A 72,089-nucleotide genomic window follows, 5' to 3' on the forward strand; every position below is an offset into this window, starting at 1 on the left:
AGACCTACTACGACTTGGACTTCGTTCTCGACCACGTCCAACTGGAAGGTTCTTCATCATAAACTTTAACTCGGCCATAGCTTGCTTCATCTCGTCCAACTGTCCTTGAAACGAGCTAGTAACGTCATCACCAATGCCCTTGCTGGAATCGGCATCTCTTGGCATCTTCACTTCCCAAGATTAACTAGTTAAGAAACAAATTAATAACCTGGCTTTGGTAACCAATTTAATGTAAAATATGCTCGATTTTAAGGATTAGTACAGTACGTTGGTCTGTTTGTTTAATGTTGTAAAATACGCAGCGAAAAATTAAACTGTTTATTTGATTTTTATATGTTTTTCAACGAAAATTAAAAAGATACGACTTGATCACTCTCTCCTCACCTCGCAAGGATCAACTCACACTCTATCTCTCCCTCGCAAGAAAGAAATAAAACACTCAAAGCTCGCAACCAATAAGCAACAAGAAAACTTGTATTAATTATCAAACACAATGTGTTGTAAAACTGAATACAAAAGACCCTTATTTATGCTAGATAGAAACCGACCTCCCTTCCCTTGACTTCCCTAAATCGTCCTAAACTGATTAAGGAAACCGACTCCTAATATGGCAAATTGCCTTATTACATTCTTGCTAAGATTAGGAAAGAACTAGAATTAGGAAAGTTTTCCTAAAGATTTTAGGAAAGTGTTACTACAACTCAAATTTAAACCTTTATAGTACTATTCCTAAATTCTAAACATACTAGGATATGACTCCTTAAGCAAGAAGTCTCGACATCACTACCTTGGATGCCAAGTAATCACGTGAACTTGTCTGTATAATATTGGAGCATTTTGAACAGTCCTGACGGGTGTTCAATAATCTTCATTTTGACAGATTTCATTCCAATACTTCGTTACTACCCATTGCTCCTGCATCACTCATCTTGTGTCCCATTGCCTTAATATGTTGACACCTCATCCTTAGATAATATCTATATACTTATTTTTAATATTTATTGCTTATGTGTCGAATGGAGAGATAATAAGACACAAGATGGGACACGAAAATGGGACAGAGGATATGGACTGGTTAATTCTTGTTGTCTTAATGGTGGTAATTAAGGGCAAAAAAGGAGAACTAATAGCGTGTGTTTTCTTCAGCCAAATAAAAGAAGCGGTGAACATTGTGCTTAGTGTATGAAGTTGCTGATTCGGCTAATTGAGTATTCCTACGTGTCAAGATATTATATGGGCAGTTTGACTTTTTATAATATTTATATATTATATTTGTATAATTAACACCCTTATAAAATTAGGCAAATTATATCCTGCTCCCAAGAGTACGTAATAGGATACTCCCATAGAAGTTATAAGAAAAAAAAAAACTATCCAATACATGTTTTCAAGTCACGTTTCATTGCACGTTTCTTCTTCTTTTTTAAATTACTCAATTTCTCAACTTTAAAATCCGCTATTTACTAAATTAATAGGCGATTCTACGTTTTTTTCCGGCTAACTATATTAACTTTTAATTGGGCTTTTAATTTTTGCATTCTACTATGGGCCAAATCTAACGTAAAAAATGATACTCATTAATTCATAATATAATAACAAGGAAAAATTCCTCAATCATTGCCAAAAAATAAGTATAACGTCAATCATTGCTATAAATCTATAATTATCTCATTAATTCAAGATATATTATGAAGGCCAAATCTGCAAGCTCATAAAATAATCATTGCTATAAGTAAATTATCTCATTAATTCATAATATATTAACAAGATAAATTCCTCAATTATTGCCAAAATTAATTTAAATAACACTAAATATATAATTACTACAAATAACCTTTATACAACCTTCAACGTAAGATAAAATCCCCATTAATATCTTCAAATTTACCATTTACCATATCTCATAAGACCGTCTTTCACTAATCCTATTTGGTCCGAATTGAATTGAGGATCATTTATTTGTGTTTTTATTATTAAAAAAATTGGTGATTGGTTATGTATTTCACTGCGTGGTGTGAGTATTTTTTTTTGTACAATGAGTATTATATAATTACATGTAATGAGATTATTATTTTTTAAAATAAAAATAATACAGGTTAAGACAAATATAATTGAAGTATCAAATAATGGTACTAAACATCCTTTTTACCTCTTAATACTATTATTATACATATTTTAAATTTATTAGATTATAACATTAAATTAAAACTATAGTTAATTTATGTAAATAATTTAATTTAGAACAACTATGTATAACAAAATCTATAAAATGTCGTGTTGTAGCACGGGATCTAACCTAGTTATATCAAATTAATTAAATTCGTAATTTTCATCTGGTCGTATTCAAAATTTTCAAGTTTATATTTCATAATCATTGTTTAGGTAATTTTACCCAAATCGATTAATTAGGGTCAATGTAGTCTATATTCGTTGGTTGGATGTATGTTTGTTCGTACGTTATTAAGTAAATAGGAAAATAAAGTGCGTAATGTAAATTGACACGTAAGATTTTAGTGACGCGGAAAACCCAATGTGGGAACAACCGCGGGAGGGACGGTACCCTGCCAAGTATTGCACTATATGAATAGGAGGATGATTACAATGTTAACGTTTGTGCTAATCTTGCTGGCGCTAAGCGTCAGGCTTGCAAGATCTCTGATGGGTGTATATTCGTGAATAATGAGCCGTGGCTTCAATGCGGATGTGTAAGTACGGTTGTCTTGAGGACAATGTTGAATGTCTTCTTGATTTGCTTCCTTGGCTATTTATAGGGTAATAACCCTTGATATTTCCTACCTCGAATATGGAAAGGGAATATTATTTCCATAAGGACTTCTTTCCAAACCCGGACTCTTTTGCCAATTCTCCCCGATCTCCCTAACTTCTCCCTAACTTCTCCCTAACACTCCTTTCCTTAACGCGGGCATCCATCATGATGGGCTCTTTGATCTCCTTTAGGCCCGTCTCCCCTTCTTCTGACCGCGGGCTCCCTTCCTTCTCACCACTTCTTTCATAATCTTTATATTATCAAATGGGCCTTCCTTATTATGCTATTTTTAGCCCAAACAGTTTGCCCCAAATTTCTTGTGTAGTACGCTTTCAAGTATCGAACAAGGAATTTACGTAACCAAATGTTAAAAAACCCTACGCCGCTCTTTTATCCTTCCCATGCAAGCCGCCTTTCTCCTCTTTCTCCGCACCCAACTCCTTCTCTCCTCATTATAACCCCAACGTCTATCTTCCACTTTCATTTAATCACTCCAAATCATTTAAAAAACTCTTCTCTCTTAAACCCTCAATCTTCCACCTCTTCCATTCCTCGCCGGTTCTTACTGTTCCTCTCCCCGTCTTCATTATCAGGTAATCCACCTTCTCTCCTTCTTTTAATCTTCATTTTCTCTCTCCACCATGGGCAAAACTCGTCAATCCTCCACACCTTCTGATCGTAATCTCACCCCATTTTCCCTTCTCGGGGGCTTTTTAAGCACCTCAACGACTGCGATTCTGCTCTAACGCCGGCCGACATCCCCTTGATCAAGAATCTGCTTGGTCTTGGCGACGGGGTGGATATCGCCATCCCTGAACCGGGACAAAAAGCTGACGCCCTTCGTCCAGGGTGGGTTGGTTTCTACTTGTACCCGTTTAGATATGGCCTCCGTTTTCCTTTCCCTAAACTCATCCAAGATTTTATCTTTACCAACAATTTCGCCATGGCACAAATCTCTGCCGCCATTTGGAGAGTTCTTCTATATTCTCTGGCCGCTGGTCAGAGTACTAGCAAACCTGTCACTCTGGGCGATCTGGCCCATATGTACAATATCAGATCCCTGGGCAGGGGTCAGTTCTCCCTCCGGGGCCGTAGAGAGGCTCCCTTCAGACACGTGTCAAAATCTCACGATGAGAAATGGTTTGAGGACTTCTTCTACGTGAGGAAGGACTCCATCCAGCCTCCTGCCGATTATATTTTCGAGAAATGGGTTCTGACTTCGAGTAAGTAGCCTTCCTGCCACCTTATTTGTTTTATCTTGCTGCTTACTAGCTTACTTCATCGTCTTCGTGCAGGCCCCTGTGACCTTACCCGTATCGGTGCCAAGATCCCTGCCTGCAGCAAGTCATTCAAGATTCCGAACGAGAGAAAGTTCCGGACACGCTTCCTGGATTTTCACCTACTTCCTCCTCCAATCCTCCTCAATCAGCCCACAGCATGTCTTCTGGTAAGGTTTCTGTTACCGCTTTCGCTTGCATGTGGTTGCTGTTTGATGCTTTGAGCATTCTGTCGTCTGAGACTGTGTATGCTCGCAGGTTCAAGAGTTGATCCATTGGAACTCATCCTCCAAAGTGCTAAAAGAAAGAGACCTTCTGCCAGCCCTGACGTGGCCTCTGCCTCCAAGAGGAGTGCTCCTGCTGCCTCTTTTCGGACTCCTCCTGCAACTTCCAGTTCATCTACACCAGAGCCCTTGGAAGTCAGTCCGCTGTCTCGTCATCCGCCTACTCCTCCTGCCAGTCCCCGCGCTTCGTCCAGCGGAGGCATTACTGCTCACTTCCCTGAAGGCTTTGGGAATGTGGACAAGGTGCCGTACTGGCCGGAGATTGACCATTGCTCTTTCCTTCTGTTAAGGAGACGTTTTCGGAATTTTCCCTAGAGGAGATGGCTGAGAACGACGTGCACAATGCCTTCATGGTAAATACTCCTCGTCTTCTGCCTATCTGTCCATCTGTTTCTTGCTTAAATTCTGCTTCTCAACTCTCTTGCTGACTTTTGATTATATATACCCCAGACTCTTCAGTCTGCACTCTACAATAGGAAGATGATCAACATAGTGCAGACCACCAGTCGTGCTACCAGCGCCAAGAACCAGGAGTCAAGGAGACATTGCGGATATGGCACAAAGAACGGGCGGGTTGATACGAAGGAGCGCGTGGTGGAGCGAAGACCGAGCTTGCTTGTCACCAAGAAGAAGTTGAAGGAGGGGGCGATCGGTGGCTCGAACCAGCGGTGTGCAAAGACTTTTCCGACTCCTGAAGCACTCGAGGAGAAGATCGGTGAGCCGATCTCCCGGCCACCAACGTTGTTGCATATGCTACCCTGGCGGGAAAGATCGGTGGGATGCGTCTTCGCCCTCGAGGAGGCTCCCACCCAGCAGGCCATAGAGGAAGAGGAGAAGCAGCTGGAGATGCTCTACCCCGCTCAACCTGATCTGAGTATGCTGATGCCTGAGGTTGGTGAGGTGAATTCTTCTGTGCTAGCTGAGCAGGCTGCTGGGGTGATGGTGGAATGTCCCTGGATGCTGCTGACGGAGCTCAGGGAGCTATGGCGGCTGAGGACATGCAAGCTGGTACAGTACCTGAAATGAGTGGTCAGCAAGCATAGGAGGTACCAGAGGTGGAGGTCATTAATGTGACCGATAATTAAATTTATGTTTTGATGAACTTTTTTGGTAGTCTGGCCCAGAAGTGGCAGACTTTGTAAGTTTTAAACTTGTTCTTTGTGTTTGCTCCGCCAGGGTGGCGGTTAAACTTGGGGCCGTATTTTGGCCATATTTTGAAATGCCCCTTGTCATAGTTTGGCAAGGTTTTTACATGTCGTGTGTTTGTTTGCTTATTCTCCCTATTTTAGGAAGTTTGTGCCGTGTCAGTCTGCTTGACTGATTTAGGCGAGTCTTGTCACCCTGAGAAGGCTAACGTTCTGACTCAGCTAGCTGCCGTGTCAGCCTGATGGCTGATTTAGGCGTATGCCGCAATGTAAGGAGGAGTGGCCGTGTCAACCTAGGGGGCTAATTTAGACCAGCCTGGTCAGCCTGAAAAGACTGATCCAGACCAAGCTAGCTGCCGTGTGAGCCGGATGGCTGATTTAGGCGTATGCCGCAGTTTGTGGACTACTTAACCTTGTTCATGACGCAAGGTGTGTTCGTCTCGTTTTCTGCCAACAGGGGCGTCATTGAGGTAAGTTTATCGTCATTCTAGGACCAAATGGAGACGCTGCAGGATTCTGGTAGCGCAGATATCCCTACGTTCCATGTTCGTTTTTGCATGCATGCTGGGGCCCTAATTAAGTCCGATTAGTGCGAGCTACGTCCAGGGGGTGGTATCAGGGGAACTGGATAAGCGTATTCAGCTGTCAGCCAGGCTCCCTTTCGTATGTTCCACAGTCCACAGTCCTGCTAGACATCCTTTCAAAGTACCATAGATACCAGAATTCAAAGTGATGTACTTAGAGAAGCCTGAAAATAAGAAAATCTATTAGAATGATGTGAAGTACCTGTCGCCATCTCATGGGGTACCAGAGCAATTGTGGTCCCAGGACGCTGCCGGACCACGCCATCCAATAGTAGTTTAAAGTTTTAAAAACAACTAAAGACACCAGAAATAAGAGTGAAACTGGCAGTATGCCTACAACCGGATTTTTATTTTATCTTTAAAAATGATTTGGCTTCTCATAGTACATTATTCTGAAAGCTAGAGTCTACTTATTATCAAAAGTAATATCTCTTCAGGTGAAGTATGTTCCATGGGCGTTGTATGATTTGACCGTCCATAGTCATCAGTCTGTATGCACCATGGCCAACAACTCCTTCTACCTGGTATGGTCCTTCCCATTTGTAGGCGAATTTGCACCTTTTCGATTCTTGGTGTTCAAACACCTCTCGGAGAACCAGGTCTCCTACCTCCAGGAGCCCGACTTTTACATTCTTGTTGTAACTCCTGCCACCGATTGTTTGTAGGCGCGGAGACGGATTTTTGCGCTTGCTCGTAGCTCCTCGGTGTGTCCAGGCTTTGGTCATCTCGCATTGTTCGGTTCCTCGTCATATTTTCATACCGTGAGTGGGAACTAGAACTTCGATGAAATGATCGCTGCCGCGCCAAACACCAGGTGAAGGGTGTTTGACTTGTTGCTATCTTTGGAGTCGTTCGTCGACCATAACACTAGTGGAAATTCATCCGCCCACTTTCCTCCTAACTCCCCGTAGCCTCATTCTCGATTGTCCATAATGATTTTATTCTTTGGATTGACTTGTCCATTGGACTTTGGAGTCCTAGGTGCGACTTTTTAAGGTGATGTTCCACTGGCACAAAGATCCTTCGGTATCGTTTGAGATGAATTGTGAGCCATTGTCACATATGATTTCTGATGGGATACCAAATCTGCAGATGATGTTTCGTTTTATGAATGAGATGACCTGTTTGTCCTTTACTTCCGTGAATGCTTCAGCCTCTATCCACTTGGAGAAGTAATCTGTCATTGCTAGCATCCAGGTTCTGTTTCCTGTGGCCCGTGGTAGAGGGCCTACTATGTCCATGCCCCATGCCATGAATGGCCAGGGAGAAATAATAGGGTGTGAGGCTCTCTGTTGTTTGGTGAATCATTGGTCTTTGAGCGCGGCGGGCGTCACATTTTCGTGCGTACTCTGCTGCATCTCGCCTTCATTGTAGGCCAATAGTATCCCTGTCTCGAGGGCTTTGTTTGCAGGACTCGCCCCTGCATGGTTTCCACATTCGCCCTTTGTGGAGAGCATGCAACACAGTCTGTGCTTCTTCCTTGTCCAGGCACCGTAGGTAGGGACCTGCTAGCGATTTTCTGAATAGTGTATCATCAATGAGTATGAATCTGGAAGCCTTTATTCTAAAAGCTCTCACTTCCTTCTTATCGTCTGGTAGCTTGTTATGGCGCAGCCAGTCTAGGTAAGGTGCGCGCCAGTCGTCTGCTGGATCAGCTTCCGGGTCAGGCGTCTGCCTGTGTGACCGAGAGCTCCCACCTTCCTCTGTAACTGCTTGAATGTCCTTTTCGCTTTGCGGATCCTCCAGCTCACCCATTTCTATTTCGTCTGCCTTTTGGATAGAAGGTTCAAGCATATGTGCTATTGGAATGCTGGATAGCCCTGTTGGTTTGAATGTTGCCCCCAGGGTTGCTAGGGCATCTGCTTCCACGTTCTGATCTCTGGGAACCTGTTTAAGCTTGCAAGTTTCGAATTTTTGCTTTAATTCCTTTGCTATTTTCAGGTATGCAATCATCTTCGAATCTCTGGCTATAAACTCATCGTTCACGTGGTTGACTATTAACAGAGAGTCACTAGATATGAGCAGGTGTCTGACTCCTGATTCCAGAGCTAGCTTCATTCCCAATATCAAGGCCTCGTATTCTGTTTCATTGTTAGTTGCCTTAAATTCGCATCTTACAGCTTGTGCTATCAGGTCTCCCTGTGGTGACCACAGAATTAATCCTACACCTGCCCCCCTTTGGTTGGAGGCTCCGTCGATATGCATCTGCCAGACTTCCGTCTGCTTGCTTCCTTCTAAAGTGAGGATCTCTCGTATCGCGGATTCTCGGATGGTGGGATCAAGTCTGACACGAAGTCGGCCAGTGCTTGTGATTTGATTGCTGTTCTAGGGTCGTACTGGATGTCGTATCCACTGAGGTGTACAGACCATTTAGACATTCTTCCTGACAGTTCAGGCTTCCTCATGATAGCTTTTAGCGGGTAGTTTGTCACAACGTGTATGATGTGTGACTCAAAATAGGGACGCAGTTTGCGAGATGCTACTACCAATGCTAGTACTAACTTTTCAAGGGATGTGTACCTGGTCTCTGCTGGCAGCAGAGACTTGCTCACGTAGTATATCAAGCTTCTGCTCCTTTTCTGCTCTCGACGACCAGGACAAAGACTCACCGCTACTACGTGACGGCTAGATATAGGAATAATGGTTCTCGGCTCCGGCTTTGATAGCGATGGCGGCGGGTGCCGAGATAATGCTTCAACTCTCGAAGGCTTGCTCGTGCTCGGGGTCCATTCAAACTTCGACTTTTCCTTAGTACGTCGTAAAATAGCCTCGCATTTGTCCGAAGATCTTGAAATGAACTGTTCAGGGTCGCTACCTTTCCGCCTAATCTCCGAACGACTTTAGGTTTCTCGGGTGATTCCAGCTGTAAGACGGCTTTGATCTGCTCGATGTTGGCTTCTATTCCTCTTTGAGTTATAATATAGCCTAAGAACTTGCCAGAAGATACTCCGAAGGTGCATTTAGATGGGTTAAGCTTCATCTTGTATTTCCTGAGGGTGCTGAATGTTTCTGCCAGATGCCGCATATGATCTTTGGCTTTTTCTGATTTCACCACCATGTCATCAATGTATACCTCCATGGTTCTCCCTATTTTCTCTTTGAACATGCGTTTAACCAGCCTTTGATATGTGGAGCCTGCGTTCTTCAGGCCGAACGGCATGACGTTATAGCAATATATTCCTCTTTCAGACATAAATGCTGTCTTCTCTTTATCTGCAGGATCCATCTTGATCTAATTGTATCCACTCCATGCGTCCAGGAATGTTAACATCTCGTGTCCAGCTGTTGCGTCCACCATTGCGTCAATATGAGGCAGCGGGAATGGATCTTTAGGGCATGCTTTGTTGAGATCGGTGAAGTCCACACATACTCTCCACTTTCCATTCTTCTTAGGCACCACCACTACATTAGACAACCATTCTGGATATTTTACTTCCCTTATTTTCTTTGCTGCCAGCAGGCTATCTACTTCCTGGTTCATTACTTTGTTTCTCTCCGCTGCAAACTTTCTCCTTCTCTGCTGAATCGGTTTACATTTTGGGTCCACGCTAAGCTTATGTGTTATGCTGGATGGATCTATTCCTATCATATCATTGTGTGACCATGCAAAGCAATCCATGCTATCTTGCAAGAACTTGACTAGCTGCTGTCGTAAGTTTCCTGTACATCCTGCTCCAATGAGCACGGTTCTTTCTGGGTGCAGCCTGTCCAGGTTGATCTGATCCAGCTCTTCTGCTGGGGGTTCGACGTATTCGTCCTGGATAGGCTGCTTCTGTAATTGTTATGCGGGAGGGCTGGCAGTGCACTTGAGTGCCTTCTTATAGCAGCCTCTAGCTTCCTCCTGATCTCCTCTTATCGTTTCCACTCCCCATGGGGTGGGGAATTTTATGCACTGGTGGTATGTTGAGGGGACTGCCTTCATTTGGTATAACCACGGTCTCCCTAAGATGACGTTGTAAGTAGAGGGGCCATCTATAACCAGGTACCTGACTTGCTTGTTGACTCCCCCCCACATAGGTTGGGATGACTATCTCACCTAATGAGCTGGCTGTTTCTCCACTGAAGCCTACTAGCGGAATGCACTTCTTCTGTAAATCCTTCTCGCTGAATCCCATGTTCTCTATAGTTTTCAGCATGATTAGATTGACCGAGCTTCCTGTATCTACCAAGACTTTTCTAACTGTGCAATTGGCCATTGATAAGGTGATAATTAGTGCGTCATGATGCTCTCGCTCATCGTATGTATCTCCTTCATCAAAACTGACCGCTGGCAGGTCACTGTGAGAAATCCTGCACGAATTGGCTGGCCTATCTCCTTTGGTTTCTGTAGCGTGTCTCTTGGCTGCTGAATATGTCAATTCGCTTAAGTCTGAGCCGCCTGTTATCACGTTTATAATTTTGGTGCATGTGGGTGGATCTTCCGGCTTGGCGGAGCCTACCTTATCCTGCTGCTTGCCCCCACGTGGTAATAGGTGGCTCAGCTTTCCTTGTTCGTATAGGCACTTGATCTCTCTTCTCAATGTGTAGCAATCTTCAGTGTTGTGCCCAATATCACGGTGAAATTCGCACTTCTTCTTGCTATCCTTTCTCCAGGCTTGCTCTCCTACTGGTGGGTTGGGCCACCTGACTCCATCTCCCGTATTCTGCCAGGGTGGGGAGTAGCTGATTTTCCTCGATTCTGTTCACTCCCCTCCCGTATGGTCTGTATCTCTCGTCCTTCTTGCTGGTGGTTTGCTTTCTTCCTGATTTCTCCACGGCTGAAGTACTAGAAATACTCAGTGTGCTTTGTAAGCTGGCTCTGGCTAGAATATCTTCCTCCAGTCTGATCGCGACAGCTGCCTTTTCCTGTACTGCCTCGAAACTATGGCAGGGATGCATAGTCAGCTGCTTGTATAGGTCGGAGTCGTGGTGGAGGCCTCTTCTGAAGGCTTCTACTGCCGTTGAGACATTACACTCTCGTACTGCTACCTTCTCATTGTTGAACCTAGTATTGTATTCTCCAATGCTCTCTCCTGCCCCTTGGACGATTCTGTATAAATCTCCTGCGTGCTTCTGTGGCTTTCTGCTGCTTGCGAACTATTGAGTAAATGCGTTCACCAGTTCGGCAAATGTAGATATCGACCTGTTGGGCAGGCTCACAAACCATCGAAGTGCTGGTCCCGTTAGGGTGGACCCGAAACCTTTGCACATGCAAGCCTCCTTGACTTGCCCTATAGCTGTTACCGTCATCATTTTCTGCTTATATTGGCTAACATGATCAAAGGGATCTGCTGTGTCGTCAAAGAGAGGCATGTTTGGATTTGTGAATCTCTTTGGCATGGCTGTGATGGATATGGTGTCCACGAATGGCGAGTCCGCCATAACTGTCTAGAGCTGCTTTCTCGAGTGGAGGTGGTAGCCCTGGAACCCTGCTCAGCATCTCCTTTAGCTCCAATCTTTGCGATTAGTTATATTGGTGAACTGGGTCCGCTTTGTCGGTGCCTCGCATATTTCCTCCCGACCGGGTTCTTGAAGATTCGGTAAGCTCCGGCACTGGGGGTTGTGGCAACGATTGTCCCCTCGCCGTTTACTTCTTTGGTTTGACTCGGATCCTGCTACAGGTGTCTGATCGATTACTACAGGACTGCTGACGGGGAGGCCACCTGTTTGTATCTCTACGTAGCCTGCCGGCTTCCAGCTATCTGGCGTGAGGTATCCTAACCCTCGTGGGGTTATCCTTCCATCTGACGGTATCGTAGATAAATCCAATCTTGTAATTATTTCAGCTGGTATCTGCATGCTGCCTGATGCTCCTTGTGTCAGATCTACCAAGGGTAATCTTCCTTCACCGTCCCATTTGGAGTGTTGATTTCGCCGCTTTAGGAGATCAATTTGTGCCCAGAGCTCTCTGTCTCTCCTTCTCACCTCAGCATCTGCTCTCCTTTAGTCTACTCTCATGTTTTCCATAGCTTTCTGAAGATTTTCCACGCCGGCGAGATGGATTTGCGTAGAACTGGGCGGCGAAGTGACGCCTGAGCTCGATGTTCCTTTGTCTGATCTGGACTGAGTTGAGACAGCAGGGGTCTTAGGAGGTAAAGAAGCTTTTGCTGTTGGTACGACTCTTGGGGCATGTCCGGGAGCCTGCGTGGCCACTGTTGATGTTGGATTTTGAGTAGATGGTGGTGGTGGCGATGGATGCCTGCTCCCTGACATGTCTTCAGATGCTTGCTTTTCCATTGTATATCTAGGATATCAACGATTGACGACCACAATGCCCCACGGTGGGCGCCAAACTGTTTAGGTAATTTTACCCAAATCGGTTAATTAGGGTCAATGTAGTCTATATTCGTTGGTTGGATGTATGTTTGTTCGTACGTTATTAAGTAAATAGGAAAATAAAGTGCGTAATGTAAATTGACACGTAAGATTTTGGTGACGCGGAAAACCCAATGTGGGAACAACCGCGGGAGGGACGGTACCCTGCCAAGTATTGCACTATATGAATAGGAGGATGATTACAATGTTAACGTTTGTGCTAATCTTGCTGGCGCTAGGCGTCAGGCCTGCAAGATCTCTGATGGGTGTATATTCGTGAATAATGAGTCATGGCTTCAATGCGGATGTGTAAGTACGGTTGTCTTGAGGACAATGTTGAATGTATTCTTGATTTGCTTCCTTGGCTATTTATAGGGTAAGAACCCTTGATATTTCCTACCTCGAATATGGAAAGGGAATATTATTTCCATAAGGACTTCTTTCCAAACCCGGACTCTTTTGCCAATTCTCCCCGATCTCCCTAACTTCTCCCTAACACTCCTTTCCTTAACGCGGGCATCCATCATGATGGGCTCTTTGATCTCCTTTAGGCCCGTCTCCCCTTCTTCTGACCGCGGGCTCCCTTCCTTCTCACCACTTCTTTCATAATCTTTATATTATCAAATGGGCCTTCCTTATTATGCTATTTTTAGCCCAAACAATCATCAAATTAAGCGCCATATTCACTAAACTCAAAGTGAATAATAGGGTAATTTGGTGAATATGACTCATATAGTCATATTCATTAAATTAAACTATGATATTTATTAAATCGAAAATAAATATAGTAGTGTCATATCTTTGAATATGACACAACGCAATACATATTCATCTAAACTCAAAATGAATATAATAATTTCATATGGTGAATATCATAATACATAACACATATTCATTAAATTACACTATCATGTTCACTAAACTTAAAATGAATATAATATCGTCATATGATGAATATCTCACTAGATAACACATATTGATCAAACTAAATTAGCATATTCACAAAATTGAAGGTGAATATGATAATTCCGTATGATTAATCACACCCTTGAAATCACAAATCTAACAACGAATAATGAGAGATAAAAAAATAAAAATTCAATTCAATTAATACACTTACATGTTAAGTTAGTAGATAATCATTCAAAACATAAATCTATGATTACAAAACTAATAGGTTGGATGAAAAATTAAATTTTATGTATAATTCTTTTGATAAGTATGGAAGATCTAGGTTTGAAATGGGAGGAAGAAGAGTTTATGTTAAACGTAAACCTGATAACTGCTTAAGAAGGTGGGCTTTTATCTTTTAATTTTTGTTTATTTTATTTTTTAACTAGTTGGAGTCGGAAGCACCCTACACCTGGATGTAGGGTATAAGGATTGATAAAATTACCCTTCAACAATTAACAACATAATACTAACACATTATCATAGTCTACGTTTCTGCTCTTCCCCCACCAGAAATCTCAATTTCACAATTGGTTAACGATTATTTAATGCGACATTGACAACAATAATTACGGTAAATTAATTTTTTTAAATTCATTTACTTAAATTGTTATTAGGTATAAAGCAATAGTAAGGTAATTCAATCGCAAATTATGGAAAATCTCTATGTATTAATTGTAATTCAGTATGTAAATTCCATATTCGAATAGTCGAATGTTTACATTTACCCGCAAGCCGCAGTGTTCGACCTTGTGGTATTGTTCGTGTTTGTGGCACAACATAGCAGCAGGGCTCGTGTAAACTAGAGGACAATGCCATAGTTTTAGTCGTGTAAAGTGGACGGGATGGGTACACATTTCAACCGTGCACAACTCTTGTAATCTATATGATTTTCTAGTGGCTATGTCATGTTTGGGATACAAACAAACTAGGGTTCTATCGTTCTTGGGACACGAACCCCATGTATTTCTCGTCAAACACACACGAACATATGTGAATCAGCCTTACTCTTGTCGTCTTAGTTGCATGAAGTTGTTAATGTTATTGTCGCCATCTCCGTTGTACTATCATCTTGCTTGGACTAGCTTAGAGGAAGTAAAAATGGCTTTGTTTTTTGTGGGACCAAGCTCGCTCTTCTCTTCCAATTTGTTTAGGTAGTATTTAAAAATGTACGGATATAAATTTAGTTCTCTATTAAACTCGTACAAAAAAAACTAATAAGCTGCACCCGAAGTTAAAGTAGCAATATTATCACGCATACATTTCATTTTCATAGACGGCTCGTTCATATTTTTATTACTTGTGACATTATTACCGAAGTCTGGGAGTTCTTCACTCGGTATGTAATCAGGATATTGCTCAAGCGTCCCAAGTAGCAAGTCATCAGAGGAGTTTTTCCGGATGTAATTATGCGAGGCAAAAGCAGCCATTATAGCATCAATTTGAGCCTCTACTATGAAAAGCGGCTACAACGTAGTATTTTCCATCTTTTCCTGATCACCCCAAATGACCTCTCGATACAACTTCGAAGTGATGAATGCACTTTATTAAATGCTTCTTTAGAATTACACGATGACTCATTTTGAAATTGAGACTTGTGATACCTTGTCTTCAAATATGGTACCATATACCCTTTTTATCAGGGTATCCTTTATCCACTAAATAATACCTACCATGTGGTGTCTTTGAAAAGTTTAATTCCGGCTTATTAATTGCATGATTAAAATCACGAGTATCATGTTTTGGACCCATCCACCCAACCGAAATAAATGTGAAACACATGTCAAAATCACATACACCCATGACATTGAAAGTAGGTATCCCCTTCCTTCTTATGCAACGTAATTGGTGTAATACCCGCCTTATTTAAGGACCCGTTGACTGATCGTTTGACCTACGTTACTGATTGCTCGACCTAGTGAATGTTACTCGGCCGAGTATAGTCATAATCGTACTCGGCAGAGTAAGCCCTACTCAGTCGAGTATTCCCACTACTCGGCCGAGTATCACGTATGTTAACGCGTTATTATAAAACGCGAGATCGTAAACCTTATTTCATTTTCGACGGTTCCTTTATTTTTCAAACCCTAATCTTTCTCTCTCTCCAACCTATCACCCATATTGCTACTCTCTCACTTAGCCTAGATTCTAACCCAAGAAGGGGAATGGTTCAAGCTTGGAGTCTTCGAGTCGGGAAGTCATCTTTGCCGACTTCGGTCAGCGTCTCAAGGCGAGCTCATGTTTCGTCGTCATCTTTCAGTAGGTTTTTGGGTAGTCTAGTAATAGGATATGGTTACTACTTGTAGGATTCACCTCGGAGTCTTGGTTGGCTAGTTGTTGGATGCACTTTCATGGAATAGTGGAAATGTAGGATTTCCTACTCGGTTGATTGTATAATGGATTTAAGGTGTGCTGTTGTGATTTAATTGATATGATTATTATTGTTGGTTGATTTTTGTTGGTTGATTTTATTATGGAGTATTGGAGTTGAGATGGATTGATGATGTTTGCGAGGTGCGTCCTCGGCTGAGTGGAGTCACTTGTGGGAGTGGCTTCACACCCTTGATTCGTCCCTTGTGGAACCCGCCATAAGAGGGGATGTACACATTAAGGAACATAGGATATCGCTCGTGTGATGAACGGAGTGAGTGGGCAATCTGCGGTCCCCATGGCGGAGAGGATTATCTGTTGCGGCAATAATGCGGTAGGACTACACACTTTGAAATGTGTAGTTAGTTATGAGATGTGATGGTGAGACGGAGATGATTGTGGAATAGTTGTTTTTGTCATTATTGTACTCTGCTTATCTTTATTATTCAAAGTGAACCGACCCCGTGTTGTGTTTCAAAACTGTGGTGATCCATTCGGGGGATCTTTGAGCGATTGGTTTAGCAGTACGATTAGTCTTGATGCTTGCGGGACATGGAAGGAGTAACACCCCTAATTTTCGGTTAAATTAAAGCTTACTTTTACATACAAAACTGGCCGAAATACAAGGATATTATAATTAATACTCCTATACAAAGTCTCTTAATATAAATCTCTTTTAAATATAAAATAATACAAATGAAACCAAAATTTTACAAGGCTTTAATAAAATTTTTCTCTTGAAATAAAAATACTTTTGAACTGCATCGGAAGTAACCTCGAAATAAAACCGGAAGACAGAAAGGAACTACCCCCATGACGAGTAGCCCAGAAGGGAGAAAACACGTCGGCCCGGAAAAGTGAATAACGAGATAATACCTCAATATAGGCGAGAATAGTTTTTCGTCATGGCGTGGAAACACGACACGTAAAAATAAAAATAAACAGAGAGAATAATAAAAACACTCCCCGTTAACTCATCTCATACTCAAACCTACTCCATAATAACTCTCATCCCCATAATTACTCCATCTCACTCATTACTCCGTCTCACTCATTACTCCGTCTCATAATATAGTACTCCATAGTAACCAGATATCGTATTCTCATCGTCGGACCTAAGCCAATGACAAGGGGTAAGTGCACCGCCGTGATAAGACCGCAAAACAATATTTCCATCTCAATATCGATTCCAAACAATATAACTAACTCAATAACCATGGTCACACTGGACCGTAACACAAAATTCGGCACAACGTCCCAATAACTCAATACCCGTAACCAATATTCATCTAAATTTCAATATCGATATTGTCAAATATTCCATTAAAGGAACTGCTCAACACTTAAAGTACCAGACTTTAAGCTACTCACCTGCGAGTCAAGGTCAAAGAAAACGATAATAAAAACACAATACTAACCATCCAATATTTTACTCCTCCGTAATCCAAGTTCGGCTCGGCAAACAAACAATCTCAATATCTCGTCTAAACAAAAGAATGGCGTACAAGTGCTTCTTTTCAATCTCATAATTATACACACCAACAGGTTATCCTCATAAATTCATGGTACACTACGCTTGTTTTAAGCGATTAAACTCCTACCTGTTAAAAACATCTTTTACCATCTGTAACTCTTTGTCCAAAGTTAGCCGTAAACTCCGCCAAGTTAACTCAACCCATCTCACAAATTACGACGGAATAATTACTATTATTATTGCTATTAAGAACAATTATCACATACCACCTTCAACAATCAATTTATCACATTAAACATGTAAAACAGACATAAATTCATTCAACTCCGAACAATAATAATAATAATAAGATCGATAGAATCGTGTTACCTTAAATCGTAAGACCCATCCAAAAATTACTGACAAGGTGCTTGGAAATTAACCCACGGAATACAGAGACATGAGGTAGATGACCAGAATTGATGATTACCAATTTGCGGAATAATAGAGTAGGACAACAATCGGGTTTAATTATCATGTAAACAATGATGGTGATGGGTAGGATTAAATAGTATGTTATAGAAAAGTTTGGCAGAGAAAATAAGATTGCCAATTGTGAATTAGCAAGAGATGAAGAATTGACTATTTAGTTATGCTGCTAAAGATGAGAGACAACAAAAAGGAAGAAGACCAATGCATAAATATAAAACCAAAGGGCTAAACCCTTTTTTTTTTTGAGGGGAAAACCCGAAGGTCTCATTCTATTAATAATTGATCAAAACCAGCAGGAGCTGTCGCAGTCGGTGGGGCATGTCCGGGAGCCTGCGTGGCCACTGTTGATGTTGGATTTTGAGTAAATGGTGGTGGTGGCGATGGATGCCTGCTCCCTGACATGTCTTCAGATGCTTGCTTTTCCATTGTATATCTAGGATATCAACGATTGACGACCACAATGCCCCACGGTGGGCGCCAAACTGTTTAGGTAATTTTCCCAAATCGGTTAATTAGGGTCAATGTAGTCTATATTCGTTGGTTGGATGTATGTTTGTTCGTACGTTATTAAGTAAATAGGAAAATAAAGTGCGTAATGTAAATTGACACGTAAGATTTTGGTGACGCGGAAAACCCAATGTGGGAACAACCGCGGGAGGGACGGTACCCTGCCAAGTATTGCACTATATGAATAGGAGGATGATTACAATGTTAACGTTTGTGCTAATCTTGCTGGCGCTAGGCGTCAGGCCTGCAAGATCTCTGATGGGTGTATATTCGTGAATAATGAGTCATGGCTTCAATGCGGATGTGTAAGTACGGTTGTCTTGAGGACAATGTTGAATGTATTCTTGATTTGCTTCCTTGGCTATTTATAGGGTAAGAACCCTTGATATTTCCTACCTCGAATATGGAAAGGGAATATTATTTCCATAAGGACTTCTTTCCAAACCCGGACTCTTTTGCCAATTCTCCCCGATCTCCCTAACTTCTCCCTAACACTCCTTTCCTTAACGCGGGCATCCATCATGATGGGCTCTTTGATCTCCTTTAGGCCCGTCTCCCTTCTTCCGACCGGGCTCCCTTCCTTCTCACCACTTCTTTCATAATCTTTATATTATCAAATGGGCCTTCCTTATTATGCTATTTTTAGCCCAAACAATCATCAAATTAAGCGCCATATTCACTAAACTCAAAGTGAATAATAGGGTAATTTGGTGAATATGACTCATATAGTCATATTCATTAAATTAAACTATGATATTTATTAAACTGAAAATAAATATAGTAGTGTCATATGCTGAATATGACACAACGCAATACATATTCATCTAAACTCAAAATGAATATAATAATTTCATATGGTGAATATCATAATACATAACACATATTCATTAAATTACACTATCATGTTCACTAAACTTAAAATGAATATAATATCGTCATATGATGAATATCTCACTAGATAACACATATTGATCAAACTAAATTAGCATATTCACAAAATTGAAGGTGAATATGATAATTCCGTATGATTAATCACACCCTTGAAATCACAAATCTAACAACGAATAATGAGAGATAAAAAAATAAAAATTCAATTCAATTAATACACTTACCTGTTAAGTTAGTAGATAATCATTCAAAACATAAATCTATGATTACAAAACTAATAGGTTGGATGAAAAATTAAATTTTATGTATAATTCTTTTGATAAGTATGGAAGATCTAGGTTTGAAATGGGGGGAAGAAGCGTTTATGTTAAACGTAAAGCGATAATCGCTTAAGAAGGTGGGCTTTTATCTTTTAATTTTTGTTTATTTTATTTTTTAACTAGTTGGAGTCGGAAGCACCATACACCTGGATGTAAGGTATAAGGATTGATAAAGTTACCCTTCAACAATTAACAACATAATACTAACACATTATCATAGTCTACGTTTCTCCTCCTCCCCACCGAAATCTCAATTTCACAATTGGTTAACGATTCGACGAATGCGACATTGACAACAATAATTACGGTAAATTAATTTTTTTAAATTCATTTACTTAAATTGTTATTAGGTATAAAGCAATAGTAAGGTAATTCAATCGCAAATTATGGAAAATCTCTATGTATTAATTGTAATTCAAGATGTAAATTCCATATTCGAATAGTCGAATGTTTACATTTACCCGCAAGCCGCAGTGTTCGACCTTGTGGTATTGTTCGTGTTTGTGGCACAACATAGCAGCAGGGCTCGTGTAAACTAGAGGACAATGCCATAGTTTTAGTCGTGTAAAGTGGACGGGATGGGTACACATTTCAACCGTGCACAACTCTTGTAATCTATATGATTTTCTAGTGGCTATGTCATGTTTGGGATACAAACAAACTAGGGTTCTATCGTTCTTGGGACACGAACCCCATGTATTTCTCGTCAAACACACACGAACATATGTGAATCAGCCTTACTCTTGTCGTCTTAGTTGCATGAAGTTGTTAATGTTATTGTCGCCATCTCCGTTGTACTATCATCTTGCTTGGACTAGCTTAGAGGAAGTAAAAATGGCTTTGTTTTTTGTGGGACCAAGCTCGCTCTTCTCTTCCAATTTGTTTAGGTAGTATTTAAAAATGTACGGATATAAATTTAGTTCTCTATTAAACTCGTACAAAAAAAACTAATAAGCTGCACCCGAAGTTAAAGTAGCAATATTATCACGCATACATTTCATTTTCATAGACGGCTCGTTCATATTTTTATTACTTGTGACATTATTACCGAAGTCTGGGAGTTCTTCACTCGGTATGTAATCAGGATATTGCTCAAGCGTCCCAAGTAGCAAGTCATCAGAGGAGTTTTTCCGGATGTAATTATGCGAGGCAAAAGCAGCCATTATAGCATCAATTTGAGCCTCTACTATGAAAAGCGGCTACAACGTAGTATTTTCCATCTTTTCCTGATCACCCCAAATGACCTCTCGATACAACTTCGAAGTGATGAATGCACTTTATTAAATGCTTCTTTAGAATTACACGATGACTCATTTTGAAATTGAGACTTGTGATACCTTGTCTTCAAATATGGTACCATATACCCTTTTTTATCCGGGTATCCTTTATCCACTAAATAATACCTACCATGTGGTGTCTTTGAAAAGTTTAATTCCGGCTTATTAATTGCATGATTAAAATCACGAGTATCATGTTTTGGACCCATCCACCCAACCGAAATAAATGTGAAACACATGTCAAAATCACATACACCCATGACATTGAAAGTAGGTATCCCCTTCCTTCTTATGCAACGTAATTGGTGTAATACCCGCCTTATTTAAGGACCCGTTGACTGATCGTTTGACCTACGTTACTGATTGCTCGACCTAGTGAATGTTACTCGGCCGAGTATAGTCATAATCGTACTCGGCAGAGTAAGCCCTACTCAGTCGAGTATTCCCACTACTCGGCCGAGTATCACGTATGTTAACGCGTTATTATAAAACGCGAGATCGTAAACCTTATTTCATTTTCGACGGTTCCTTTATTTTTCAAACCCTAATCTTTCTCTCTCTCCAACCTATCACCCATATTGCTACTCTCTCACTTAGCCTAGATTCTAACCCAAGAAGGGGAATGGTTCAAGCTTGGAGTCTTCGAGTCGGGAAGTCATCTTTGCCGACTTGGTCGGCGTCTCAAGGCGAGCTCATGTTTCGTCGTCATCTTTCAGTAGGTTTTTGGGTAGTCTAGTAATAGGATATGGTTACTACTTGTAGGATTCACCTCGGAGTCTTGGTTGGCTAGTTGTTGGATGCACTTTCATGGAATAGTGGAAATGTAGGATTTCCCTACTCAGTTGATTGTATAATGGATTTAAGGTGTGCTGTTGTGATTTAATTGATATGATTATTATTGTTGGTTGATTTTTGTTGGTTGATTTTATTATGGAGTATTGGAGTTGAGATGGATTGATGATGTTTGCGAGGTGCGTCCTCGGCTGAGTGGAGTCACTTGTGGGAGTGGCTTCACACCCTTGATTCGTCCCTTGTGGAACCCGCCATAAGAGGGGATGTACACATTAAGGAACATAGGATATCGCTCGTGTGATGAACGGAGCTGAGTGGGCAATGCTGCGGTCCCCCACTGGCGGAGAGGATTATCTGTTGCGGCAATAATCTGGTAGGACTACACACTGAAATGTGTAGTTAGTTATGAGATGTGATGGTGAGACGGAGATGATTGTGGAATAGTTGTTTTTGTCATTATTGTACTCTGCTTATCTTTATTATTCAGTGAACTGACCCCGTGTTGTGTTTCAAAACTGTGGTGATCCATTCGGGGATGCTGAGCAGTTGGTTTAGCAGGTACAGTTAGTCTTGATGCTTGCGGGACATGGAAGGAGTAACACCCCTAATTTTCGGTTAAATTAAAGCTTACTTTTACATACAAAACTGGCCGAAATACAAGGATATTATAATTAATACTCCTATACAAAGTCTCTTAATATAAATCTCTTTTAAATATAAAATAATACAAATGAAACCAAAATTTTACAAGGCTTTAATAAAATTTTTCTCTTGAAATAAAAATACTTTTGAACTGCATCGGAAGTAACCTGAAATAAAACCAGAAGACAGAAAGGAACTACCCCCATGACGAGTAGCCCCGAAGGGAGAAAACACGTCAGCCGGAAAGCTGAATAACAGATAATACCTCAATATAGGCAGAATAGTTTTTCGTCATGGCGTGGAAACACAGACACGTAAAAATAAAAATAAACAGAGAGAATAATAAAAACACTCCCCGTTAACTCATCTCATACTCAAACCTACTCCATAATAACTCTCATCCCCATAATTACTCCATCTCACTCATTACTCCGTCTCACTCATTACTCCGTCTCATAATATAGTACTCCATAGTAACCAGATATCGTATTCTCATCGTCGGACCTAAGCCAATGACAAGGGGTAAGTGCACCGGCGGATAAGACCGCAAAACAATATTTCCATCTCAATATCGATTCCAAACAATATAACTAACTCAATAACCATGGTCACACTGGACCGTAACACAAAATTCGGCACAACGTCCCAATAACTCAATACCCGTAACCAATATTCATCTAAATTTCAATATCGATATTGTCAAATATTCCATTAAAGGAACTGCTCAACACTTAAAGTACCAGACTTTAAGCTACTCACCTGCGAGTCAAGGTCAAAGAAAACGATAATAAAAACACAATACTAACCATCCAATATTTTACTCCTCCGTAATCCAAGTTCGGCTCGGCAAACAAACAATCTCAATATCTCGTCTAAACAAAAGAATGGCGTACAAGTGCTTCTTTTCAATCTCATAATTATACACACCAACAGGTTATCCTCATAAATTCATGGTACACTACGCTTGTTTTAAGCGATTAAACTCCTACCTGTTAAAAACATCTTTTACCATCTGTAACTCTTTGTCCAAAGTTAGCCGTAAACTCCGCCAAGTTAACTCAACCCATCTCACAAATTACGACGGAATAATTACTATTATTATTGCTATTAAGAACAATTATCACATACCACCTTCAACAATCAATTTATCACATTAAACATGTAAAACAGACATAAATTCATTCAACTCCGAACAATAATAATAATAATAAGATCGATAGAATCGTGTTACCTTAAATCGTAAGACCCATCCAAAAATTACTGACAAGGTGCTTGGAAATTAACCCACGGAATACAGAGACATGAGGTAGATGACCAGAATTGATGATTACCAATTTGCGGAATAATAGAGTAGGACAACAATCGGGTTTAATTATCATGTAAACAATGATGGTGATGGGTAGGATTAAATAGTATGTTATAGAAAAGTTTGGCAGAGAAAATAAGATTGCCAATTGTGAATTAGCAAGAGATGAAGAATTGACTATTTAGTTATGCTGCTAAAGATGAGAGACAACAAAAAGGAAGAAGACCAATGCATAAATATAAAACCAAAGGGCTAAACCCTTTTTTTTTTTGAGGGGAAAACCCGAAGGTCTCATTCTATTAATAATTGATCAAAACCAAGCAGAGCTATCATGATCGGTGGGGCATGTCGGGAGCTGCGTGGCCTTTGTTGATGTTGGATTTTGAGTAAATGGTGGTGGTGGCGATGGATGCCTGCTCCCGACATGTCTTCGATGCTTGCTTTTCCATTGTATATCTAGGATATCAACGATTGACGACCACAATGCCCCACGGTGGGCGCCAAACTGTTTAGGTAATTTTCCCAAATCGGTTAATTAGGGTCAATGTAGTCTATATTCGTTGGTTGGATGTATGTTTGTTCGTACGTTATTAAGTAAATAGGAAAATAAAGTGCGTAATGTAAATTGACACGTAAGATTTTGGTGACGCGGAAAACCCAATGTGGGAACAACCGCGGGAGGGACGGTACCCTGCCAAGTATTGCACTATATGAATAGGAGGATGATTACAATGTTAACGTTTGTGCTAATCTTGCTGGCGCTAGGCGTCAGGCCTGCAAGATCTCTGATGGGTGTATATTCGTGAATAATGAGTCATGGCTTCAATGCGGATGTGTAAGTACGGTTGTCTTGAGGACAATGTTGAATGTATTCTTGATTTGCTTCCTTGGCTATTTATAGGGTAAGAACCCTTGATATTTCCTACCTCGAATATGGAAAGGGAATATTATTTCCATAAGGACTTCTTTCCAAACCCGGACTCTTTTGCCAATTCTCCCCGATCTCCCTAACTTCTCCCTAACACTCCTTTCCTTAACGCGGGCATCCATCATGATGGGCTCTTTGATCTCCTTTAGGCCCGTCTCCCCTTCTTCTGACCGCGGGCTCCCTTCCTTCTCACCACTTCTTTCATAATCTTTATATTATCAAATGGGCCTTCCTTATTATGCTATTTTTAGCCCAAACAATCATCAAATTAAGCGCCATATTCACTAAACTCAAAGTGAATAATAGGGTAATTTGGTGAATATGACTCATATAGTCATATTCATTAAATTAAACTATGATATTTATTAAACTGAAAATAAATATAGTAGTGTCATATGCTGAATATGACACAACGCAATACATATTCATCTAAACTCAAAATGAATATAATAATTTCATATGGTGAATATCATAATACATAACACATATTCATTAAATTACACTATCATGTTCACTAAACTTAAAATGAATATAATATCGTCATATGATGAATATCTCACTAGATAACACATATTGATCAAACTAAATTAGCATATTCACAAAATTGAAGGTGAATATGATAATTCCGTATGATTAATCACACCCTTGAAATCACAAATCTAACAACGAATAATGAGAGATAAAAAAATAAAAATTCAATTCAATTAATACACTTACCTGTTAAGTTAGTAGATAATCATTCAAAACATAAATCTATGATTACAAAACTAATAGGTTGGATGAAAAATTAAATTTTATGTATAATTCTTTTGATAAGTATGGAAGATCTAGGTTTGAAATGGGGGGAAGAAGCGTTTATGTTAAACGTAAAACTGATAACTGCTTAAGAAGGTGGGCTTTTATCTTTTAATTTTTGTTTATTTTATTTTTTAACTAGTTGGAGTCGGAAGCACCATACACCTGGATGTAAGGTATAAGGATTGATAAAGTTACCCTTCAACAATTAACAACATAATACTAACACATTATCATAGTCTACGTTTCTCCTCCTCCCCCACCAGAAATCTCAATTTCACAATTGGTTAACGATTCGACGAATGCGACATTGACAACAATAATTACGGTAAATTAATTTTTTTAAATTCATTTACTTAAATTGTTATTAGGTATAAAGCAATAGTAAGGTAATTCAATCGCAAATTATGGAAAATCTCTATGTATTAATTGTAATTCAGTATGTAAATTCCATATTCGAATAGTCGAATGTTTACATTTACCCGCAAGCCAGAGTGTTCGACCTTGTGGTATTGTTCGTGTTTGTGGCACAACATAGCAGCAGGGCTCGTGTAAACTAGAGGACAATGCCATAGTTTTAGTCGTGTAAAGTGGACGGGATGGGTACACATTTCAACCGTGCACAACTCTTGTAATCTATATGATTTTCTAGTGGCTATGTCATGTTTGGGATACAAACAAACTAGGGTTCTATCGTTCTTGGGACACGAACCCCATGTATTTCTCGTCAAACACACACGAACATATGTGAATCAGCCTTACTCTTGTCGTCTTAGTTGCATGAAGTTGTTAATGTTATTGTCGCCATCTCCGTTGTACTATCATCTTGCTTGGACTAGCTTAGAGGAAGTAAAAATGGCTTTGTTTTTTGTGGGACCAAGCTCGCTCTTCTCTTCCAATTTGTTTAGGTAGTATTTAAAAATGTACGGATATAAATTTAGTTCTCTATTAAACTCGTACAAAAAAAACTAATAAGCTGCACCCGAAGTTAAAGTAGCAATATTATCACGCATACATTTCATTTTCATAGACGGCTCGTTCATATTTTTATTACTTGTGACATTATTACCGAAGTCTGGGAGTTCTTCACTCGGTATGTAATCAGGATATTGCTCAAGCGTCCCAAGTAGCAAGTCATCAGAGGAGTTTTTCCGGATGTAATTATGCGAGGCAAAAGCAGCCATTATAGCATCAATTTGAGCCTCTACTATGAAAAGCGGCTACAACGTAGTATTTTCCATCTTTTCCTGATCACCCCAAATGACCTCTCGATACAACTTCGAAGTGATGAATGCACTTTATTAAATGCTTCTTTAGAATTACACGATGACTCATTTTGAAATTGAGACTTGTGATACCTTGTCTTCAAATATGGTACCATATACCCTTTTTTATCCGGGTATCCTTTATCCACTAAATAATACCTACCATGTGGTGTCTTTGAAAAGTTTAATTCCGGCTTATTAATTGCATGATTAAAATCACGAGTATCATGTTTTGGACCCATCCACCCAACCGAAATAAATGTGAAACACATGTCAAAATCACATACACCCATGACATTGAAAGTAGGTATCCCCTTCCTTCTTATGCAACGTAATTGGTGTAATACCCGCCTTATTTAAGGACCCGTTGACTGATCGTTTGACCTACGTTACTTGATTGCTCGACCTAGTGAATGTTACTCGGCCGAGTATAGTCATAATCGTACTCGGCAGAGTAAGCCCTACTCAGTCGAGTATTCCCACTACTCGGCCGAGTATCACGTATGTTAACGCGTTATTATAAAACGCGAGATCGTAAACCTTATTTCATTTTCGACGGTTCCTTTATTTTTCAAACCCTAATCTTTCTCTCTCTCCAACCTATCACCCATATTGCTACTCTCTCACTTAGCCTAGATTCTAACCCAAGAAGGGGAATGGTTCAAGCTTGGAGTCTTCGAGTCGGGAAGTCATCTTTGCCGACTTCGGTCAGCGTCTCAAGGCGAGCTCATGTTTCGTCGTCATCTTTCAGTAGGTTTTTGGGTAGTCTAGTAATAGGATATGGTTACTACTTGTAGGATTCACCTCGGAGTCTTGGTTGGCTAGTTGTTGGATGCACTTTCATGGAATAGTGGAAATGTAGGATTTCCCTACTCAGTTGATTGTATAATGGATTTAAGGTGTGCTGTTGTGATTTAATTGATATGATTATTATTGTTGGTTGATTTTTGTTGGTTGATTTTATTATGGAGTATTGGAGTTGAGATGGATTGATGATGTTTGCGAGGTGCGTCCTCGGCTGAGTGGAGTCACTTGTGGGAGTGGCTTCACACCCTTGATTCGTCCCTTGTGGAACCCGCCATAAGAGGGGATGTACACATTAAGGAACATAGGATATCGCTCGTGTGATGAACGGAGCTGAGTGGGCAATGCTGCGGTCCCCCACTGGCGGAGAGGATTATCTGTTGCGGCAATAATCTGGTAGGACTACACACTGAAATGTGTAGTTAGTTATGAGATGTGATGGTGAGACGGAGATGATTGTGGAATAGTTGTTTTTGTCATTATTGTACTCTGCTTATCTTTATTATTCAGTGAACTGACCCCGTGTTGTGTTTCAAAACTGTGGTGATCCATTCGGGGATGCTGAGCAGTTGGTTTAGCAGGTACAGTTAGTCTTGATGCTTGCGGGACATGGAAGGAGTAACACCCCTAATTTTCGGTTAAATTAAAGCTTACTTTTACATACAAAACTGGCCGAAATACAAGGATATTATAATTAATACTCCTATACAAAGTCTCTTAATATAAATCTCTTTTAAATATAAAATAATACAAATGAAACCAAAATTTTACAAGGCTTTAATAAAATTTTTCTCTTGAAATAAAAATACTTTTGAACTGCATCGGAAGTAACCTGAAATAAAACCAGAAGACAGAAAGGAACTACCCCCATGACGAGTAGCCCCGAAGGGAGAAAACACGTCAGCCGGAAAGCTGAATAACAGATAATACCTCAATATAGGCAGAATAGTTTTTCGTCATGGCGTGGAAACACAGACACGTAAAAATAAAAATAAACAGAGAGAATAATAAAAACACTCCCCGTTAACTCATCTCATACTCAAACCTACTCCATAATAACTCTCATCCCCATAATTACTCCATCTCACTCATTACTCCGTCTCACTCATTACTCCGTCTCATAATATAGTACTCCATAGTAACCAGATATCGTATTCTCATCGTCGGACCTAAGCCAATGACAAGGGGTAAGTGCACCGGCGGATAAGACCGCAAAACAATATTTCCATCTCAATATCGATTCCAAACAATATAACTAACTCAATAACCATGGTCACACTGGACCGTAACACAAAATTCGGCACAACGTCCCAATAACTCAATACCCGTAACCAATATTCATCTCAATTTCAATATCGATATTGTCAAATATTCCATTAAAGGAACTGCTCAACACTTAAAGTACCAGACTTTAAGCTACTCACCTGCGAGTCAAGGTCAAAGAAAACGATAATAAAAACACAATACTAACCATCCAATATTTTACTCCTCCGTAATCCAAGTTCGGCTCGGCAAACAAACAATCTCAATATCTCGTCTAAACAAAAGAATGGCGTACAAGTGCTTCTTTTCAATCTCATAATTATACACACCAACAGGTTATCCTCATAAATTCATGGTACACTAAGCTTGTTTTAAGCGATTAAACTCCTACCTGTTAAAACCATCTTTTACCATCTGTAACTCTTTGTCCAAAGTTAGCCGTAAACTCCGCCAAGTTAACTCAACCCATCTCACAAATTACGACGGAATAATTACTACTATTATTGTTATTAAGAACAATTATCACATACCACCTTCAACAATCAATTTATCACATTAAACATGTAAAACAGACATAAATTCATTCAACTCCGAACAATAATAATAATAATAAGATCGATAGAATCGTGTTACCTTAAATCGTAAGACCCATCCAAAAATTACTGACAATGTGCTTGGAAATTAACCCACGGAATACAGAGACATGAGGTAGATGACCAGAATTGATGATTACCAATTTGCGGAATAATAGAGTAGGACAACAATCGGGTTTAATTATCATGTAAACAATGATGGTGATGGGTAGGATTAAATAGTATGTTATAGAAAAGTTTGGCAGAGAAAATAAGATTGCCAATTGTGAATTAGCAAGAGATGAAGAATTGACTATTTAGTTATGCGGCTAAAGATGAGAGACAACAAAAAGGAAGAAGACCAATGCATAAATATAAAACCAAAGGGCTAAACCCTATTTTTTTTTTGAGTGGAAAACCCGAAGGTCTCATTCTATTAATAATTGATCAAAACCAGCAGGAGCTGTCGCAGTCGGTGGTAAACCATCATCCCACACAACTCTACCAATCGTACGTGGAATACAATGAGCTAACGCATGTGCAACACAGTTATTAACACGACTAACATGTAACCAACAAACGGAAAGAAAATTAGAACTAAAAGACACAATATCATCGATGATAAGCACAAAAATGCTCCTCCCATCGCTCCGCTTCCGGATTGCTTCAATAACTTGTAAACAATCGCTTTCCACTTCTAGCTTTTGGATCCCTCTGCGAGCAGCTTCCTCCAAGCCATCCAAAACAGCAACCGCCTCAGCTATATGAGGTTCCCACACTTGAGTCCGAGCAATAGACACACCCCATAGCACCTCCCCCTATCTCCACGGCACACTATCCCCGTATCAACTCCCTCACCCTCTTTTATTCCCGCATCAACATTGATCTTGACATACCCTTCCTTCGCAGCTCTCCACCCCTCAGCCTCCTCGACACTCCCTCTACTCCTCCTCATACCAGCCGTACCGCCACCTTCCCCAACTCCCTCCCTAATCACATCTCGCACCCGACTCGCTACCACACCCGGTTCTACCTCCACATTGTCAAATATGACTTTGTTTCGGTGTTCCCAAATGGCCCAGCAACCCACCATGAACTTGACGCACTCCTCCCGACACATATCATTCCAACAAGCCTCCACCCATTCTCGTATGTCTCCGCCTCCTATCTCCGTTACATCTCCCATCTCCAGCTCCTCCAAAACCCAAGCAGCCACCCCACAATCCCTGAAAAGATGTATACTAGATTCAAGGTTAGAATGACAAAAAGGACATAAAGAGTACTCACCTCCTATTCGGGCTGCAATGTTTGCTCATGTTGCCAAAGCTTCACCACACATTTGCCAGAAGAAGAGTTTCACACGGGGGCAAACCGAGACTTTCCAGAGCCGATTCCAGAGCCATTTATCATTTGCCCAATTCGATCCACCCTCCATATCACCGACTTCCCCAACGAGTATTTTATATGCGCTCCGTACCGTATAAATCCCGTCCTTCTCCCGACCCCAGTACCACGTGTCCCTCGGCCTATTCGAACTCAAGTGTATATTACAAACCCTTTCCCTTTCAAAAGGGAGAAGGTGGAGCTCCAATTTCCCCTCATCCCAATCCCTCCCATTCGCGGTCAACAAATCAGCCACCACCATCCCTTCGTTCCCTTGCACACAAGGCGAGATAACCCGACCCGTTTGGGTGCCCGGGATCCAAGCGTGTCCCCAAACTTTAGTGTCATTCCCATCACCAATGCGTCGTCTCAACCCAGCCTCAAGAATGCTTCGAGCTTCGAAAATACTCCTCCACGTGTAGCTCGGGTTATGGCCCAGAGAGGCCGACATAAAATCACTATCGGGAAAGTACTTGGCTTGCATTAAACGAGGCCACAGGCTTGTAGAATTTGTAATTAACCTCCAAGCTTGTTTTCCGAGAAGGGCGAGGTTAAACATACGAAAATCACGAAACCCCATGCCTCCAACCCCCTTTGGCCGAGCCAACCTGCTTCACGAAACCCAATATATCCCCCGCTTATTCTCCTCATGACCCCACCAGAACTTCGATACAATCGACCGCAACACATCATAAAAATTCGCAGGAATTTTAAAAACACTCATCACATAGGTAGGGAGTGAATTCGCAACCGCCTTTATGAGAATCTCCTTACCAGCCCTAGACAAAATATTCCCGCGCCATCCTTGTAATTTTTTGCAAATTTTATCACGAATAATATCCCTAATAACTTTTTTTGACCGACCTATCACCGTGGGTAACCCCAAATAACGAGCTTGTTCCTCCACTTCATCAACCCCTAGCCGTGCCGCCACCGTACTCCTCCGTCCTCTATCGACCCCTTTGCTGAAAGAAACAGTAGTTTTATCCAAGCTCACAAGCTGTCCCGAAACCCCTTCATACAGGCAGAATATATCATTAATCACATCCGCCTCTTCTATATTTGCTCTCACGAGAAAAATACTATCGTCTGCAAAAAGTAAATGAGAGATAGTTGGTGCATGAGGAGCCACCCGAACACCATGAAGGAAGCCATTCACAGCCGCCTTGCGTAACAAATTAGATAAAACTTCCGCACATAGAAGGAAAAGGTACGGGGATAACGGGTCACCTTGACGTAGACCTCTAGCCGGCTGAAAGTCCTCCGATGGTGAGCCATTAATCAAAACCGAGAAAGTCACCGTAGAAACACAATCCATAACCCGTTGTATCCACTGTGTGTCAAACCCCATCCGCATAAGAATACGCCTCAGAAACCCCCACTCCACCCTATCATACGCCTTAGCCATATCGAGTTTGATTGCCATGTACCCCTCCGTCTGTCTGTTATTCTTCATATGGTGGAAAAGCTCAAAAGCAATCAAAATATTATCAGAAATTAACCGACCCGACGTAAATGCGCTTTGATTCTCCGAGATAATACCCCCAAGAAAAACTTTCAGTCGGTTTGCTAGCACTTTTGAAACCAGCTTATAAGCCACATTACAGAGACTAATGGGCTTGCAATCTCGAATTTTGTCCGGCGCCTTCTTCTTTGGAATCAAGACAATATTGTTTTGTTAATGCTAGCGTTTGGTCCCGGAGCCTTCAAAGAAAACTAAAATATTAAATTGTTTTTCTTTAATATATTAAAATTAAAATTATTAATAATAAATATAGAAATATTTGGGATATTACAAGTTAGTTATGAGATGTGATGCTGAGACGGAGATGATTGTGGAATAGTTGTTTTTGTCATTATTGTATTCTTTTTATCTTTATTATTCAGTGAACTGACCCCGTGTTATGTTTCAAAACTGTGGTGATCCATTCGGGGATGCTGAGCAGTTGGTTTAGCAGGTACATTTAGTCTTGATGCTTGCGGGACATGGAAGGAAACTGAGTCATCATGCTACTGAAATATTGGTGTCGGGTACTGGGTTGTTCGAGTCCGCCCCTACGATGGATGAGAAGTACTGGTGTCATAATAGGTGGCTTAGGAAGTTGGAGAATGGGTCTTTTGCTTGGAGGGTGAGAGGATCTATGTGGATGGTGCTTCGCGATCCCGAGTACCTCCGGTGGTGAACCACCTGGCAAAGTATGATCCGGAGAGTGGTGAGCGTAGAACTGACCCTCAGACTTCTTGATCGACCCATAGACCTACCTGAGCCTATCTCCGTGAGGGAGAAGTACCCGATGGTTCCCCCGCCAAGTGAGCACTGTAAAGGGAGAGCAGCTAGGGTGTCCGAGACTGAGACTGAGCCTTCCTTTTCTACACCTAGCTTTTACCCACCATGGTACTCCTTTTACCTCACCGTCCACAACCCTTGGATGCAGGTTAGCGACCTGACTGGACGGATCTCTACTACCTTGGTGCTACAGAACATGCATGAGATGGCCTACAACCAGGGTATAAGGAAGGACTTCGCACAGCCGGTTTAGTGGAGAGGACCCGGGATTGACACCGGAGTATTCCATAGTTATGGGGTTGATCCCAACTTTTGGAGACCACCAACATAGAACGCGTTTGGCTGCCTCGTAAGACCGTGGGAGCGAACTACGGCAGTCAGTTGGACGAGGCATGGAGATGGACCGACGGCGGAGGCTACTCATCTGGAGCTTGTCAGGGAGCGGGAACATCTGAAGCACAAAAATCTGGCACCAGAGGTGGTGAGAAGATGGAGGAGGATACAGACATTTGAGTTCCGCTTTGTTTTCTAGACTTGTTTCTCAAGATTTGTTGTTGGATATTTGCTGAACTTTTATCGTACTTTTTTATTTTGTGTGTTGTAATTTACCATAAGGCAACTACTTGTTTTTCCATACTGCTATTGGGTCATCTAGACCGTGAACCTCGAGCTGAGAATAGACCTCTAGTTGTTTTGCAGGATAAGAAATCGGTGTTATAGGCATGAGTTGCCGAAATTCGCATTCTGCTCTGGAAAATTCAGCCGAGCATACCGATACTCAGCCGAGTATTGCGTACTCGACCGAGTACTCCTTGATACTCGACCTAGTATCTGGACATTGCATCCCTCGTTATTTTAATTTGTTATAGAATGCAATTGAGTACCTACTTTCCTATGTATGCATGTTTCGGCGTCCTAGTATCGAGTTAAGTCTTCATTGTATGAACTTTGCTTATATGGTAACGATACACGGTCGAAATCAGTGTTGAGACGGTAATAGTAATATAATACCCGGAAAGAGGTGAAGGAATGACAATGGTATCATCATGGTTCACATACGTATAATTTACATCTCTTTGTCTATGTTGCATGTACCTAATTTCCTTAAATTGCATGAATATGATGGTTGTTTACTTACACTACAGGCGTGTCATAATTGTCACGCGACATGATATATGTTCTATGTTTGTCGTTTCTTTGCGCACTTATGAGTTGGGTCCGATGGTTGGGATGAACTTCGGGGACGAAGTTCCCTTTTAGAGAGGTAGATAACATCGTGGTAAAAGTCCTAACAAATTGACAGAGTTCTTCTATGTCATATTTGTTTTAACTTTCAAGTCTCTAACTTGTCACAAACTTATGTAATATGTACTTTTGAAGTCGTCATCTCGTAACTTAATAGAGTTACGATGTCAACTTTGTCACGTAATTAACTTGGTGGTATAGTGATTCTGTGGTTGATAAAACTATGTCAAAAGATGTTTATAACCTAGTGTCTTATGCGTTTTAAACTTATCTGGTGTTCGTTGTCGTGGGAGTGGTAGGTCTTTCTTTAGGTGCCTTGTCTTGTCATGTTGGGAGGTATGGACGAACTTCGGGGACGAAGTTCTTTTAAGGGGGAAGACTGTAATATCCTCCCTATTTAAGGACCCGTTGACTGATAGTTTGATCAAAGGAGACCCGTAGCAAGAGATATGGGAGAGAATAGGAGACCTACGTTACTGATTGCTCGACCTATTGAAGGTTACTCGGTCGAGTATAGTTATATTCGGCCGAGTAATCCCTACTCGGTCGAGTATTCCCACTACTCGGCCAAGTATCACGTCTGTTAACGCGTTATTATAAAACGCGAGATCGTAAACCTTATTTCATTTTCGACGGTTCCTTTATTTTTCTAACCCTAATCTCTCTCTCTCTCTCTCTCTCTCTCTCTCTCTCTCTCTCTCTCTCTCTCTCTCTCTCTCTCTCTCTCTCTCTCTCTCTCTCTCTCTCTCTCTCTCTTTCTCCAACCTATCACCCATCTTGCTACTCTATCACTTAGCCTAGACTATAATCCAAGAAGGGGAATGGTTCATGCTTGGAGTCTTCGAGTCGGGACGTCATCTTTGCCGACTACGGTCAGCGTCTCAAGGCGAGTTTATGTTTCGTCATCATCTTTCAGTAGTTTTTTGGGTAGTCTAGTAATAGGATATGGTTACTACTTGTAGGATTCACCTCGGAGTCTTTCTTGGCTAGTTGTTGGATGCACTTTCATGGAATAGTGGAAAGGTACAGTTTCCCTACTCAGTTGATTATATGATGGATTTAAGTTGTGCTGTTGTGATTTAATTGATATGATTATTATTGTCGGTTGATTGTTGTTGGTTGATTTTATTATGGAGTATTGGAGTTGAGATGGATTGATGACGTTTGCGAGGTGCGTCCTCGACTGAATGGAGTCACTTGTGGGAGTAGCTTCACGCCCTTGATTCGTCCCTTGTGGAACCCGCCACAAGAGGGGATTTACACATTAAGGAACATGGGTTGTCGCTCTTGTGATGAGCAGGGCTTAGGTGGGCAAGGCTGCGGTCTGCCACTGGCGGAGATGATTATCCGTTGCGGCAGTAATCTGGCAGGACTACACACTGAAATGTGTAGTCAGTTATGAGATGTGATGGTGAGACGGAGATGATTGTGGAATAGTTGTTTTTGTCATTATTGTACTCTGCTTATCTTTATTATTCAGTGAACTGACCTCGTGTTGTGTTTCAAAACTGTGGTGATCCATTCGGGGATGGTGAGCAGTTGGTTTAGCAGGTACAACTAGTCTTGATGATTGCGGGACATGGAAGGGAACTGAGTCATCACGCTACTGAAATAGATACAGCTGTCACTCATGTCTCGTAGTTCTCCAGTTGTATTTGTTGTATCTTTCTTACGTTGGATATAATGTAAAGCATAAAATTATTTAATAAACATTCTGTTATTGTTTTTTTTTATCTACTTACCTCGGACAACCGAGATGGTATCACCTTTATGCACTGGGGTGGTCCTTTGTAAGGCACCTTGGTGTATGAGGGTGTTACAAGTGGTCCATCTCCGGAATACAAGCAACCACATGTGTTCCATCAGTGCATCCAATACAATTATGTTATACAATAGGGGAAAATATGTTTGGATGGTAATGTAAATGTAACATTGTAAAACGTTTATTATTTACAACAATTATAAATTTAGTACCTTAAAGTATGGCGTATATCTTTGATCGTTTGCAATATGAAGTGGTATACATAGAAGAGAAGCATTTGTTGGCTTTATGATGTCACGTGCTAGGCTAGGCTCATGTAACCTCTACTATTACCATTGATTGCTTCTAAAACTTCATGGAACGATCTACTAATAGTTTCACTTGAACGTTGAAATCGCTTAAACACATTTCGATTAGAAATGCCCAAGGCTATGGTATTTATAAATGCACCCACTTTATCAATAACAGACATTTTATTGCTCCCTCAAAATCCTTGCTTCAATTGAAGCTCTTCACACAATTGCTTACACACTAGATTGTATCCTAAAAGCATTTACACACCGAATGAGGTGTCAATTCAAAATATCTTGCATCCAATTCTCTCCCGTATAAAGTGAAGTCATGCAGGGTTCCTTATAAATATATTATAAGTTGATACAGCGACAATAGTAATGGTCGCCATAATAAAAAATAATTCACGCTCTCTCTTTTTCCTTTCCTCATTGTCCATAACGTACCTACATAATTGGATAAAAATATAACCCGCTACAAATTAAAAGCCAACCTTCCTTATTCATAATATAATTGTTCATCCAAATAAAGCAACAAATTAAAAATTCGATACGATACAATAAATTTGGGTAGTAGTTATAAAACACATCTAAATACGAGTGCTTTCTAAAAAAATGAAAAATCGTCGAGGAATTTATTTTTCTCTATGGTGCATGAATTCTAACCAAGCCATTCACTGTTATCATCCCCCATCTTCAAAAATAGTCAATTCTCACACTATTCTAAAGCACATGGATAAAAAAAGCACCACAATAGACTACCCTTCATTAACCAACATTCGCTTACCATTCGATTAACAACATCCATAGTCATACCTATATTAGAATCTTTGAATCCAACTTCAGCATTGATAGGACTACCCTGGATACCACCATTAGTAGGAGGATTGACATCTTATTCAAAAAATTCTAATGCATGATTACATGTGTTTACCATATCACCAATCTGACTGATAATATCGCTGATCCAGCTGATTGTCTCCTTCGATGCTTCATTTGAGTAGAATTTATAATCTTTTTAATATTGCTTTGAGGGAGTTTAGAACTACCAGGAGTGCTTTTTCTCTCATACATGATTCTTGAGTACCTAATGAAACTTTCTAAAATAAATTGTTGTAAAAGGATTGTTCTTGGCCCTCTAAACCTCTTAAACCTTGTAAGACAGGTGAATATTGAGTGTACTCTACGTAGGCATCATCTTCATCATCCAATTCATTTAGATCACCACCTTCTAAATTACTACATTCACACTTGAAGGATCCATACTTGGAGCCAGAACACTTTCTTCCGTATCACGTTTACCTTCAAATATTTGGAAATATAGATCTTAAAGGGTAGGATGCAGTGGTTTATTTTTGAACTTTTTCGTGTCTGGTTTAGCCTGAAAAAATGATACACACTTACAACTATAATATTATCATAAATAACTTTCAAAACCGTGATATAATATTAAACACAAACTAACCACAATTTTATTCTTTCACCAATTTTCAGAAGCACTTATTCTTCTTGAAACAGGATCCCACCCAAGTCCAATATCCCCGTTCTTTAAAAATTTTCAAAGGTGCCAATCTGTTCTCAATAAATCAAATTTATTTTTCATACTTTTAAATTGATACTTTTGTCCGTTTTCCCCTCAACCTCTTTGTGGATCTCATATCATCTGAATGCTTATCCACGCCTTTTCTAGAATGTAATTAATATAAAATTCACATAAGACAGTCACATCTTTATCCGTCCATCTATAATTTCCATCATTTTTTTCTTTACCTGATTCCATCTTAACCGTAAAAAATGAACCAATTTATTAGTACAACTAAACTAACAATAATGTAAAAATAACAAACAACTAACAAAGTTGTACTATTACTATTGTTTATTATGCAACTTCGATACTACTACTATTCGTTATTATTATGCAGCCCATACTAATAAGCACCCACCACTACTACAACGACGATTCACGACTTATGCTTAAGCTAAGACATCGACTCACTCTAACCACGCTCATCCTAGATGGCCAACAACCACTCTCCATCACAAATAAACTATACTAGATCACACCTCTAAAATCACCGGAAGCAGCCTGAACCCCAGCACTGCAATTTTATGCAGAGACAGTACGTCAACGCCCTACTCGCAGTAGCCTGGCAACGCCTCTTTACACTAATTTTAAACTTGCAAGATTCATTACCAGACTCGAAAAAATACTAAAATCCGATAAAAATAAAAAATCACTAATATTTAAGGCAATTGACAGTGACAACGTATATTCAACAAATTATAAAACATCCTTTATTAACGAATCATAATTATATCGTTAATACGATCAAAACCAAAACTTCAATTCATTTACTGTTACTCGACAACTAGAGCGAAAAAATTAAACCCCTAAAAATATTAATTATTCGACTGACATTAACGAAATCAAACAGGATTATCATCAAATCGAAAAAATCATTAAAACTGTATAACAAAAAAGTTAAATAAGTAAAACTTCAGTTCATTCACATTTATTCAATGACGACGACAAAATCAAATTCCTTAATAGCTAATACTAGATCCTTATTTATTACTACATCATTATTAAATAACATTGCAGTACTAGATCGCGCTTCTAAAATCACCCGAAAGCAGCCTAAACCCCAACACTGCATTTTTATGCAAAGACAGTACGTCAATGCCTAACTCGAGGTAGCCTGGCAATGCCTCTTTACACTAATAACCAACATTATGCCACCCACAAACTACTACTCATAATTATATTAGAAAACGATCAGAGCAACATGATTCAACTTGATCTATGGAAGGTTTTTGGCATCGACAATATTCCGCCTTAACGACCTGAAAATGGACATCTAACAAAGAGAATATGAATATGCTGTAACTTTATGACAAAACCTACCTATCATCTACACAACTTTTCTTTCGTCATCATTATCCAAAAAAAACCGGATTCAAATTGAATAAACAACCTGCCGACCAATAATATTAATAACTAGATAATTTATGAAGCCAATCTGATGATAAAAAAAAGGTAAATTAATAAAAAAACAAAGAAGTTAAATTAATACAAAAGGAAACAAATTAAATTACCTTTATCGTAGTCCGTAGAAGCAAATCGAGGCTCGACGTTGAAGAGGATGCGCTGTTGTGAAACTCTTGAATGTGTTTTCTTATTTGATATCAAGATATAAATAATACAGTAAATTTTCAATGGTAGATGAAACGGCTGTGAGTTTTCTTATTTCCAAAATAATTGAAGGCATAAAAGGATAAGTAAAATAAAAATAGGTACCTTAAATCTAAAATGCTACCTTCTCATTTTGGCAAATAAGCTATTGTCGAATGAATAAGCTACCTGAAATTTTTGACAAAAAAAGTTACTTTTGTCAAAATAGGTACCTGAAAAAGCATTCCAAACAGAGCCTTAGTTTTTTTGGGTAAAATGTAAGTAAAATATATTAAAGAATAAAACATTACAATTTCGGTGACATAACAACCCACCACCAAGTTAGCCTTTTATCTAACGGCCCAACATAAAAACCTATCTCAATTTTTAGACAACAAAACAAGATACAAAATTTGGGGCAACAAATCAAATCGACGCTACAACAGACAACCACCCCTCATTCCATCTTCATCTTCCTTCTCTCAAGACCTAGATCTCAATTTGCATCTGCCTCAACCAGCCCCGATCACAGTCATCAATCACTCCCTTTATCACACTCGAGATCCTTGCTCTCATCTCAGTTTTGATATTCTGGGCTACTTTCTCTGGGCGATTCAGTTTGAGCTCAAACTTACTCAGATTCCTTTGTCTCCAAATGTGGTATATAGTCGCATTGAGAATCGCATTCACAATCCCTTGCTTAAGCTTCGTCCCAGTCCCTCGAGCTCTCCAATCTGATAGACCTTGCCTTGGAAGTGGTACCCGAATCCAATTCTCAATTTCTCCAATCACTTTCCTGCTATAAACGCAAGAAAAGAAAAGATGGTCCAAATTCTCCTCTACTCTACTGCAAATGAAACAGGGACATGGATGAAGCGCAACTATTAATGGGAAGTTCCATTAAATATAGTAACTAATTGTTCATATATGCATGCAAGCGAGGAGACATGGAGGAAGCGCAACTATTAATTAACAACTATGACCATTACACTTCTACAAAACTAAAGAGTGAGTTCATTTCAAGTCTACTCTCCAGAATACTATGAACTGCAACCTCATTGGAAGATTTTACATTATCGACCACCGGTAACTCTTCAACTTGTTTTATGTTAATATTATGTGTTATATATTTTTTTAATAAGTAATGATAAGATTGATATACCAATGCTATGTACAATGGACTTAGCGTTCTTTGTTAGCTTGTTGTGTAAATACTATATATATAATTTGAAAATCGGGAATTTAAATAAAAACATAAATATAAGAAATTCATAATGCTTTATACAGAGTAATAATAAATATATAAAATTCATAAATGTATACAGAGTTATATTATGTAAAAAGATCATAATATAATATAATATAATATAATATAACATAATATAACATAATATAACATAATACTATATTATATTTTGAAAGTAATTAATTTCAGGAAAAAAAAAGTCAAAATTTAAGTGTAGCCATAACTTGGAACAAATTGAGAATAAAAAATCTTAACTTTTCTTAATTAAAAATGATGACATCATTCTCATGTCAGTATGATATATTTATTTTTTAGTTAATATTTATGTTTGGATAGAGCTCAACTATTACACGGACATAAGCTAGTCAAAACATTATAAAAGTTCGTCAACTTTCCTATACTTGGTTATGTAGTACTAGTTGTCTATAATGTTCTCTGAAAAATTCCAACAATTGATATGAATTTCAATATAAAATGCAGTGCTTTTTAAATTTGAACATAGAATCACGGATAATGAACATGCTAACCAGATATCTGGCTATAGTGTCAAGTTTGGTGGTTGCAATTATTGGGCGTTCCGCAGGAGCATGGCAACTTATTATTATTGCTCCTGTTGTCTTATGAATTTAAGTTTTTTTTTTCTTTTATACTTTTTAGAGTCAACTTAGCTTTTGTAAGAACTTGTATTGCATATGATTTTGTCATTTCAACTATCTTTTGTACTCATCCTTCTTTTATTGGTATTTACTTTATTTATCTTGCATTATGTTGGTCAATTACTCTTCTATATATATTTATTTATAGAGGTCGTATCACTTTGTACTAAGATTAAGTTGTATAAGTGTAGTTGTGAGCGATTACATGGTTCATAGGTAGCGTGATTATGAGAATCAATATTTATTTCACCACATGTACAGTGTTCAAACAACTCCTTAATGGCAAGCTGAAACTGGTAGGTGTAGTATTTAATTTATTTGGTTGTTAGTAGTGGCAATACTAATTGCATATATGGTTGTAATTATATACCTTGTCCTTAGAAATGTTAAGGACAACGACTGCCTCCTCGCTTTGACGACACTTGAAGACGTGGCTCTTACAGCCATTAACGGTCACCAAATCCCTTCAGAAGGCGTTGGTAGATTCTTTCAATCCAACTTCAGCATTGTTTGGACTACCCTAAATACCACCATTAGTAGGAGTATTGACATCATATTCCAAAATTTATAATGCACGATTACATATGTTTACCATATCGCAAATCTGACCGGATAATATCGCTGATTCAGCTGATTGTCTTCTTCGATGCTTCATTTTAGTAGGTTTTATAGTTTTTTTAATATTGCTTTGAGGGAGTTTAGAGCTATAGGAGTACCTCTTCTCTCTTCTATGATGCATGAGTACCCGATAAAACTTCCTTTAAAAAAGTATTTTTAAACTATTGTTCTTGGCCATCGAAATCTCCTAAACCTTGTAACACAGAGGAATATTGAGTGTACTCTATGTAAGCATCATTTTCATCATCCACTTCATTAAGATCACCAACTTCTACATTTACTACATTCACACTTGAAGGATCCATACTTGGAACCACAACACCTTCTTCCGTAGCACGTTTACCTTCAAATATTTGGAAATATAGATCTTAAAGGGTAGGTTGTACTATTCCTAGGACTGTGTTGTTAACCTGGCTGCCATGCTGTAGGGGGGTATAGCTTTTTCTTCCCAGCCTCTCATTCTGTCTTTAACTTTAATCCTGCTCTTTCTTACTTGCTCATGATTCTATGCAGAATGTAAATGACATGTTAAGGAGTGCGTGTGAATTGAAGTCTTCTAATACAAGAATAACGTCCTGGACTGGGGGTGCAGAAATTGAAGAAGGTTGTTGAGGTCCTGAAGACTGATATAGAAGCGTTGAAGGAGGAGAATAAGGTCCTGAAGAAGGAGAATGAGGCAGGCAAAGCCAAATTGATAGTTGAAGTATCCAAGCTAGGGTCTGCTCCAAATGCAGTGAATTCTACTCAAGCGAAGCTTGCTATCGTCGATGATGAGATTAAAGTTGAGAAGTAGGTTATACGGGAGATTTTGAAAGCAAATGAAGAGCTGGCTGTTGAGAGGGACACGGTCCAAGGATGCTGCCCTGTACTTCTTTGGCAAAGGTCGGGCCGATGCTATGAAGAAGCCTGTTGAAGTCATGCCATATTGGAACCCTGAGCAGGAGATGGTTGATCTTAATGCCGCCTACCCTGATCTTCACAAACTTCATACTGATAATGAGGTTGACTCTCCTCCGTCTAAGGACAAGGGTGACTCTGGCGAAGATGGAGCTGATGATGATGATGATGATGATGAGGAAGAGACGGCTGACGAGGGGATTGACTCTGTTACTGCCTTTAAGGCAGGTTAAAAATTTGCTTGGACAAGTTTTGGCCCAACCAGGGGGGATGTTCCCTGGATAAACTTTGCGTATTTTGATGGGTTTTTGGCCCATTTAGGGTGGGATGTTCCCTGGATAAACTTTACTTTTGGTTTTCACGTGTTGTGAGTGAATATGCAACTTGAAGCAGGTTACTTTAATCTTTCTTCTTTTGTACCTGATATGCAATTAGTATTTGTGAACATGATGCCTGTTGTTGGGCCTGGAATTTCGCACTACTGACAGGATGGAATTCTACCCTGGCCTGACGATCAGGGCAGGTCCGTCAGGGTAGTCCAAGTTTGGCACCAGCCGATGAGCCTAGACTCCCGCGTCATCTTCAGGATCAAGTTCAACCCTGGCCTGACAATCAGGGTGTCAGGACGTCAGGCTATCAGGGTATCAGGTGCCAGGCCGGAGAGGACAACGGTCAAGTGTAAGGTCAACATTTGACCAAGTCATGGATAATTATATAAGATTTCTACAACATAAATATGGTCATTAAGAGGAAGATTTGGTCATAAATAAGGAGCATTAATAGGCATTAATGTGCAATAAAGACAGCAATTAAGGAGGAATATTCAGCATTAAGTACAAAGATTTGGCAGCCATTCAGCCTGCCTATATAAGGAGCATTTGAAGATCATTTGGAGGGGGAAGACACACTTCAACGTACATAACTTACGCTCTACAATATTACAAGCCACACAACACTTAGAGAAATACAAACATTGTCATCATCATATTTAAATTCTCCCAATTACATAGTGAAATCCTCTCCTGGCTTGGTGCCCGTGGTTTTTTCCCATTAAAGGGTTTTCCACGTATAAATCATTGTGTCATGTTTTCTTATATTGTTTATTACATTTACATTCGTTTCTACTTATATTACAATCAACCATGCCTAGGTACGATCATGATAACATCAAAATAGGATAATACTAGTTAACCCCCATACTATTCTACCCTGGTCATATTTCCAGCCTTGCATAAAATATGGACAAAACAATTGGCGCCGTCTGTGGGAAAACTAGTTTATTAATCCTACAAAAATGTTCGCAAGATTTTTTTCTTGTCACAAGTTTGAGAGCCTTGAGAAAAATTGGTACGATGGTTTTTTATATCTCTCGTTTGGAACGAAAAAATGCTAGATCCAAGAGAAATATTACTAAAACCAGTCAAAAGTCCTTCCAACGATCATAAGTGTTACAACCTCCGGTGTTGCCTAAGGAGAATTCAAGGGCATATTTGTCACAAAAGAAATTCAAAGATAAGTTTTTCCTAAAATCTAATACAATTTTTGCAAAATGTTAACAATATTTCTTAAAATTTTGGTACTTGCTTTTATTCTACGGTGAATTTTCCTAATTATAATAATTTGATGTTTTTAGGAAATGTAACCTTAAACTTCAAAGAATTCGAGCCTGGGTGGAAAACTTAGTCCTGACCGGAGTAGGCTTCCAAGTCAGTTATGAATAGTATCAGTGCAGGCCTGATCATCATTTCAAGCCTGAATATTCAGTTCAACCCTGAACGGCTATACCAAAGCCAGATTATTCCTAAGATCTGATCAGGACAGGTTAGCCCTTTCAAGGTAGAGAATGCTAGCCTGATTATTTGTAAGATTTGGTCAGGACAGGTCAGTCCTTCTACCGCCATAGCGCATGAATCATTAAAGGTATTAAGTAATATTCCCACACAGGTAAGTCGTATCCTTCGCATAACTTTTAAATAAATATGTCATCATAGTACATATTCCAAGGTAGATACGAATCAAATACTTTTTAAGTGACCATGTTACATATGATAGTTTTTGGGCTGCCCTGATATGCCAGGGTTAGTCAAGCTTAGCCTGGCCTGACTGACTTTTTGAAGGATGAATTAACCTGTCATGACTAGCCTGTCCTGATATGCTTAGATCTATTATCATACTACTGTTATGAATCCTTACGTGATTACTCGTTAACTTTTCCTTACTATATATCAAGCATGTCTGGCATGATTTTAGAACCTTTGATCAATAGAATTTTTAATGTTACACACATTATACAACATGAACGTTTGGAGACATAATCTATCATGGTCTGCTAGTTAACATGATTGTGATTTATAATTCATGTGTATCATTTATAAGCTACTTGTGATATCCTTGTAAGATATTTCGGTCCTGCAAAGTGCAACTTTATGTGACATGCGGTAAGTTTATGAGTTACACGGTGACCAAAGGACACATAACAGTCAACCCTGAACGGATTAAAGCAATACTGGAGTTCCAATTACCAAAACCAGTCAGGGACATCCAAACTGACGGGCTGGATTCTGGCCTGAACAAAAATCAGCCCTGGATTGTTATTTTGAAACCTTAAAGCCTTCCGAGTCAGGTAAGTTTCTCACCCAGCAATTACAGTACCCAGTTAGGGGCACATGTGTAGCATCATCCGGCATGGAAATAGATCAGGTATGAGTACCCTGACATGCATGTCATAATAAGATCTCACTCCCCTGATTCTGTCAGGCCTAAATTAGTAAGTTTCTAAAAAAAAAAAAAAAAAAAAAAAAGGTACCTATTGTGCATTTACTTGAACCTGCCATCAGCAGGCCTGAATAGGTGAACCCTGTCAATACTGACAATGATTCATAGATTAAGCCTTATTATGATTGGTTCTTGCGAAGATATACTACCTCAGGCCAGGCATATGGCTAAAGCATTTAGAATTAGAGCTTCTACCTATTTTATCATCAATGATAATTTGTTCAAAAGATTTCAGGTCAGATCATACTTGAGATTTCTCGTTCCACATGAAGCAAAGCTAAGCTCTCAAGACTGGCTATATTGGCCAACCCTGAGGGCTGACTGCCTGGACTACAGCATGAAATGTGAAGCCTGCCATAAGCATGCTACGACTATTCATCAACCGTCTACGTCATTACATTCAATCTCTACACCCTAGCCATTTGTGAAGTGGGGCATAGCTAACCTAAAGCAAATGGTCAAGCTGAATTAAATGAAAAGGTGGTCGTAAAAAAAAAAAAAAAAAAAAAAATTTGCCGGCCTGGCCAAACTCCTTATTCATTGGTTTATGGTTGTAAAGAAGCCACCCCTGCCGAAATCCATGTAAATATGGTTCAAATATCTTTGAAGCAAATATCAGCCTGACCATAACAGATTGAAGAATCTTACATGCTACAAACACTACAAGGAAACATGATTCCAATATCTTGGAATATCATCCACCTAAAAGCACAATCATACTTATGGTAATTTCTGCCTTGCGTATTCCAGGTAAAAATTCCAAACTTATTCATCTGAATGTGTGCTATGTCGTGCCTTTCCTGACATGTTACGTGACAATGTGCATTCTTTTCTTGCCTACTTGTTTGCGTTTCACATGCTGGATTTCTAGCCAAATTTGTTTTACTTGAATCCTAAACAATTATACATTATAAATGTTTATACGCATAAATATTCAGGATTGAGGGCTACTCTACTATACATTCCTGAAACAAAAATTTTGCACTTAACTGTGCCTAACGAGTTGGTAACCACCACCAGATACGATAAAAAGTCGGGACCAATCGGCATGAAATAATTGCTCGACTGACTAGGTTATCGCCACGGATTACAACCGGCTGGACGTAGCAAGACAGGTACAAGGGTGTTTTATCCCGACCATCAGTCTAAATGCCCTCTTGACAGGCCGAATACCAAGCCCTCCAGCCAGGCAGGGGACATAAGCCCTCCTGATAGGCCGGATTTCCCACCCCTTCAACCACTATGGCAAAAACCATACATGGTTGAATTACTCATGATCGCTCAAATGACAGGATAAGTTCAAAAATGTCCTACAGGTTAACAAAGTAAATATTGTGACAGGTCCTCAGGATTGGAAAAACAAAGTTCACGGGTTCAAAAATCTAACAGGTTAACAGGTTTGGAGAAAACAGGTTAACAGGTTTGAAAAGAATGACAGGATTGAACAAAGTAAACCTGAAAAGCGTACTTTATATCATTAATAAAACCCTTACCCTCTGGGGCAAAGGTAGCAAAATGTATATCCCTTCTATCAGGGATAACCTCCCTGACTAGGACCAACGAAATGTGAAATTATCTTTACATGGACATTCCACCTGAGCAAATGTTCAAAATGATTAATGATTCTACCAAGGACATTCTCCTTGGTTGGACAAAATACCACTGTTTGACATTTCTGCGAATGACATCCCTCTTGTCAGGGCTAGATACTAACACCAATCAGAACTTATTCCTCGCTTGACCGAGCACCTTAAATCCTCTATCTCATGAAACATACTAGCCTTCATCGGCTCAGATTACTTTTTCAATATAATCCTTCTCTTACCCTGCCTTGTCGCAGCAATAAACATTGACTCAAACACTCCGCGAATACACTTGATAAAAAAGCAAACATTATTGATTCATATGGTGGGGCAAAGATAAGCCAGGTCAACTCTATGTAGGCTACATGACTGAATCATATGTACAGGGTAACATACTGAATATACCAAGTAGGAATGGCAGGGGCATCAGTCAGATCAATTAGCTTATCAAGATCATCTCCAGTACTGAAGACAAGCCAACCACCTGTGAACTTTCCTGCTTTCCTTTGTACTAACAGAATTTGTGCAGGACAAACAAAAAATTGAAGGGTAGTCACCACCAACGCATGCAACGAAATTAAGATACGCCAGGACAGGCCCAACCAAGTTGGCCCTGATACATATAACCAGTCCACCCAAATGGGAGAATTTTCAGGAGTCCATACGCCAGGATCAGCAGGAATGATCCCTTCATCCTTCAAAATTTTCTCAAACTCAGGTTTGAAACGATTGAGGAAAAAGTGTTGTTCATCAAGAACCTTCATTGGTTCATTTTTTTGTAGAAGATGATGACATTATCAACAGCTAGAGCAGGGGATGCATCTCCAAATGTGATGGGTTGATTTCCAGAAGATTCAGGATTATTTTCAGGGTTTGTGACGAAAGGTGTGCCAGGAGCAACATCAACTCCGGTTGATTTTCTTTTTACAGCCACAGTTAGATTTTATGTTAATTTCTGGGAAAATAGACGAAGGTTGAAGATAAAAGATCGAACAAAGATTGGGAGAATTACAGAGGGATTGATCAAGTTTTGATGGGTAGTAAAGCATGAAGTGAAGAAATTATTTATAGACGGTAAAGATTGGGATTTACTACAACTAGCCGTTTTCTTAATGATGAACGACGCTGAATCGTCCTGGAGAAGTCGTCTAAAGATGAAAAGAGAAGGTTATCTCCTTATTTCTGGCCTGACCCAGCGATAATAAGGAGATAAGGGGCAATTGTTGGGCCTGGAATTTCGCACTACTGACAGGATGGAATTCTACCCTGGCCTGACGATCAGGGCAGGTTCGTCAGAGTAGTCCAAGTTTGGCACCAGCCGATGAGCCTAGACTCCCGCGTCATCTTCAGGATCAAGTTCAACCCTGGCCTGATAATCAGGGTGTCAGGACGTCAGGCTATCAGGGTATCAGGAGACAGGCGCCAGGCCGGAGAGGACAACGGTCAAGTGTAAGGTCAACATTTGACCAAGTCATGGATAATTATATAAGATTTCTACAACATAAATATGGTCATTAAGAGGAAGATTTGGTCATAAATAAGGAGCATTAATAGGCATTAATGCGCAATAAAGACAGCAATTAAGGAGGAATATTCAGCATTAAGTACAAAGATTTGGCAGCCATTCAGCCTGCCTATATAAGGAGCATTTGAAGATCATTTGGAGGGGGAAGACACACTTCAACGTACACAACTTACGCTCTATAATATTACAAGCCACACAACACTTAGAGAAATACAAACATTGTCATCATCATATTTATATTCTCCCAATTACATAGTGAAATCCTCTCATGGCTTAGTGCCCGTGGTTTTTTCCCATTAAAGGGTTTTCCACGTATAAATCATTGTGTCATGTTTTCTTATATTGTTTATTACATTTACATTCGTTTCTACTTATATTACAATCAACCATGCCTAGGTACGATCATGATAACATCAAAATAGGATAATACTAGTTAACCCCATACTATTCTACCCTGGTCATATTTCCAGCCTTGCGTAAAATATGGACAAAACACCTGTTATGAGGGCTTATGGCCCTCAACTTGTTTAGAGGCTCGTGGCCATTAGCCTGTCTGGAGGGCTTTTTGGGAAGGATGAGAAGTTGTCTGTCAGTAGAGCTTATAGCCCTCAACCTGTCAGGAGGGCTTATGAAAAGTAGTCCGGAATTTTTTCACCATCTTACTTGTCTTTTATACTGAGCTCGGGTTTTTATGTAGTTTAGCTGCGACAAAATATTGAAATTTAGTGATCTCTATTATGTCATAATTTGTGAATCATTTCTAGGATGCTGTTCAGGTTAGGTGGGGGAGGGGGGTCCCTTAATCCAGAATATTTGTTTAAGTAGGCAAGTATATTATGCTAAATAATTGCAAAAAAGCGTAAAATAAGTTTTTAGGATTCGATATAATGATTTTAGATGTAACGTGAAGGACTGATCAGGAAATTCAGGTTATGATAACATCAGGCAATTTCAAGTAGCAGGAAATCACATAGAATCGAAAAATGGATCATTTTATTCATGACAGTTACACGTAGAAGCATGCCAGGTAAGAAAAATATTTGGTAGCCTTAGCTTTGGGTATTGTCTGTCACCTGGTTTCCTTAGGTGAGAAATAAGCTGATGTTACTTAAGCATATTTTCTTTGGATGGCTTGTTGCCTAGCAAAGGCTGCTCACTCAAGATAGACTGGTTAGAATGCAAATGATTTCCGGTAATCTTTGTTACTTATGTGGGATGCAGAAGGAGAGTCATCAACATCTCTTCTTCGAATGTGTATATAGCTGTCAATGCTTATGTATGATTTCTAATTGGGTGATGATTCAGATACCAAAGCAGAACATGATTTCATGAAGGCTCAGACTAAGAAGGCGCTCGTTATTGCAGAAGCAGGTGATTGCTGCAATTTTATGCAGTCTGATGTACCTCATATGGGAATGAAGAAACAAGTGTTGACTAGAAAGCTTGTTAATTAGGCATGAATTGCTTTCTAAATGGATTAAAAGTCAAGTTAGTGATCAGATCAAATGTCTAAAAGTTTTCAGCAAATGTAGAGCAACCAATATTTGGATGGGGGGGCTTACAACAAGTCACCTTCTGAGTGTTTGGAAGCTATGAGGTTTTTATGATGGAAATTGAGATTAATATTAACTTAAATGTCCCCAAAAAAAGCTTTGGGTATTGCCTGATTCATATCTGATCAGGCAGGGTAATTCTGGGCCCAAGACAAGATTTGGGCAAAATAAAAAGAATTATATACAAGAAATAGTTTTAAGTAGATGACATTCCAGGATCTAGGAATCATGTTTCCATCCAGGGTCTGAAGTCCGTAAGCTCCCTGACCTACTATTGAATCGATCAGGTAAGGCCCTTTCCATACAGGGGCAAGTTTCCCTGCAGTCTTATCATCTGTATTTGGAAAAACTATTCGTATGACTAGGTCCCCTTCTCTGAATATATGAACATTCTTGTTGTAGCTTCTATCTACTGTTTGTTGATAGGATGCTATTCTGATTCTGACTGCATCTCTTAGTTCTTCAGCCAATACCAGGCTGTCTTGCATTAACGGCTTGTTTTCCACGATAGTATTCAGCCTAAATATGGAGGTAGGCACATGAATTTTTGCTAGAGTTATTGCCTCACAGCCGTAGACCTGGGAGTGGGTGTCTCGCCAATTGATGTTTTAGGTGTAGTCTTGTCAGCCTAGAAGACTATAGGGAGTTCTTAATCCTATCTGCATTTTCTTCGCTTTAGCTTCTTTTTCAGGAAACTGATCACTATTTTGTTGCTGGACTCGGGCCGACCGTTTTGGTTTTGGATGGCCTGGTGTGGAGGTCACCAGGTTGAGTTCTATTGTGCACATAAGGTGATTGTTTTCTTTCCCACGAATTATGTGTCGTTGTCACAAACTATTTCTGAGGGGATGCCATAGCGACATATGATATTTATCTTGATAAATGATATGACATCAATCTCTTTGACTTGCCAGCTGTATGAATCAACTTCTATCCACTTGGAAAAGTAGTCAGTCATAGCAAACATATAAACTTTCTGCCCAGGGGCTTGTGGTAACTTACATATAATGTCCATCCCCAATTTCATGAATGGCCAAGGGGCTGAGATGGAATGTAGAAGTTCAGACGGCTGGTGAATGAACGGAGAGTGAAGCTGGCATGCCTCACATTTCGAGTTGTATGCCAGACAATCGACCCTCAGAGTTGACCAAAAATAGCCTGCCCTTAGGACTTTGCTTGCCAGGCTCCTGCCTCCTTTATGATTTCCACAATATCCGTCATGTATGTCCGCAATGACTTGTTTGGCCTCGTGTGGTTCCACGCATCGCAGGTAAGGTCCAGCCTGAGACTTTTTAAACAACGTGTTATTGATGATAGTATAGGTGGAAGCTTTAAACTTAAGGGCTCTTGCTTCATGCCTGTCCTGGGGTAATATCTCCTGCAGGAACCAATCATAGTATGGTTTGGTCCAGGAATTTATGTCTTCAATGATGGGACAAGTCTGATCAAGGATAATAATGGCCAGTTCAAGCAAGTGAACAATGGGTATCTTGTTAAATATAGTAGGGCTGGAATTTGATCCTAGGCTGGCTAGGGCATCAGCCTGGGTGTCTAAGTCTCTTGGTATCTGATTAATGTCAAATGATTTGAACTTTGAGCAAAGGTTTTTAACATATTCCAAATATAAAATCATTTTTGAATCCTTTGCGGCATAGGTTCCTTTGACTTGATTCGAAATTAAAAGCGAAATAGTTTTTACCTTGAGATTTTGCACGCCAAGATCTATACATACCCTGAGTCCAATTATTAGAGCTTCATATTCAGCCTCATTGTTTGTTGCTTTAAACTCACAAATGATAGCCTAGGCTATTATATCCCCCTGTGGAGATTTTAGTACTAACCCCAGGCCAGTTCCCCTGTTATTGGTTGCCCCATCAATGTGCAAGACCCAGTCCTGGTCTGATTTTTGGGTGTCTAGTCTGTTGACCTCTTTTTTCAGGCCGGGTTACAGGTTGGGACTGAAATCAGCCACAAAGTCTGCTAAGCCTGGGATTTTATTGTTGTCCTAGGTTACAAAGGTGATATCATAGGTGCTAAGTTGGACTGACCATTTTGCCATTCTTCCTGATAACTCAAGCTTTTTCAGGACATATTTGTTAGGTAGTCCGGACTATTATTGGGTGACTCTCAAAGTAGGGTATGAGCTTTGCGCATGATACGATTAATGCAAGTACTTATTTTTCAAGTAACTCATACCCAATTTCTGCATCCAAGAGACTTTTACTTACATAATAGACAAGGTGTTGTTGACCTTCAATCTCTTTGACCAGGACTCCATTTACCGCTGTTTCAGTGACTGACAGGTAGAATGTCAGGGGTTCTCCTTTGCTTAGCTGGGCGAACAATGGTGAGGAGGACATGTAAGACTTTAAGTCCTGGAAGGCTATCATGTTCAGTCGTCCACTGGAGTGATTTTTTCTTCCTGAGTAGGTTGTAAAATTATTTGCATCTCTCAGATGACCTAGATATGAATCTGTTCAGGGCTACAACTCTTCCTGTCAATTTATGGATATCTTTGACTGACTTAGGTGACTCTAGCTCCAGGATGGCCTTTATTTGTTCTGGACTAGCCTCGATTCCTCTCTTTGACACCATGTGGCCTAAGAACTTGCCTGCTGATACTCCAAAGTGGCATTTGGAGGGGTTACTAGCGTTGTCCATTATTAAATGGAAGAAGTGGTGATTGACCCCCATAACTCTTAGCAATTGTGAAATCGACCCCCATAACTTTTAATTAGAGTAATTTAACCCCATAACTTATACATAAAGTGCAATTTGAACCCAATTCAAATTGTATCTAATATCTCCCATTGAAATCAATATCTCCTCAATTTCTCCTCAATTTCTCACCAAAAAAATATAAGGAAAAAATAATTATACTCTCCATATACGTATACAAATACAGATTTTCCATACATGGTTGTTTTTCATAAACGATACCCATTTTCAAACTTCTGTAACCAAAAAAAAAAAAGTCTACCAATCCGCCATAGATCAGAAAGTAACATTATTAAAATGACCAAGCAACACTCTCGTATCTGTTGAATTAAAACGCATAACCTTAGTTCATGATGTAAGTCAAGATCCCTTTCACCAGGGCAAAACACACACCGCTCGAAACAAAGACAGATGTAAGATCGTAAATACGGTTCACTACTCGGTAAAAAGTAAAAGAAACTTCCATTGTTAAAATACATACACAATTGTTTAGACTAATCGGTACATCGATTACCCGAGTCCCGAGGCATCGTAGAATGATTGTCACAAAGTATCGGTCTACCGAGTCTCAATTTTCCTCTTCAAAATACCAATCTCCTACCTCCCTCTTTTTTCTGTCACTCAAACTACCCTCCTACTAGTCCACGAAAACCTCAATTTTCCTCTTCCAAATAACAATCTCCTACCGGCTACCTCCCTTTTTAATCTGTCACTTAACTACCCTTCCTACTAGTCCACCAAAGCCTCAAACTTTCTCAAAAATCACTACCAGTGCCCTTCATGTCGTGGCACTCTCAGGAAGCAATCAGGCGCGCTGCTCGCAATAACCACGCCACCAAAATCACAGTTATGGGGGTCAATCACCACTTCCCCGATTATTAAATTGTTTTAGTATTTATCAAGCATTAGTTTTTGTTAATAGAGGCATATACTTCCTCTTGCATTATAATACTTCTCACATATATTAGAGAAATGAGAACTATAGGTTAAATAGGATTAAGTATAAGTTTTTGTTAATAGAGGCTTATCTTTTAAATATCGCATCGGACCCCCAAAATGTTAGAGGCTTAATCGAGTAATTATATTCTAGCGTTTTTTTCAATGTTATAAATTTTACTAAACACCCCATTTTATAAATCCTAGATTCGCCACTATAAATAACAACAATGAAGCCCCCTTCACATGAGCCTTTGTCTTTGTTTAAATAAAGGAGAGGCAAAATCGGGTTTTCATGTTTCTTGCCATTAAATAGAAATGCAACAAGTAAGGTCCATTGACAATAGTTACACGGCCCAAATATGAGACATGATGAGCACCATCAATATAAGCCCCATTTTCTTAATCCCCAAGAAGCAACTCATACATCAAATACGGAGACCTTGACCGCTCCGAATGCGTCCGATGTTGCTTAGTTGTGCTCCGTCTGTGTGAGTTTGGCCTTCAGGCTTTTAGTGGTTAACTCGGTCTTTGCTCCACTCATTACCTACAACTACACGACAAAAGAAAGACGGAAGCAACAACCAAATTTCGAGAAATAGTAAAAGTTGACACTAATGAACTTAAAACCGCTAATATTATATTTTATTTCAATAATGAGCGAATAATCACTAAGTGGAGTACTAATTTGACTAAATAAGAGATAAAATGTGAGGTAAAAAATGAGTAAAATAGAGTGTTATTAAATCTTCTCACACTTATCTCTTACTCGTTCTCGAGTTAGTTCACAAAAATACTAATGACCCTTAATGTAAAAATAAGCAAATAGCAAAACTACTTTATTATAAAATTCTAATCGGTTTAGCTACACCCGTAACCTTTTCAACTCACAATTTAACACTCATAAGATAGAGTAACCTATTGCAAGGCAAGTGTGATCTTGCTACAAAATTGTGAAATAACCAACATTAAGCACGATAAAAATCAAATTGGGTCATTTCTAATCAAAATACGTTACCTCCGTCACAAGGCAACCAAGCTAGTCCCCATTCAAAAGTCACTTTCTAAGATCCAATTTAAACATAAAGGATGATAACCAAAAACTCAAAAACCGACACAATCTCATTGTGCATTTTCTCATCTTTGTTAGAAGCTTGTCGAAGGGTGAGGTGGTTATGTAACGATATCTTTCCGACATTAAAAACACTAGAGACAAGTATGACTCTACTAGAATCGTTCCAACTGTACTTGGCAATGGCGTAAAATTAAAGAGTATGGTGTAGTAGTAACATGTTTCCATTTAGAAAACATTATATAAAACGTTGGTTGGGATTTATGTATAACAAATTGCATCAATCATCTTAATTCCTAGCTAGGTTAAGAGACTAAGCTAGTGGTAATCTTTTAATGCAAATTATCACTAATGTAGCTTATTAGCTTAACGGTACAAACGTTAATAACATGCAAGTTGCCAAGTAGAGACTTATTAATCAATCATTAACCCTCGTCGTCAGCCAGCTTGTTCCATGAAAATTCTTACCAACTTCACTTATTCTTCTAGAATGAATGAATGATCTTCTACTACTAAAATAATGACATATAGTCAACTCCTTGACTTAATTGTTCTGGATTAGATCAAGAAGAATCCCCATTAGTGATTAAAAAAATCAACTAATTAACGTAAGGCACGGACTGGTCATAAATAATGAGGGAAATGAGTTTTCTTCGCAAAATTAACTGTTAGTGGAATAGTGGGAGACTGGGAGCAGTTAATGAACTTACGAATGAATAGTACGCCACCTTTAAATTTTGCTTAGGGATTGTTTGGTTATCCTTTCAAAAATATGAATTACTATAATTTATGAGCTTTGCAAAATAAGTGGGTGTATCTTTATCCCAAATACTCCCTTATATTCACTCATTTCCTCCCCCTTCTATTTTTCACAAGAATTAAGAAAATGATTTTAAACCACACAAAACACTCTATTTCACTTTACCCCACATGTAATTAAATTTAGACCAAACAAAAACTACCAAAAAAAGGAGAGAGGGAAGAAAACCCGACTTACCTAAAAATGAATAAGGGAGGAAATGAATGAATAGGAGGGAGTATATGAATTGAAGTTTCATAAGATTTTAATTATTCCTTTTTAATAGAGGAAATTGTTTATCTAGTTTCACACCGACATCTATGTATGATGTGGGTATGTTAGATAAATTCCTTCTTACTCAGTTTTACTCTTTAATGTACTTTTTCTCTGTCCCAGTTATTTATTGTCCTTTTTTATGTTGGAGTGTCTTATTGAGTTGTTGTCCTTTCTATTTTAGGAATAGAACTTGATGAACAATTTGATCATTCACACTCAATTTGTTCTACTTGGTATTTAGTAATTGACCCCTTTTTTCTTTTCTTGATCTTTATGCCAAAATCAAAGAACAATAATTGACAGAGACAGAGAGAATATCTAATTAATATCGGGATGATCACTTAATAACGTTACTCCATACTCTGTATTATATTGAGCACATTTTGCATATTTGCAAATTGCAATGTTGAGCCTAAGATAAATCTTTTCTGCATTAGGTTATTTGTTGTCTATTTTATTTTGAGGTGTCTCAATCAAATGTTATCCTTTATATTTTAAAAATGTACTTGATAAACAATTTGATCATTCACACTTAATTTGGTTTACTTTGTCATTTAGTAATTGACCCCTTTCTATTTCCTTGTCTTTGTGCCAAAATTAAAGGACATCAATTAACGGGAACGGAAAGAGTAATATCTCTAATTGAATTGATTGATCCTTAATTTCTGATGCTACCTAAAAATGACTCATAATATGAAGATACCTAGAGCCACCGACGTATAATTAGTTAGGTCTGAGTATATAAAACTATGAAAACAAATAGCATGCATGCGACAGAAAATGCCACTCTGTGTGGTGCATGAGACAAAGATGTGCCAGCCTTGCTAATTTAATGATCTACCACCAATAATCACATATTCACACTTATTAATACTATAATCCATGATTTGGTAGATTGCAACTTCTCGACATGCATCAGTATAAATTTTGTTTGTTTTCAAACCCCAATTGATTTATGATAGGGAGACCATAAGTAAAGTCTTTGTACGCGCTTTCTTTGTCATGCATCAACTATAATTTGTACTTACGTAGTTTGTCATACAACGTTTTTGGATGGCGAGTAAGTGTCCTTCGACGATAAATATATTGTTGGATAATTTGAAACAAAAATATTACCATAAATATTAAAATGGATACGTATTAATGTATTATATAAAATTGTTTGATAATAAAAATGATTATAAACCATGATTAAATAGATACATTCAAGATGATCAAAACATATACCAATGAAAGAGTAACTTTGAATCACGATCAACAATAAAACAAAATAAGTTACGAATCACACATAAAAGCTTCAGAAGGACAAGGAAGAGAAATAAATTGAGTAACGGGGGTAACTTTGAATCAGGATCAATATAGTTTTTCTTTGTTTTATAGTGTTTGTATGTACTTAAAAGAAGTAAAGAACAACTTCAATAAAACAAGGAGAATTATTAAAGTATTCATTTTGAACTGTGTGACACTATTTAGCTAATAATTCTGGTATAAAACAATTTTACAAAGTATTATTGTAAAACCAATTGTCATATAATTTTACGATATTCTATTTTAAGATCGTTTTATATGATACGTACTCTAATAAATAACCAACTAAAGAAACAAAAGACATTTTGCCTTGAAAACATTTCATCATTGTCAATCCTTACATACAAATCATTCAAATAACCATCTTAGGAGTATGAGTATAATTCACAAGGTATGTACATATATCACTAGTATTTTATTCTTTTTTTCTAAGTGCTAAATGCTAAGTACAATTTTTTAGTAACCAAAAAAGTATTGAAAAAAAAATACAACCTCATAATAAAAGAATAAAAAAAACAAATGAATAATGTATATACTATTATATCCCTATTTTAATGAGTAATCTACAAATCTAATCATTTGGCATAATCATATATTTAAACCTGTATTTTCAAAAATGTAATTTGTTCCTTATATTTAACTTAGTATTAACAATTAAGTAATTTCGAGTTTATTTATGCTCCCCTTCCCATATGGTGGCGACCAGAAGAATTGAACCCGTCACGAAGATTTTTCTGAACATTCGGGTCAGAATGTATAGGTTTTGGAGCTCTTATTCTGTTTATATCGGACCGACGCTTGGGTCGCTCGTGGTTGTGGTTGTGATTGTTCTCTTTTTTACCTTCAGGGGGAGAACCCTGTTCCTTTGGGGCCGTATACACAAATGGGCCAGTGGGTATGTCCTCAACTAATTGTATCATGTCCTCCAATGTTTTAACCACAATGCTTATAGTAGGCCGGCTTCGTGGCCGGTGGCTTAAGCATTGGTAAGCTAGTAAAGCAGCCTTCTGAGCCCCTGTTTCTGAATATTGACCCTCAAGCCTTGGGTCCATTAAACGGGTAAGTCGTCGTGGACTTTGTAGTTGAGGTCTAGCCCACTCGGCTAGGTTTTGTTCTCTTGGAGGACGAGTTTTATCCAATGATCGTTTTCCCGTAAGGAGCTCCAAGAGTACAACTCCGAAACTGTAGACATCACTTGCTCTTGTTAAATGACCTGTCATGATGTACTCAGGAGCTGTGTATCCTTGTGTGCCCATAACTCTGGTTGAAACATGTGTGTTTTCACCCTCTGGTCCATCCTTTGCCAGTCCAAAATCCGACAACTTTGGTGTGAAATCCTGCATTTTGCATGGACATTATTTTACAAATTAGATACATGCTGATATTCTTAGTTCGAATCAAACAAATTATATTAAGTGAGTGATGTGATAAATGCAAAATTATAGCAGTTGTACGCGTAAAATACAATACGCGTAAAAAATATGCTTTTGAATTTGTTTCAGTTATATGAGACTTACTAATTATTATCGTATTAGGTGATGTGTGAAAAGGAGACGTAAGCATGCTAAGACTCCTATGAGTTCAATCGAATTAATATTGGTGCATTATTATGTGATGGGTGATTCGGATTGATTTCTTAAAAATGAAAGAATCCATCTTTTCTATATACATAATCATTAAAAAAAAATTGTGGAGGTTTTTTTTGGATTTCAAGCTTTTGTGGAAGTTCTTTCTGGATTTGATTCGTTGCCTTAGAGCACCCACAATGGGCTCTTCACGCCTCTTCACCATTTGTATGAAAAGTTACTTTTTAATAAAAAATGATAGAAAGGAAGAGAGAGGGTATGAAATGTTGTGAAAATTCTCGGGTGTGCGAGAAATGGAGAGAGGTAGGTGAGAATTAATAAAAAATTATGGAGGTAGAGCCTGCCAAATTTTGTGGAATTTGTTTTTGTTTCTGCCCAATAAGGGATTGCCACGTGGCAAACAGTCCAACAACTTTTTTTTTTTGCACACAATGACTATATGTAACGCCTTTTTTATGTAATATATTAAATAATTTTTTTTTTTACAAAAAATATAATATTCAGAATTTATGATTTTTTACCCTCTATAAAATGAGTCTAATATCAATATAGTTTCTCACACAATAATATGAATCCTCCTAAAACAAATTAAAGTATGAGAGTTTCGAATTTACCTTAATTTATATGCAAAAAAGCCGTTTAAAAAAAAAAGAAAATCGAATTTGCAATATTAACAATAAATTATAAAATCGAAAAATCGAAAAATTTATATGATTTTACAAATAATTAAAATGAAGTAAAAATAAATACAGTGTAAGTTAGTGGAATGTGTGGTGGATAGTGTGGGGTATAGTAAAGTATGAAAGAGAAGGAAAATTGAGTATTTGTTGATGTGGTTGTTTTTTTGATGTTTTTTGGTAAATTTTGGTGGTGAGTGGAAATGTGAGGTGGATGGTGAATTGGAGAGATAATAGGTGAAAAAGTGTAGAGTGAAAATTGGTGAATATTCACGGATGCGGATGGTCTTATTGCTTGATCCTTTCCCATGACAACTATGGTTAGTACGTATACTAGTATAATTGGTGCCAAGTCATATTCTATTTCAGTCTAAAAATAAGTTATAGCATTAATTGCAGCTAAGTCTTTAAGTAAGCAAAATACTCCCTCTGTCCCGATCATTTGTTGTCCTTTTCCATTTTTGGGTGTCTCAGTCATTTGCTGTCCTTTCTATTTTAAGAATGAATTTGATGAGTAATTTGATCATTCACACTCAATTTATTCCACTTGTCATTTAGTAATTGGTCTAATTCCCTTTCATTGGTCTTTGTGCCAAAACCAAAGGACAACAAATGACCGGAACGGAGGGAGTATATATTATATCGGTTTTTCTATCCTATGCCCACTAGGCATAGGATATTATATTTATTAATATTTGAAATTGGAATAGAAAAAAGATGAGAAATTTTATTTTGATACGTGTTTCGATGTTAGACGACTGATATCGGACCCCGAACTACACCTATATGAAAGCTCTAGGGAAAAAAATGTCATTTTGCATATTAACAATGTACTTACAGAATCCAGCAAGATGTTTGAAGTCTTAAAATCGCGGTAGATGATGGGATTATCGGCTTCATGTAGGAAGGCTAGCCCTTTGGCTGCTCCGAGTGCAATTTTAAGTCTTGTTAACCACGGAAGTGTAGCCGTAAATCCTGAAAATATTAATCAATAGAAATTGTCAAAATAATGTTTTATTGATTTATAAAAGATCTACTTAATTTCAAAAGTACCATTTTTGCATCATTTAGACAAGTCAATAATTGGTGTTGGTGTGATCTACTTTCCAATGAATTATTAGAAACATGCATTTTTCGGTGGAGTTGTAGCTTCTTCGTTTAATATTGATGGTCAAATATAAATTATTTTATTCAAATATATGTGAAGTACAATATAATCTGATTTTAAACACTTATTTTTATTTTATTTACAAAGAATGTTATTATTGCATGTGAGAAAATAATGGTCATTATATTCTATCAAATTAAAAGGAAACAAAAGACGAGTTGAAAGAATACATATTGCTTAAACGTACGAGTATATTCTTGTTATTACTTATGACTAATACAGTACAAAAAAAATTACGTATTTGAAAACGATTATGGTGAAATAACTTGACTCATTCTTCTATCTCAAATACTCAAATAGTAATGTGAGAAATTCAACACTAAAATGTACACCTAATCTTGGACATTTTCCAAAAGTTGAATTCATCATTTACGCCACCGTGAAAGACTAGAATACTTTATTACTATAGTTTAGAACATGTCAAATGAAATTAACACATGACACAATTAATTTAAATTCGATAAGAAAATAATTCTATTGGTCTTTAACACGAACATCAAAATTACTCACTTAGGGAAAAGTTACATGCAAATAAAAAACATCAAATACTCGTAATATAAACACAGTAAAAATAACTCCAAAAGTATATGGTTTTACACAAATTTAGGAAATGTAAACTTACTTCGGAAAAGTTGATTCTCAAGGCTGCCTCTTGGCATATACTCGTAAACAAGAACTCGGTGTTCATCTTCACAACAATAGCCTATCAATTTCACCAAGTGGGGATGTCTTAGCTGTCCAAGCACTAATACCTCCGCCTACATTAATAATTATAACGACAATTACATCATTAAAAACTAACTCATACATATATAAAAAAAAAATACAAATTCTAAAATAAGACGGTCTTATATTGTGAGACGGTTCATTTTTAAAAAAATTCATTCATATGTTATTATCAATAAAAGAATAATTTTTCAAAAATAAATCGTTTTATAGTATGAGACCGTCTTACACGATAATTACTTAATAAAAAAATATTCTCCTCACAATCATACAAAGTCCATTAATCATGCATATGTTGTTATACGAGTATGACCCTATTTTGTACTAACCATTATTGACTACTTCAAAAGCGACAACTATGTATTTAAGAAAATTAATGTATAAACATATTCTTCAATCATTTTTTTTCTAATACTTTGACTAGGTAACCTAGCCATTTAAATAAAACGTGTTATTTTATTAACAAAAAGTCATACGTACCAGCCATTCGCGATGGCCTTGAGTGCCATCGAGGTCAAGAATCTTGACCGCTACCGGTTGAGCCTTCAACCCAGGCCGAATCCTATCATCAATAAACCCTTTATGGACCGGACCAAACCCGCCTTCACCAAGGAAGTTGTTAGATGAGAAATTTTGAGTGATCATCCTTAGCTCATTAAGGTTAAACACATATAGATTCGACCCGGCTAATGAAGTGGATAGATCTTCGGAGAAAGTAAGCGAAGTCGGGTCACTTAAATCCGCGGAACAACCAAACCTTTGGAAATTAATCGGACTCATACTCCCTTGATTTGCGTCCGCTACTTTTTTCTTTGATTTCGGAACATCCATCTCGTCGTCCGACGTACAGCAACATGCCCATAATGATTTCCACGTCATTTTTTTAGTTTCGTATCGAGATTTTACGATATAGCCTTAGGTAGTCCGTCTATATCGACAGAAGCTTTTTGTACGGACGTATCTAGTAAAGATAACAAAGTTACACGTACGTAAAAATAAATGTAGGTTACGTTTTAATTTATATGATTAAATTATTTAGAAAATGGGAAGAGAGAGAAAGAAGAGAGGGAAAGAGAATGGGATGGTTTTGGTTTTGGTTTGAGTTTGGGTGGTGAGAATGAAGAGGAGTAGAGAAGACTTTAAAAGGAAGGCAAGTTGAAGGAAACTCCTACCTCATTGCGCTCTAATATTCAAATCAACAACTACCCTACCTCTACCTCCACCTCCACATCATAACAATGACATGGATGTCTACTACTCCCTTTTGATCTTTCTTTTCTAATCAAATAAATCAATCAATTATTGGTATTGAAATGCATGGTTTTATTGTGTTTCATATACTATGTAAGTCTCTTTTAGAACAACAGTATCTGTTTTAAGATAAAAACAAGTTAGATATACTTTTACTTGTATATATAGGATAAAGTTTGTGTTAGTCTTTGTGTCGAAAATTTCACTAATTTGTTTTTTGGGTATTAAGAATTTGAGACTAACAATGTTTTTTTTTTTGATTAAAGATGGGTAGAAACCCGAGACCTACAGCGAGTAGGGTCTCAAAACAAACAAACAACAAGACCTAAGAGAACAAATACAACAAAGGCAAACACCGGAGATACACATAGTAAAAAATCACGAAGACTGCATTGTACCATCCATTGCCCCTTCCATGCTCTGGTAACAACCCAATTACGTATCCATTCCTAATGCACGACCAATTGGGTGATTTATATTCGCATCAATTCTCATCACCCCACTAGAATCTCATTGTCGGTAGAGTGTGCAATATCCGTCCTCTGCTCAAATCAAAAGTTCAAATAAGCTGGTCCAATTCGTCCCAAATCTGCTAGCCTGTCGACTTCATGACATACATTGCAGTTCACTCTTCCAAAACGGTCCTTGGAACAAGAATGCTTCATCGATCTCGCCCGGGCAGGCCCGAGTACTTGACACCCACCGGAATAATTTTATCGAGTCGCCTTAGAATCAAAAACTACCACATCAAACCCAAGCTTACACCAACTAATGACGCTGAAAAAATGAGCTTTCTCTTCAAGTGAATCATTGAACACAGCTTTTCCTGCTAGACATACCTCTCCTCCATTTTCACCTTGTAATATTTCCGCTTTTTGTTTCACCTCCCTTTGAAATGTTGCATGTATTTCACCTACTATTTCTTTCAATCTATGCTCATCACAAATACACAACCACCATGAAATTATCGACTAACAACTCCTGAATCGAAAAAATTCCTCCAATAGCCTCCTCCCACCATCATTCCAACAAGGGGGCAAAAACAGGAACCAAAATCCTCGAGAAAAACCAAGACCCCACATCAAGTACAATACCACTCCCCTATACACAAAACACACCTCAACAAATCTCAACAAATCCACGGACCTCGACTTGGCTCCTTTGCACCCCCATCAAAGATTTGTCTATCATACATTCACATCCTCACAAAGAACAACTATTCCCCTACTCCCCATTCCTCGACATTCCATGCTAAACACCTCCTACCCATTGCTAGCTAATTCAAAAGTTCATCAATAGACAAAGGAGGACCAACACCTAATCCCAATCTTCTACCCAACTCCCTAGATTTTCTCTCTTCTTCAATTGCCTCCGAATCAAAATCATCCTCAGACCAATCCTCAATAGCATCAGCCTGGCTGACACCAACAAACTCATTTACAAAAATCTTCTTTGATTTTTTGTTGTTTTTTTTCTTTGGTTTCATCCGGTCATTGGGAATGGAAGAGAGTTTATTTTTCCTTTTTGCTTTTTTTACTTGTCTTGCTTTTAAAATTTTTTGGAACCCTGGTGGACAATCATCATCGGAATCGAAAGGTTTTTGGGTTTCCAACATCCGCCTTGGCAATCTTCCTATTTGAAATTATTTCCCTTTCTTCATTAATGTCGTAGGTTACATTCCCTACCCGTGTGATCGTCTTTTCAGATTCTACAGTTTCCAGAATCATCTCCTGGGTAGCTCCCCCACCAACCACGTTATCACTGCCCAAGCTCTCAGCCAGATCGTCCCTAGCCATACTATCCCTCACTGACTCAGGAACAAAGCTCAAGTTATTACTTTTCTCTGACAAAGTATCATCCCCTTTGGTTTGAGGAAAGCAAAAATATCGGGCCGGGTTTTTAACAAAGCAAGTGGTCGATTGGAGCCCTCCCTAACATAGATAGACTTCCCAATGCTTTGTTCATCAATACTCAAATCTGTAACCTCGAGATGTAGGACATAATCTTTGTATCTAACATTAGCCGACACAGCACGAAACTAGCAGGACTCTCAAAATTATCTTCACAACACACCAACACACCAAACTTCGTTGCAATTTTCTCACACGTCTCTCGTGACCACACTTGCGGAGGGATTCCCCAAACTTCAATCCAGACTCGTCTAGTATCCCCTTGTTGATAGATATCCCAAGGGTAAATATTTGTAAAATATTGCATAAGCGGTTGGTCTTGCAGTGAAAGTGCATGTTCCATGTCTTCCTTTTGCACAAAAGTGATAACGAATTTGTAGGGGCCAAGGACAATGTTATATACTTTCTTTATTCATTTTTATTTTCATGCATTTGATTAAAATATTTCTCAAATATATTGATTATAATATGAAAAAAAATCAATGGAGTGAGTATATATTAAAGAAAATTGTTCATAATACGCATATATGTTTTAACTATTAAGTTCAGACAACTTCGATATTTAATTAATTGTAAAATTAATGGATCATGAACACTTGGCTGAAATAACTGGCAGGATCAATAGGCTAAGGTCATTTTTTTTCGGTTAATAAAATCAGCTAAATTGAGCTGATTGTAGCTGAATTGAATGAAATTGAGTTAAATTAATGAACGAGAATATAAGAGTTAATTTGAGTAGAGTTGATCAGCTGTACAAAATGGAGCGTAGCAGAAGACTGAATAGAGCGTAGCTGAATTAAATTGAACTGAATGAAGTTGTGAGCTAAATAATCTAGAAACAATAATAGGGCCGCCTAATTCAACATCTCGAATTAATTAGAGATATATTAATTGATGCTTTTATTTCTTGAAGAGATTTATAATCCTTTTGATTAGTCGTTCTACGTAATTCAATTCAACATAGACAAAAAATGCAGATTAAATAACAAGACGACTTTTTTTCCAAAAAAATAAATAAATAAATAAATAACAAGACGACTTAGGACGTGGAGTTGCTCTTCGTTGAGTAGTTTAGTATTTGGAGTTATCTTTGATTTAGACAATTGCGTTAAGCCGTTAAGGTCATACAATAACACATCATAAAACAATCTAAAGAACTCATATAGATTACTACTTCCATCCCAGTTATATTTGCTTTATTTTCCTCTTACAAAATAAAGCAAAAGTAACTAAGTGATGTGAGTGTAGTGGAGCGCGGGTCACTCTCAAAACATGCAATGACATAAATTGCGAGGTCCCGGGTTCGACTCCCTGCATGAGCAGTATGCGGTTATTGCACGGGGACTTTCGGGGTCTGTTAAAAGATAGTAGTGTTGGCTTATCGTGATGTCGCATATCTCTCGGGGTTTGGTCTCTCAAAGGTTTATCGCCCTAGGCTGCTAATGAGAAATGTTCCTCATTACCAAAAAAAATAAATAACGCAAAAGTAAACTATTCACCATAGAGAGAGTGATATTTTTTAAAAGTTAAAAAATTTACATGTCAACTTCCTAATAAATAGTTAAACAACATTTTTATTGTCATTTTATAAATTCAATAATTCTCTCTTAAAACGACAGCATTCTTGTATAAATAAAAAGAAAGGATTAAATATACTATGAATGCATATATAAGAAGAAATTGTTTTAAGTCCCTACTCGCTAGGCTATCTAGCTCCTTTTGTCTCATCTAACATATTTTACCCGCATTAATTTTAAGACGGATATTATCACTGTCTTAAACAAGAATTTGTGTCATAAATTTCAGTTATTTATCTCTTCTTTTTTTTTTGCTTTAAGAACTTTTTATTTTTATTTTTGAGTAATGCATTAAGAACTTAAGACAACCGTATAATACTTTCTTTATTCATTTTAATTTAAAGTGTTTGATCGATTAAAGTATTTCTCAAATAATATACATATTAATTAGAAATAAATGGAGCGAGTATATATAAAATAAAGTTGTTCTTAATACATACGTATGTTTTAGCCACTAAGTTTCGACAACTACGATATTTCATCAATTTGTAAAATTGTTGGATCATGAACAACTTAGCTCAAATTATTGGCGAAATCAATATATAGGTTAAGACCATGTTCCTTTCGGTTGTAATTAAGGAGTTGAATTAAACTGATTGGAACTGAATTGAGCTGAACTGAACCAATGGAGCTGAGTTAAGAGTTAATTTGAGTAGAGCTGAGCTAAACTGAATGCGGCATAGTTGAATTGATGAACTGAACCGAATGGAATAATTGAGCTGAAGTAAAATGAGCTAAATAAGCTTGAAATAATAGGGCCTAACTCGAAATCTCGAATTAGTTAGAACCGTAACCTTAATATATTATGTAGTAAACGATGCTTTTATATCTTGGAAGGATTTATCGTCCTCTTGATTAATTGTACGTAATTCAATCCAAAATGGATAAGAAATGCAAATTAAAAAAACAAGACTACTTAGTACGTGGAGTTGCGCTACGTTAAGTAGTTAATTGAGTATTCCTTCTGGCTTTTAATTTTTTTTTCCGTTTCTCTAATATATGTGAGGAGTATTATAATGAAATGGGAAGAAAACAGCAAGCCGGAGGGTGTAGTTTAGTACATGGATGTATCTTTGATTTAGACAATTGCGTTAAGCCGTTAAGGCCATACAATTACACATACATCATAAAATTTGAAAAATATCATATAATTTTTTTTAAAATTGCCAAATCTACATGTTACCTTCCTAATAAATAGTTAAACCACATTTTTCCTTAGGGTCTATTATTGGATGAGTGAGATCATAAGTCTGCGTAGTGGTTTTAAAAGAGATAATGACTTGGCTACCCCGCTCTTGACTTTGGCTTTCGATGTCCTCCTGGTTATAAACTCGTGCTAATTAGACATTGGTCTTTCCATGAAGCTTTTAGGTAAAAGAAGGAAGGTCCTTCCGGAAAAATCTGATAAACTAGATATTGTATTATGGAAAAAGATTTTAAGGTACTAGTTGAAACGATAGGCGCTTGTTCAAATAGGCCATCTGGCCAATCTCTAATACGGAGTATAATTACTTTAATAATCAAATTGATAACTTTGACTATAAATTTATTCAAATATAAAGACAAATTATACAAGTAAAGCAATAAGATTACGGAGTATAATGTTTGATTGATCAAAATAACAATGTTTTTTATTACGACTACGTATTTTTATTATTATTATTATTTTTGATGATGAGGGGTTGAATTCCCCCGGGTCCATGCATTCCACACCACCACATGGACCATGTAAGCCACCTCATTCGGGGGCTGCAGTGGCCAAGTGATCATCGCCCCAGCTGGTAGTCGAACCCGGGACCTCTCAACTCCTGCACTTCTGCAAACTTCAAGGTTTAACCCGGCTACCACTGGGCTAACACCACTGGACTACGTATTATTTTACATAAGTAAAACTAGTTTAAACTCGTGTAAAATTGCACGAATATACTTTTATAAAGATTAGTATAATTAAATATTAAGAAAACATACACGACAATGTGTATTGTTTCTTTTACTTTTGACACTAAATTAATCACGATAATAAATGGGTTGAATTAAGGAAATAGCGGAATATTTTTCAAGTAAAATCCTTTAGTACAATTAATAAGTTATTACTATGTCATACTTCCATACAATTTCAAGAAACATTCAACAAAATAATATATTAATTAATACTGATAATTCGTTCAAACAATTATAATAAAATTTTAAAATTTAAAATTATCTCTCCTAGACATGGATCTCCCGCATCCAACCTAGGTCTAGACATAGGAGATTCGCGTCCAAGTCTAGGCACAAATGTGAATCTTCCACGTGACCACCTTCAGTTCAAATTTTAGTTTTCCCTCTTCTTTTTTACACAAAAAGTTGTTGTCCTGAAAAATTACAAATAACCACCACGTATTTGCGTGTTTTTACAAATTATCACCACGTATTTGTCTTTTTACAAATAACCCCCCAACTTCATTGTATACCCCCGGATCACCACCGTATTTTGAGCCCGAGTATGATTTTTCTTATTTCCCGACTTGTTAAGTGTCGATTTACGCGGAATACCAAGATTGCCCTCATTACCCCCATTACATCAACCAAGTAACACCAATTCAATTGAGGAACCCTAAATCCCCAAATTCACTTGCTTATCGCTCTTCAATTCATTTCCTTAACAAAATTAATGCCCTATCATTTAGAAACCAATTCAATGATGAAACCAATCAAAATCACATCCATTTACTCAGAAGTACCAAGTCGCAAACTATCTTTGAACCTCATACAAACACAGCTAAGACGGGTCTCATCTAGTCATCAACCTCCAACAAATTGCTCCTCTAGCTACGTTGACAATTTACAGGAAATAAAAAAATCACTACTCCCTCCTATTCTCTAATATCTTCCACATTTCCTAAAACGGCAAATTCACAAAGATCTTCCACTTTCCTTATTTGTCTATCATTTGTGGTTATAGTAACTTGTGACCCCGCATTCTCTCTCTTACTTTCATTTATATCCACATATCAACATACCACTAAATTTAACCCCAAAACAAATGTAGAAAATCATAGTGAATAGGAGGAAGTACTTTATAACACTAGTATACTATCGAAACAAAAAAGTTCAACAGAGAACCTCGGAATTACAGTAGTAAAACATCAAAAAATCAAACACGGAAACAAACTATAAGAACTTTAAATGGATGTGATTATGATTGGTTTATGAATTGAGGAGTAAGAAGCAAATAAATCGGGGAAATTTATTATATGAATTTGGGGCTTAGGGTTTCTTAATTGGTTTGGGGAAAATATTGTGTTATTTGGGTGATGAATTGGGGGAAATGAGAGCAATCTTGGAATTACGCGTAAATTGTCATTTAACAAGTCGAAAAATAAGAAAAATCATACTCGAGCTCAAAATACGGTGGTGATCGGGGAGTATACAGTGAAGTTGGGGGTTATTTGTAAAAAGGTAAATACGTTGTGATAATTTGTAAAAATACGCAAATATGCGGTGGTTATTTGTAATTTTTCCTAAATAGAATTATCGTACGTTGTGATGCATAATTTGATGAATGTTCCTTCATTATCTTATGTAATTTAAATTTGTTAAATTAATTTTTTGTTACTAATTTGTACGTAGTAATTAGTTGGATGGTAGTTACCATGATTACATACCTCGTAGCATACTCAGATCATATGCTCCTATAATCCTATATATAAAACAAGTTTAACTGTGAAGCTTTTAAAATGCGAATTTTGGAAATAGAATAGTCACTTTGGTGGTATAAACAATTAATCAATCCTTTGAAACAGTCGTGCGACAGCTTTGTACAATTGTACATGAGACCATGGTTTCCCAAATTGAAAACACGGTTAGAAAAGTGAAAAATTCTTGATAATTCAAGTAGTTGACATGTATGTATGTAGTTGTGTTGAATAATATAATACAACCTGCTAATTTGATTAAATTAGTTCTGGTATGTTCCATTCCATATTTGTAATCTAAATGAATTACAACAAACACACGGTTTCCGCTAGCTAACGGGAATAACCAGGTCAGATATGCATTCCCAACTGGAATGTCATACTTGGTAAGGATTTGGTAAGGTTGAAAAATCACCTTAATTAATTATATATCTAGATGAATTTATCGTATTTTATCTAGATGTTTTGCATTAAAAGTTTGCCTATTACTAATTTCGTTTAATAAAAAACCTGAATTCATACACACGAACTTATCTAAATGTTATGATGAGAATTTCTTACATATTTGGGGATACCACGTTTCGTACATCCTCATTAATAAAAAAGGAAATATCTCAATAGACAAACAAATGAACGAAATAAATGATTGAAATGAAAGGAATATTTCCTTTTATTTATAACAAATTAAATTTATTTAAGTAAAAAATTGAGTTGATTAGTTATTAGCATTTGAGTAGGAGAAATTCATAAAAACAAGGGTAATTTGATAATTTATACCTTAAATAAGTCACTTTTTCAAATCTTATACTTAAGATAATTTTCTTTAAAATCTTACATCTAAAATAACATTTTCTCCCAAACTTGATACCAAATCTGAAAAAAGGCCTTGAATTGACAATCTTACCCTTACTAATTAAACATTGTCATCTTGCCTCATCTATTAACACACGTCCACAATTACCACCACTAAAAATCATCAAATTAATAAGTCATGTTCCGGGTGTAATTCCGGAGCAGGATTTGTTATCAAGAGTCGAGCAAAGACCTCATTCACCAAGCTTACGTGGTAACAAATCCTGCTCCGGAATTACACCCGGAACAAGTCCAAAATCATTAATTTAGGTGTTTTTTTAAGATTTGGTATCAAGTTTGGAAGAAAATGTTATTTTAGATATAAGATTTTAAAGAAAGTTATCTTAGGTATAAGATTTGAAAAAGTGACTTATTCAAGGTATAAGTTATCAAATTACCCTAAAAAGAATTATATTATTGATAGTTGTTGTCTTGATTTGATTACAATAAGGACCTAAGGGACTAAGGGGTCATATATATTTAATATATTTTTTCACTTTGTTTTTGGAAAAAGCTTATCTGAGACATGTATTTTTTATTATTATCAACATTAAACCCCGATATTCATTCAAATGACAAAAAGAAATTGAACACAACTCGTATTATTTGGTCCAATATCTACCACGGACTACATTTGCAATTTGCAAAGTATAAAATTCATCCAAATTCTACAACGAAGTAATTTGGATCATTAGTTTTATCACAATCAAATGAGCAACCCTAGTAAAAACCAGGGGTGTCTAAGGTCACGGGCAACCACAGGCGTAGGAACCGGGCCTCCGCTTTTGGACACCAGATTATAAGCTTTTATTAATGAAATTCAATACAAACATCGAACTATAATAGACTTGTGTATTCATATTGGGGCCTCATTTTCCACTGTCGCACTGGGCCTCCATTTGTTTTAAGACGCTCCTAGTAAAAACCAGTAAAAATCACATGTACAACACATTCATATTTTTGTACGTTTCTAGTTAGGATTATGCAAGTTTAGGTATGCATCGATAAAATGGACCGGACTAGATTATTTAGGTCCTATCCTCCATCCACACTTTTAAAGTTTTGGTTATCAGTGCGATCTAGTCCAAGATCGGCTAATTTCGTGTTCGGACGAAATGGACCAAAACATAGATATTATTTAACATGGTTCCTGCCAGCGGGGGAGTTTCAACTTGCGAGAGATGTTAGATAAGGAGCAGTCCGCTGTCCGTACGTATGGCCGTATGGGTAGTAGACACAGCCACGACAAATCCTAACCGCAACAACATAATTGATGCAGCGGTGTACAGTCCATTTAATAAGGAATATACTTCTATAATCATATGTCATACATGCATACGCTGTAAACCGTAAGCCATCGAATACTATACTGTATTACTGTGTATTCAAATATACATGTATGAAACTGTAGGCAGTAGTCCACAGAATAAAAAGTGCTCCATACGTGTACTTTGACTTGAATCTCCTCAAGTGGGCCCAATGTAGGGCCGGTTGGTGGGGGTATAAGCCCAACATATTGTAAAGAAGTTGGGGCTGCTATCACTATTGGTTATTTTGTTGAGTTTTTGGTTCACCACTCAAGTTTCCT

At 38.2% G+C, this 72,089-nt stretch overlaps 1 protein-coding gene, 1 long non-coding RNA gene and 1 pseudogene across 2 annotated transcripts; all 3 read right to left on the reverse strand.

Moving 5' to 3' along the window:
• Positions 1 to 26,040: 26,040 nt before the first annotated feature.
• LOC141595597 (uncharacterized) lies at positions 26,041 to 36,383 on the reverse strand (annotated as a pseudogene).
• A 42-nt stretch (positions 36,384 to 36,425) lies between these two features.
• On the reverse strand, positions 36,426 to 39,306 carry LOC141595714 (uncharacterized). The gene is made up of 2 exons (XR_012522288.1): positions 39,040 to 39,306; positions 36,426 to 37,324 (listed from the first exon to the last, which is right to left on the reverse strand). It is a non-coding gene; the product is annotated as an uncharacterized LOC141595714 (long non-coding RNA).
• Positions 39,307 to 57,434: 18,128 nt separating this feature from the next.
• Positions 57,435 to 62,363, reverse strand: LOC141597142 (serine/threonine-protein kinase RIPK-like). The gene is made up of 4 exons (XM_074417493.1): positions 61,715 to 62,363; positions 61,131 to 61,266; positions 60,179 to 60,315; positions 57,435 to 58,414 (listed from the first exon to the last, which is right to left on the reverse strand). Exons 1-4 carry the CDS (start codon positions 62,111 to 62,113, stop codon positions 57,752 to 57,754), a joined length of 1,335 nt encoding a protein of 444 aa, XP_074273594.1. The 5' UTR covers positions 62,114 to 62,363; the 3' UTR covers positions 57,435 to 57,751.
• Positions 62,364 to 72,089: the final 9,726 nt, after the last annotated feature.

Source organism: Silene latifolia, chromosome 8 (assembly GCF_048544455.1).
Source record: "Silene latifolia isolate original U9 population chromosome 8, ASM4854445v1, whole genome shotgun sequence".
Lineage (NCBI taxonomy): Eukaryota > Viridiplantae > Streptophyta > Magnoliopsida > Caryophyllales > Caryophyllaceae > Silene > Silene latifolia.

What these genes read in the sequence shown, in the direction of transcription:
- LOC141597142 (XM_074417493.1), bottom strand. Translation starts at nt 62,113, where the DNA reads ATGACGTGGAAATCATTATGGGCATGTTGCTGTACGTCGGACGACGAG. An exon ending in AAGGCCATCGCGAATGGCTG is followed by an intron (nt 61,267 to 61,714) that starts GTACGTATGACT and finishes TTATTAATGTAG; the next exon opens with GCGGAGGTATTAGTGCTTGG. An exon ending in TGAGAATCAACTTTTCCGAA is followed by an intron (nt 60,316 to 61,130) that starts GTAAGTTTACAT and finishes TAATATTTTCAG; the next exon opens with GATTTACGGCTACACTTCCG.